Consider the following 72,089-nt stretch of genomic DNA (forward strand, 5'->3'; position numbering starts at 1 on the left):
GCAGCTGGACACTGTCGCTAACTTGGACGACAAAGTGCACGATGCGCTGACAACAGCGTGGAAGCTTACGACACCGCCCACCCCACCTCAGTGGTGGCATGCGCCTCCCACACCCACATTGGATGCTGACCTGCACAAGCTAGTGCAAAACTTGGCCGCACAGGTGGCAACTCTCTCAACGCAAGTCGACTGGTTGGCGCGCTCGCGGCAAGAGGGCAGCACGCATCGCAGCAGCAGCAGACCGGGCTACAGGCGGCGCAGCTGGCAATGCAGCAACAGCCGCTCCAACTGTACCCTGTAGATGTCAGATCACGCACAAATTGGCTTCTGCTGGTACCATGCCCGTTTCGGCAATGAAGCAACCACGTGCCACGCTCCTTGCTCGAACCCAAATGCCAGCTACGATCGGACCTAGGCACACCCGGCTGCAGTGTGAAATCAAAGCGTCTATTTGTCTTGGAACAGGGTGCAGGCGTGAGGTACCTTGTCGACACCAGTTCGGACCTTTCGATATTCCCCTGTTCTATGATACGAGACTGCAGGCGGGTCGAGGCACTCTCCCTCACAGCGGCAAACAATTCAGCAATTAAAAGCTACAGCACACACAGCCGCAATTTAGATCTAGGTCTATGCCACACATTATCATGGACTTTTACTGTGGCCGGTGTCAATGAGCCGATTCTGGGTGAGGACTTTCTCGGCCACTACAGGCTGCTAGCCGATATCACAAATGGCCAGCTCATCGACGTGACAACAAATTTAATGACAGTGGGACAGCTCCGGCAGGCCGCATTCTACAGTGTTAAACCTGTGAAGTGCCCCAGTCCTTACGTTGACATCCTTGAAACATTCCCCGACCTCACCCGCCCAGCCAACGCACCGAGAGACATTAAACATTCGATGGTGCACCACATAATAACCACGCCCGGACCACCCACATTGTGGCGCCCACGTCGACTCGCGCCTGATAGACTTGCAGCAGCAAAGGCAGAGTTCGAGCCATGCTGCAGCAAGGCCTCATTCGACCATCGAGCAGCCCATGGCCAATAGGTGTTACATTTGGTACCCAAAAAAGACAATTCGTGGCGTGCATGTGGGGACTACCGCGCCCTTAATTTGCGAATGGTGTCAGACTGATACCCAGTCCCACACCCTCAAGACTTCAGTTATGCTTTGGCGGGTTGCGTGGTGTTTAGCAAGACAGAGTGCGCAAAGGCATACGCCCACATTCCGATGGCGCACGAAGACTTTGAAAAAACAGCTATTGTAACGCCATTTGGGCTTTCGAGTCATGATAGTACCATACTCATGCATGTTCTCCAGACCTCCGTTGTCTCAAATGTTGAGGTCAGTTCGAGTGCTCTGCTGCTTCCACAACTGAGTCACTCGGCGAACTTGTGCAATGTGTGAACACTTGAACCAGTCACTCTCAATACCAATCTGAACAATGTAAATAGCGAACTTTTTCTGTAGCTCTTGTGAATACCCGACATTGTTATTAAGAAGTCAGTGCCTTAGAGATGTCACACCAAATTACCTGCATAGTGAGACATAGTGCGTTGAATGGTTTGGCAATTATTTCATTTAACACAAAAAAAGTATCTTCTTCTTCTGTAGCTGCAAATTTTGTAGTATAAACAACTGTCTTTATATTTTTACTTCAGTCATCAACATACATTTTAATCACTCTAGCAAATAATTGTGACTAATTGTGACAGTTTTACCTTGTACCTTAACTACAATAAAGTCACCTTTCTGCACTGTTTCAATATTTTCAACACTTGTGTACAAGTTAGCATCAGATGAATCAGTGTATTGGACGTGATCAGAATCTTCAGAGCTACTGCTCCTTTCTGCCAGTATTTGGCATACTTAATTTAATTTATGCTAATTTGGCAATAGCTTTGCTCTTCTGTCTTTTGCTGCTGCCTCTGTCCATTGTTTAACTGTTGTACTGTTAAGGACAGTTTATTTTCATTTCCTTCTGTGTCTCATTTTTTTACTTGTACCAGCTTTAGTACATGGCCAAACTTATAATGTATGTGTAATTTCTGTTTGCTTATCTTCTGGCTGGTGTCCAAGATTCTGAACATTGTCATCTGCAGATATGCTTGCATGTTCTCCCAGTGAATCATTTGTTATTTGTTGTCAGACTGGGAAAGGTCTGCCCAATATGTAAGACGATAAAAAATTGTAGGCATAAAATACGAGAGAACTGATACGTTTGATACTACTAACATGAAAGCCTTTCCAAATGTCAGGAAATGCAACACCAACAAGGGCTGTGTTATATATGGTATTTTTCTTGGGCACTAGAATGTGTTTCTTTGAAATTACTCATGAGATCAGAGCCTTTAGAGGTCAACATAAAGTTGAATTTCCAGGCAATTTCTGACAGCAAGCAAATGAAACTGCATGAAAAATGTTTTTTACTTGAACGTGCAAACCTTACATTTATGTAATTTATTAGATGTTTTGCAACTGTCTGGGGTTAACTGCACCAATCCACTTAATGACAAATTTTACTGGTACACTTAACCCCACCTTCACTTTATCAACAATCTTCAGCATGAAGGGAAAATGACTCCATGCACAGTTTATATTTCATGGAGTATCATAAAGCAATAAACAATTAATCTAACTCAAAAAAGTAAAACTGTAGGAGATATTGTTAAATGCAAAAATAAATTACTCTTACCCGTGGATTTCAGTTTTTTTAATCTATATCTGCAAATGTAGCTAACAGACAACATCCATATTAGCTCACACAGTACAGCCTACCTAAGGGAACATATTTGTGGTTTTAAAAAAACAATTTTCCCTCTTGAATTGTTTATAAATGTGATGGTTGAATTAGCTTTGAGAATCAGTTAACCCAACTTTTCCTAAGTATATGAAATTCAGAAAGTCATTGCCCCAAAGTAAAATTTAATTAAGTTCAGTTGTCTGTATGAAAGTTCATCTTTTCAGTGCATGTGTGCCATATTATAAGTCTTTCAGGCCAAAATAAAGAATATTGCAGTAATAATAACTGTTGCATACACTAAATTTTAGTGAGAACAATGTGTGTCATAGACTGGCTCTTCAAAAATGAGGAAAATAAAGTGATTATTTGGATACATTTTTCTCTGCTATGTGATAGAGAGTAATGTCTTGTCATTAATATGGGTGGTTGCTGTTGAGAATTATGCAGTAGAGTCATTTTTTGTGTATAAAGCCAAACAGAATGAAGTACACTCCTGGAAATGGAAAAAAGAACACATTGACACCGGTGTGTCAGACCCACCATACTTGCTCCGGACACTGCAAGAGGGCTGTACAAGCAATGATCACACGCACGGCACAGCGGACACACCAGGAACCGCAGTGTTGGCCGGCAAATTGCGCTAGCTGCACAGCATTTGTGCACCGCCGCCGTCAGTGTCAGCCAGTTTGCCGTGGCATACGGAGCCCCATCGCAGTCTTTAACACTGGTAGCATGAAGCGACAGCGTGGACGTGAACCGTATGTGCAGTTGACGGACTTTGAGCGAGGGCTTATAGTGGGCATGCGGGAGGCCGGGTGGACGTACCGCCGAATTGCTCAACACGTGGGGCGTGAGGTCTCCACAGTACATCGATGTGGTCGCCAGTGGTCGGCGGAAGGTGCACGTGCCCGTTGACCTGGGACCGGACCGCAGCAACGCACGGATGCACACCAAGACCGTAGGATCCTACGCAGTGCCGTAGGGGACCGCACCGCCACTTCCCAGCAAATTAGGGACACTGTTGCTCCTGGGATATCGGCAAGGACCATTCGCAACCGTCTCCATGAAGCTGGGCTGCGGTCCCGCACACCGTTAGGCCGTCTTCCGCTCACGCCCCAACATCGTGCAGCCCGCCTCCAGTGGTGTCGTGACAGGCGTGAATGGAGGGACGAATGGAGACGTGTCGTCTTCAGCGATGAGAGTCGCTTCTGCCTTGGTGCCAATGATGGTCGTATGCGTGTTTGGCGCCGTGCAGGTGAGCGCCACAATCAGGACTGCATACGACTGAGGCACACAGGGCCAACACCCGGCGTCATGGTGTGGGGAGCGATCTCCTACACTGGCCGTACACCACTGGTGATCATTGAGGGGACACTGAATAGTGCACGGTACATCCAAACCGTCATCGAACCCATCGTTCTACCATTCCTAGACCGGCAAGGGAACTTGCTGTTCCAACAGGACAATGCACGTCCGCATGTATCCCGTGCCACCCAACGTGCTCTAGAAGGTGTAAGTCAACTACGCTGGCCAGCAAGATCTCCGGATCTGTCCCCCATTGAGCATGTTTGGGACTGGATGAAGCGTCGTCTCACACGGTCTGCACATCCAGCACGAACGCTGGTCCAACTGAGGCGCCGGGTGGAAATGGCATGGCAAGCCGTTCCACAGGACTACATCCAGCATCTCTATGATCGTCTCCATGGGAGAATAGCAGCCTGCATTGCTGCGAAAGGTGGATATACACTGTACTAGTGCCGACATTGTGCATGCTCTGTTGCCTGTGTCTATGTGCCTGTGGTTCTGTCAGTGTGATCATGTGATGTATCTGACCCCAGGAATGTGTCAATGAAGTTTCCCCTTCCTGGGACAATGAATTCACGGTGTTCTTATTTCAATTTCCAGGAGTGTATATGAAGTAGCAATGTATTATGTAATTGAGAAGTATATTATAATGAATTGATGAAATAGAAAGTGAATATGAAGTGGCAAACTGAATTAAGTGCTTTGAAGTATATATGAAACAGTAATGATTAGGGACCCTGCCTTTGTAACAGCTTCTTTTGCAAAAGTACCTCTTCAGTCAACATGTCTGAAACAGAATAAATAAGTGGTATAATGAGCATTGATAAACTGGAAAGTGAAATGATACACAAGAGAATAATATTCTTTTGTTGTGATGGCATGCCTAAGTAATATGACATAACTTGTTGAGAACCTGCTGGACATTGCAGCACTGTATTCAGAAACAGAGTGATGCTTTCATGAAAAAAAAAGATAATAATACTGAAAATTATTTAATGAAGCTAAGTGAAGTACTAATTTATTTAATGACTCGTTGAATATAAATTGCTACGAAGTTCATTTCTATGATACTGTAGTGTTCACCACCTATTTGATATCATTTTCTAACAGGAATTAAAAATGCAATGAATGTCACTAACTCAATCTTCATTTCAAGTTAAGTCATAGTCAGAGGAGATCTTTGTTGTAAATTCTCTGTGTGACATTATACTGATAGCTGTGTTATTTTATAACACGTAAATGTCCAATTAATGAGTAATCATTCTTATTGGAGATATACAGATAGGAATTATTAGTGCACCAATTTAGAAAATTTGTTTGTCTTTTCATGTTTGTAAATGCCGAACACCACTTTGCATCAATACAATACAATACTATACAATACAATACATCGGATGTGAGTGAAAATTTGAAGGAGAAATCCCAGAAAGAACCTACAGCAAACCATGAGTGTGGTTTTTGTGAAGGTGGTGCCAACGATGAGTAATGAACTGTGTTAACATGGTGAAAAATTTGGGAAATATCAAGAATAAGTTATGACCCATGAAGTTCTCTGACATAAATGTGTTTTGAAATATTGTAATTACACACTTGTATGTTTCAAAATTTTTTAAAATTTTATGTCATAAGATGGCCAGGTAACATTTAGTTAGGATACCTGATTTGAAAATTAGTTTAAAGTATTATGATAACATTGTTTCTTTTTTATGTATTTTGATACATGTAAGACTCTTATAGACCACTGAATTATCCAGTAAGCTAATTGTCATAAGTGTCTGTTTAATTCAGTTGGAGGGTGAACAGATATAGGAAGTTGTAAAATACTGCAACTGTTGTGTTTTCTGCTCATATGAATAACTAAAATTCTTTCACTTTTTCATCCTGTATCTAATGCTATCACACACATAATATGTAAGATATACAGGAATGTGTAAATTTGTTATTTATGTGAAATTTTATTTAAATTTGTGGTTCAATTGTCTGTATTTATCTTCCTGATTAAAATGATGTAGTGTTACTAGAATACTCAGAAATTAAAAGTTGTTGTTAATTAAATTTCCTGCAACAACACTTAATGGGAAAACATATTGAGCTAATGGGCAGGATAGGAAGTATTATTACCACTCATTCAAAAACAGACATTCCCAATTTTTCATGACTATATTTTAAATTATCTGAAATTAATTAACATATGGGATAAGTGACATTAAAAGTTTGGACACTCATAATTTCAATAATCTATTTTGCTTTAATGTCAGTGGGATTTTGGCCTGTGATGGTATAATTATTTTTTTGCTATATTTTTTTCTGAATCACATAACAGCTCTCACTAATTAATTCAGTCATTAATTAAGATTTTGGATAACTGAGGATCACAGAATATGGATTTCAGGAGAGATGCCCTACTTGTAGATATGGGATTTCAGACTACGAAAACATAATGATGGTCCACATGCTTTTATGGTTTATTAACCTGAAACATTTTTCATAAGCTAGATAATAGTAAAGTCCTTGAGTCCACACAAAATAGTAAAATCTAACCTAGCCAAATTTTAAAAAATTAAGTAATTTCATAAATCACATAAAGTTCTTGTGCCTTTCTTTAAATAGCCACCCCTCCCCCAAAATCACTGGGTTGTGTCCAACTAGTGTCGATTAAAGTGAAAGTCTGTGAATGGTCAGCAACCAGGTAACATCTCTATGTCGAGTAGAGTTAGACTCATGGGTGCACTACCAAACGAACAATGTCAATGCATCAGAAAGTTCTGTGACACGCTAGCACTCAGAAACATGCTATATCATTCCACATAAAAGTCCCAGACTAAGTATCAAAGGCCTAATATCTCATGTGAAAATTTGTGATTTGACATCATCTGCATGACACCTATGCCACATATGTAAACTCAAAGTATTAATGTTCAATCACTATTATTTACTGGACAGTATAATTCATGTTGGTGATTGTGTAGCAAGTTATATAATGTGCACTGTTAACTACATATTTCTGTCACTGCATATTATACCACCACGAAATTCAATAAACATTGTGACTCTGATTAGTGGTTGAATTAATTCTCAACAGGATACATTTACGAAGGAGGAGGTGCATGTCTCCTCACCTGTTTAAACTGTAATATGTAAAACTTGAACTGACAATCAACAATGCTATAGTGCAAATAAAGTAGGAGAATTCACTTTGAAATTTAACTATTGTGTGGTCTACATAATTTTGCACTATGCTTTATAGAATTGGTATTCAGCATATTATTTCAAAACCCTGAAATTTGAGACTTTGAGATACATGGAGCCAAGTGCATCAACAGGTTATGGATATGTCACAAATCATCGTCACAGCAGATATGCTGTCCACAAGTGGCCATGCTAATTGGAAACAATTTTTTGATGTGTAAAGGGTGACAGTGCTTAAAAAGTAGGTATTGTTGGTGATTAGTGAGTTTGACATGGACAGAGACCTACATCTACATTTATACTGCGCAAGCCACCCAACAGTGTGTGGCGGAGGGCACTTTACGTGCCACTGCCATTACCTCCCTTTCCTGTTCCAGTCGCGTATGGTTCGCGGGAAGAACGAATGCCAGAAAGCCTCCGTGCGCGCTCAGATCTCGGCAATTTTACATTTGCGATCTCCTCGGGAGGTATAAGTAGGGGGACGCAATATATTCAATACCTCATTCAAAAACACACCCTCTCAAAACCTGGACAGCAAGCTACATCACAATACAATGTGCATCTCTTGCAGTGTCTGCCACTTGAGTTTGCTAAACATCTCCGTAACACTATCACGCTTACCAAATAACACTGTGACAAAACACGCTGCTCTTCTTTGGATCTTCTCTATCTCCTCTGTCAACCTGACCTGGTATGCATCCCACACTGATGAGCAATACTCAAGTATAGGTCGAACAAGTGTTTTGTAAGCCACCTTCTTTGTTGATGGACTACATTTTCTAAGGACTCTCCCAATGAATCTCAACTTGGCACCCGCCTTATCAACAATTAATTTTATATGATCATTCCACTTCAAATTGTTCCGTACGCCTACTCCCAGTTATTTTACAGAAGTAACTGCTACCAGCGTTTGTTCTGCTATCACATAATCATACAATAAAGGATCCTTCTTTCTATGTATTCACAATACATTACATTTGTCTATGCTAAGGGTCAGTTGCCACTCCCTGCACCAAGTGCCTATCCACTGCAGATCTTCCTGCATTTCACTGCATTTTTCTAATGCTGCAACTTCTCTGTATACTACAGCATCACCCGCAAAAAGCCACAAGGAACTTCCGACACTATCTACTATGTCATTTATGTATATTGTGAAAAGCAATGGTCCCATAACACTCCTCTGTGGCATGCCAGAGGTTACTTTAATGTCTGTAGATGTCTCTCCATTGAGAACAACATCCTGTGTTCTGTTTGCTAACAACTCTTCAATCCAGCCACACGGCTGGATATGGATGAAGCCATCAATGAGATGGAGGACAATGCCAAGAAGATGACACATAGGGCTGAGAAGGACCAGATGAAGAAGATGGGAGAGAAGGTGTTAAGTTTGTGGATGAATGAAGATAGGATATCTTGACCCTAGGTCCAGATCATGAAAATATCGATAACAAATCAGAACCAGACAAGGTGTTTGGAGTTTTGGGGTTCTAGGAAGGATTCCTCTAGAAGGTCTGTAAACAGATTGGCATAGAAGGGTGCCAGGCAGGTGCCCATGGCTGTGCTGTGGATTTGTTAAATACACTGACTAAAAAATATTGCAGTACCAAGAGGGAGTTGTGCAAAACAAATGAAAGTTGGTATGTGTGTTTCTGATGTCTATTAAAATTTCATGCTAGTTGCATAAGAGTGCTGGTAGTAGCGCCACTATGAGGATGCAAATGAGGCTTGCTTTAAATACATGCTGTAACGTCTATAGTGTTGGTTGAATTTGGGACTAAACATAACGACTTGATATTAGTCAAGAACCACTTTAAGGCAACAAAAATGCCATTATCAGCACCTCACTGAGTTTGAGCGAAGTCATGTAATAGAGCTATGAGAAACTGTATGTTCCTTCTGTGATATTGCAGTAAGACTTGGCAGAAATGTAACCACTGTAGATGATCATTGGCAGGGGTGGTCATGAGAAAGTACAGTCACAAGAAGATGGGGGGTCTGGACAGTTACATGACACTACTGAGGGGGAAGACCATCATGTCTGGCGTGAGGCTCTGGCGAATTGTGCTGCATTTGCAGTAGCAATTAGCACAAAGTGACACAATGAATTTTTACCAATTGGTTGCTTCAAGGGCAGCTCTGAAACAGATGCCCTGTAGTGTGCCTTCCACTGCCCCCAAACCACTGTCATTTGTGACTTCAGTGGTGTCAAGTGGCTCATTGGAGGCCAGGGTGGACGACTGTTGTGTTTTGAAAAGAAAACTGGTTCTACCTCAGTGCCAGTGATGGCTGTGTGTTGGTTATAAGGAGGCCAGTTGAGGGCCTGCAACCAACCAGTTCATGTGCTAGACACACAGGACCTACATCTGGTGGCTAAAACGACAATACCCAATATGCAACCTAGCTAAAATGATCTCCTCACAGCAAAGGGGCCGAGGTGACGTTGGCCAAGCTGCTAGGGGAGGTTTAATTCCCTGGAGCTTGTTGCCATGAAGAGTGCACCAGTGGTGATGCCAAAGTGACACCACCTGCCAACAGACGGCAACATAGAGATCATCCAAAGGGATGGAAGAGCTAGCAGACTGAGGAAGGAGGATTCCAACCTGGTGAGCAGCATCAGCAGCCTGATTTCCCATCAGAGAAATGTGAACAGGAGACTGCATGACCATCACAGTGTCTCCCTCAACAGACAGCAAATGGTAGCTTTCTTGGGCCCATTGCACTAAGGGATGGACTGTGTACAGCACACAGAGGTTCTGAAGTGCACTGAGAGAATCAAAATATGACTCAATTAAAAAGACTCTCAACTGGGCTAGTGTAAAAGGCACCAGTGGCCAAACGGATCCCAAGACGGTGGATTGTATTAAGATGGCATAAAATTGATGGATGTGCAGATGAATAAATAAAACACCAAGAGTCTAGTTTCGAACAGACAAGGGATTTGTACAAATGGAGGAGGGCGGTATGATCTGCTCCGCCGGAAGTACCACTTAGAACACGTAAGACATTAGGAGGCTGGGTACAGCGTTCAGCCAGATGAGACACATGGGAGGACCAAGAAAGTTTTCTATCAAGCATGAGTTCAAGGAATTTCATAATTTCAGCAAGTGGAAAAGCAACAAGCCCAAGATGTAAAGATGGTGGAAGAAACAGATTGCACTACCAGAAATTCATACAAACTGTTTTGTCAGTGGAAAAGCGAATGCCATTGTCGATACTCCACGAGTAAAGATGCTCAAGACATGGCTGAAGATGCTGCTCAAGGATACAAGTATGTGGAGAACTGCAGTACATCGCAAAGTCATCGACAAAAAGTGAGCCTGTGATGTCTGGTGGGAGACAGGCCATTATAGGGTTAATGGCTACAGCAAACAGTACGATGCACAGGACGGAGCCTTGAGGCACCCCAGTCTTCTGGATGAAGATGTCTGACTAGGTTGTATCCACACATATCTTGAATACTTGGTCTTTTAAAAATTTCTGAAGGAAACAGGGCTGGCGGCATCGAAAGCCCCATGTGTATAGAGTACAGAGGATACCAGCCCTTCAGCAGGTGTCATAGGCTTTCTCCAAATCAAAAAACAAAGTCACCATTGGGTATTTTGGCTGAAAATGGTTAATGACATGAGTTGATAAAGTGATGAGCTGGTCAACAGCAAAATGATGAGCTCGAAATCCACATTGTGCAAGGGTTAGTAGATTGCGAGGTTAGAGCCACCATACCAACCAGCCATTAATCATACATTCTATCATCTTGCAAACACAGCTGATGAGAGAAATGGAGTGGTAGCTAAAAGGAATGTGTTTGTCCTTATTGGGCTTAGATATGGGTATGATAACGACTTCACGTCAGCATCTGGGAAATGTGCCATCTGCCCAAATGTGATTGTGTGTATGAAGGAGGAAGTGCTTGCCCTCAAGAGAAAGGTGCTGCAACATCTGAATGTGAACATTATCTGGCCCTGGGGTGGAAGATCAGGATGAAGTGAGATCTATTTCCCCCATGGTAAAGACAGAATTGTAGCATTCACTCTTCTGAGAGGAGGAGGGTATCATCTAAGCCTCCTCCACTCGTTTCCGAGGGAGGAAGGTGGGATGATATTGGGTGGAGCTCAAAATCTCCACAGAATAGCAGCCCAACGTGTTGCATATAGCTACCAGGTCCACAATGACATCACCTGCTACAGTCGTACTGGAAATCAGGTAATAGACCTTAGTCCCAAACAGAGGATGGAGGTTGCCCCCCACATGACGGAAGAGGAAGGTTGGTTGGCTCTGAGCACTATGGGACTCAACTGCTGAGGTCATTAGTCCCCTAGAACTTAGAACTAGTTAAACCTAACTAACCTAAGCACACCACAAACATCCATGCCCGAGGCAGGATTCGAACCTGCGACCGTAGCGGTCTTGCGGTTCCAGACTGCAGCGCCTTTAACCGCACGGCCACTTGGAAGAGGAAGTGGAACTGTTAAAAGAACTAGTAAATGAAATCCAGCTAGCTGTTTTGATATAGCGAAGAATGCAATGACACTGCACTTGCAACTGTTTACAGCAAATAGAGCTTGCCATCAAAGGATGATGGTTATAAATCAGAGAACAGGTCTTCGCATTTCACTCACATCACAGTATGCCTCAGTTCTCCTGGGGACCAGTACACAGCATGGTAGAGATGAAGTGCGAGGTATGGAATGTTCTATGATGGTAAGGATAATGTTTGTGAGGAACTATGACTGGTCATCACAACTGGGGAAATTTTTTTTGAAGGTCTCCAGGAAGGACTGAAGGCTCCAGTCAGCCTTGATAGCAAATGGGAGAGTGTCACTCTAGTACATATCAGAGAGAATGGACCATTCAGGATGACAGGAAAAGTGGGCACTGGAGAACAAGAGGTCCAAATGGGAATAGGTGTGTGTGGAGTCTGAGAGGAATGTCAGTGCTCCATTATTAAGATAGAGAGGTTGAGTTGATTGAGGTTGGCCAAGAGAGCACCTCTCTGACGGGTTCTGGAAGAGCCCCAAATGCGATGGTGTGCATTAAAGTCACTGAGCAGAGGTGAGGCAGTTGATCAATAAGCTGGAGGAAGCCTGCCCTGGCAACACCTAATGATGGAGGGACGTATACATTGCAAAGAGCAAAGATTAAGCAAGGAAGGATAATGTCAACTGCAACAGCTGGCAGCCAAGTGTTCAGTAAGATGGTCTGGCTATGAATGTCATCCCAGATGAGCAATATGACTCCCCCATGAGATGGAATGCTGTCTTCTGCAGGAAGGTCAAAGCAGACCAGAAGGAAATATGAGAGGTCATAGCGATCTCAAGGATGCAGTTTTGTTTCTTGGAGGCAGAGAAAGAGTGGATGCTATGATTCAAAGAGCAGCCATAATTCCTCCTATTTGGATCTAATGCTGTGGACCTTCCGCTGGAGTCTGCATGGTCGCTGTTGCAATTGATACAGCATGGAGGAGGAGGTGGCAATTGTCCTTGCGAGCAACCCTACCACAAATAACTCATTTGGTTTTGTTTCAACAGGACATGTGAATTTGGTTGTAATGTTGCCACTGGTGGCAACACATCCAGTTTGGAATGTACAGTTGGATCGTGATCACTTCATAATCTACTTTGATCTTCGGTGGAAGCACTGTTTGATCAAACGTGAGAAAAAGAGTGTGTGTAGGCACTAAAGTTGCATCAACCTTTTTCATTACCTGATGGACTGCAGTGATGTCCTGATCAGAGAGGTAAGTTTGGATTTCTCCCTCGGTCAGACCTCCAAGCAGTCTAGTGTAAATAACACCATACAAAGAATTCAGTATTCAGTGGGCCTCAACATGATTGGGCCTGAAAATCACAACTATACTCCAAATACAAAGTTCCATTACATAAATGGTAGCAATATTTCACAGGACCTGCAATTGCAGCAAAACCTTTTTGAATAATAAACACATTAACAGTAGCAAAGGACTGACCTTCTTCAGTATTTGATACCATGAGGGACTGAGGTGCCACTGGGAGATTCTTTGAATCTTTAGCTTCATTCTGTTTATATTTAGTAGATGTAGACAGAAATGATGATTGGCTCATTGTGAGAAAATCCCCCATGATTGACAGTGCCTTCGATGGTGCTTTCCTTCCAACTGGGGTCCTACCAAGGGGGCCTCACCTGCCTTACGTGATTGTTCACACCTCACGTCACACCTCCCAAACTCCTGATAGAGTGACATATTGGCAATTGGGGAAGGTAACAGCTCAGGCAGTCATCCCTCCCTGTGCCTGGCCTGTAGCAGGGGCTACGTGCAAACACTACCCGTTGACCCGGGGCTAGGAATAACACATTACCAGTCAGCTGTTACACGTCAAACATATAGGCCAGCCTTCAGGAGCAAACAGGAAGGAAGATGAAACAAAGAGGAACCTCAAATGTTGAAGCAGAGGAAGGGCAGGAGATGGCGAATGAAGAAAGAAAGAAAAACAGTTGAGGGACTGTTCTGATGTCAGGATACTAAAGCTTCAGAACGAATTCCCAAAACTACCCGGACATATTTCCCAAGGGAGGGCAAAAAGAACAGCTGGAAGATAGACATTTAGCACAGGTGCTGCAAAGGCTTGGGCTGTACCTGACCTCTCAAGATGTTGCAGATCGTTAGGAAAGTTTGAAGAAAATAATATAGCCTATTCACCTTCACACATGAGCTTCATGAAGCTGACTGGAAGGGTGTACATTGTGATAGTGATGTTGACTGTAAGGTACCAGAATTTGAGTATTCTGTACAACCATGAAGATGTAGCATTTCCAACCAAACTTAGAGCTAAGCGAACTATATGGAAAATGTCTAGTAATAAATTGCTGATGTCAGGAACACAAACCTCTTGTACAAACAAAAGACTACTCTATGCTTACAGTAAAACTACATACAACAAGTTATTCAATAACTATTTCAAAGTGAACAAGTTTGTTGTGAAGCCAAGAGAATGTACAACTGGCAGTTTATACTCAATTCAAGTAATAAATCGAAAGCTATATGGAAAGTCATCAGTGAGACGGGTGGTGAAAAGGAAAGACGTCAATCAATAACATGCATTAAGAATGAAGATGGTGTTCCCTCTGATCACAAAATGTATGTGAAATATCCAACAATCACTTTATAAACATTGATGACAAACTTTCTTCTTTTATCAATCCTTCTGTACTCAGTCACTGTACAAGCTTTGTGCTGCTCCCAAGATAACTTTTTCCTTGCCCGCTCACTCCTACTGAAATTTGCAGTATTATAACACAAAGCCTAATGAATAATCCTGTGGTTAGGATAATATTGCTTATTATCTTCAAAAACTAGTCTGACATCTTGTCCATTTATTACCAGCTCTGTGTTGTTAACCAGCCATAGCTGGACAGACTGCATCAAGATTACAGTAGTATTACAACAATAAAATGAATGAAAGACTGCAGTTTAAACTATGATGCTATAAAATATATAATGAAGAGAACAACTCGATTATAATCTAATGTACAATGACAATACAACTATGAAATCAGTTCTAGAACATAGTGCACAGTTCAGACAAAATTTTGGTCCTAAATTGCTCCATTGGTAATGACAGGATACCCTTAGGTAGTGCATTCAACAGTTTGAGAGCCGCCCTGTGGACACCCTTTGTGTTTTTGTTAATCAACATCCAGGGCTTTCTATACTGTCTATTGTCAGTGCTGTGGTGATGAAATTTATTTCTCTTTCTGTAGCGTGCATGATTTACCTCCATATGAGCAAGGCAGTTGAATAAATATTGGCTAAAACAAAGTATATTCTTGCAGCCTGCAGAGTGCCTCCACAGCAGCAGCCCATGTCTCATGCAGCTTTGGAAAATTACATGGTACACTGTTGGTTGATACTTGTCCGATATTACACCTTGTAATTTCCCCAGGAGATACAGGACCCAGGAAAGTTTGGAATATACCATTTTGTGGGCTGTTGCCATGTTAACATAGAATCAATGAAAAAGCCCATGGCTGCTGTGTCACACAGGGCTCCAGTTTCAATAAGGCTCCATGTCATTCTGTGTTTTGTATTCACTAATTTTCATCTTGTTCATAATAAACTAGGCCTTGGCTTTGCTTAATAGGACTTCTGCTGGTTGAAAAGCCTGAGCGACACTCTCCCTTTTTGAGAACAAATGTTATTATCTGCAAACTGCAAGGTGTGCCCATTGATGCTTATGTCACTAACAAAAATCAGGAACAACAGAGACCCCATTACAGGTTCCTATGGTGCACTCCATTTCAACTTCTTTTCAATTGTGTCTACTCCTTGCACTGATACAATCTGCTGTCTGTTATTTAGGTAGGAATTCGCTCAACAGCTCCCCCAGCACCACATGATTTTACATTGCTGAGGAGGGCCTTACACGATGTACAATTGAATACCTTACTAAGCTCACAAGGTACCAGTGCTCTGGACTCTTTTGTCTTCAAAATCCTGACTTATATTTGTAACTAAGTCAAGTACTGCTACTGTCATTGACCTACCCTTCTAAAAGCGATATTGTGATCACAAAAGAAGTTACTTCCTCCAAATAACTTATCCATATTAGATTACTAAATACTTCAGTGAATAATGCATTTATTGTTTACTAAGCCACTGAAAAGGGAAAGGTGGACGATCATAAAAATTTCACGCTGACTTTTGTAATAGAACAATTGGAAACTCACAGGGAGAGACTGTGGTGTATGTGTTTTGTTTCAATAGTTGTTTTAAAATATAGCACACTGGAAGTTCATTTCAAGTTATCATCTGTGTTTAATGCATAATAAAGGACTATTGTTAACAATCCTCAAAATTTTCATTAATTGTTATCAAATCATTCCTATGCTAGAGTAATTTAGATGAAATTCCATGTTTCAGTACCAGCTGGCCACATAAACTAGTGCCGGTAGGTTAGCTGCAAGTGCAACAACTATTGGCCTGAAGAGCTTCCTTAGAAGTTATTGCTTATTGGTTCTCCAAAAGTTTGTCTTTTTAGAAAGGGTAATGATAAATGGAGCTTTATATTCATTTTGATTAATTCTATAGTGCATTTTTAAAAAAAACACACAACAGGCTATTCCTTGAGCTCACAAACTTTGGCAACCATACATTACATTTGAGAAATTATGGTAGTATCGAATTAGGGGAAAATGCAGTTATCGGTTCAGATCATATCTTTTGAACAGAGTCCAAAAAGTTGTGATCACCAAACAAGTAGTGAAAGTGTTGGTTAAAGCAGTTAAGTAGTAAGACAAGGAATTCCTCAATTTTCACACTTTGAGCAATTCTGTTTATCATACTTTGCAGTGATCTGTCCCTAAACATTCAGAATGGTCTATTGGTAATGTCTTCTGGTGATTCTAATATACTGTTCTCATCAACTCAAAGCTCTGACTGCTGATACAAACATAAAAATGCAACTACAAAATTCCTCAGAGTATGTTGACAGACAGTACTCGACAGTAGGAATACTTAAAGAGAAGTCATTAAACAGACTGAGTGAAGTCATCAACACAGAAACAGTCAAATGTGCCTGCTTTGCAGTTGTACATTTCGTAATGCCACACTGCATTACATTTTGGGACATATCTCTCAAAAATATATTTATTACACAAAAGATGAAATAATGAAATAAGTGCCTTTCTCTTCCATCACTTGACACCTTTGAAAGGACTCAATGTTTTGCCACTGTCATGTATCTATATGAAGCAGTGAGCTTAACTTTTAACAGAATTTATGTTCTTCACTTCAAATATTCTGATAAATTGTTGAAAGAGTGGCTAATGAGGTATTATTTTGTTTTGTTTTTAAATATTTGCAAATGTTCAGTTTTCTGCTTGCAGCCCACTTTTATAGACTTTTGTATGCAAAGATAAAACTCCATTATGAACCCTAGAAAGGGATACATAGCTGACATGGGAATTATTACTTCATCTAGTTATGTGATTGTGAATTGCTGAGTTCATCCTAAATTCACTCTTGCTGTTAACCAAAAATACCACCAGGGAGTATATACATGTAACAATCCCTAGGTCCTTAAAGAGGCTTCTATAAGATGTTCAGTTGCAAAGTCTACCAAATGTACGCATTTATTAATTTTATTATGTACATTTCAGTATAGAGCTACAGTATGAATTACTGTACAATGTGGGAACATGTAGGGCCACCTTCTACTACATATCAAATACATACAGGGAAAAACAGTGTATTAGTGAACAAACAAGGACAGGAAGCAACAAAGAATATAGAATATGAGTAATTAAAGACACACTGCACTTGTCACACATTTATTAGTTGATTATGTCACTCTCACACAGCATTTGCTCCCCCCCCCCCCCCCCCTTCCTCCTAAAAGATGAGTGGGAGTACAAATTTGAACTCACAGCCATCTTGTGTGTGGGTGGCTGGGCATGATGGACATGTAACTGACTGTCAGTGACACAGCCAGAAGCGTAGAATGATGGTTGGTAGGAGTGCCATTGGTAGCAGACAGAGAGGGAGGGGTGTGAGGTGTTCCTTCCCCTGGTAACATTGTGTAGCCACTGGAAATCAGTGGTAGTCATTTCCAAGCAATCCAATGGACTTGTGACGATATTGCAGACCAGGTATGTGTGCCCATGCCCTGTGATTTTACGGGCCACAGTTACTCCGTGGACGCAGTTGTGTGCAAAGCACAGATGCAATGCGGAGGTGTCCTATGTAGTTCTTATGTTTTGTGGGCCACTTGGAGTTTGCCTTCTGTTTCCAATAGGGTATCATTCAACACCACATTGTCCTCATGCAACTTGATTATTTCACACCTGATTGTTACATAATCTTGTTTCATGGTATGGAGATGTAATTTCAAGTTGCAGCAGTACGACTCCCAGTAATGTTGACGGGTCATTTGAGGTGTTAGCACTTAAATTATACACATTGGACATTGTGTACTTTGATGAATGAGCCTTTCCTGCAAGAATAGTATGACTGTTGACAGAGTGTATCAGTCATTCATTTAGTAAATTGGTGGTCAGTGCAGCCTGTGTGAGGAAATCAGCACCTGAAATAGGTTGAGCAACGTTGGTTAATTTTTAAGTCCACTTGCAGTTCTCAAAGAGGCAATTGTCAGCCTCAAACATATTGTGACCATATGCACATATGACGGACTTGTTAACTGCCATTAAATTGGCCTTAGTGTGGCAGTGTGCTGATCTCTGATCCCATTTGATTAATAACACTGGCCCTGAATAGTGGTTGGTAATGAACAGCCTTTGTGATGTAGTGCCTTGTAGTCATTCGGTAGTCAGAAGCTTTGGAGGCATGCCGATAGAAGCGTTAGGCTGAGCAGTCCTATTCTGTCTTTTTGACATAGGGTGCTAACTGTTCTAAAACAGTAGGTGCTGTAAATGGATGTCAAACTGTTGCACCTGAGCCAAATCATCTCTCGGCATTGAGGTGCAAACATAATTTCTTGCACTTCATTGCCAGTTGACCAAAATGTCTGTGGAACAGTAAACATTTGTCTGAGTGGTCTCATGGCTATGAAACCACTGTGGGCATGTGCAAGGGGCTCGTTTGTGCTCAGCTGTCACGATCAATAGTTGCAACATTTACGACTGCTTAGTTAGCCGCTTGACAGTGGCATGGGGAGTTCACAGGTCCTCGAGAACACTCTGTGACTTTCAGGCAGATGTGGCATGGTAGCGAGGCAGCAGCATGTTGGGCTGGTCACTCTTCCTTCAGAGTGAATGGAAATTATCACAGTGGCCACTGTGACATATGTTTTGGGCAAGGTGTGTGCTTTATTGGTAACTAATATAATGGTTGCCCTTCCTGAGCAATTAAAATTAACCTCATTTTCGTAGCAATTGTTGTTGACAAATGTGTAACAGTAAAGCATCCAAACTGATAATCATTCCATGCAGATGTCTCCAGAATTCAGACAGAATCATGTCATAATGCCTCTCATGGTACAGGACTTGTGTGAGCCTTTGACCCATTGATTTTGTGCAATGTGAAATAAGCACCATCATGAGGGCATTGTAGGCTTGGTGCAGGGAGCATCATAATATAATGTCCAACACTACTGAAGTAACACATTGATCTAGATTACTGGTCACCAAAGTGAACTATTTAAAAGAGTCACTAATTTGCTGTTACTTGAAAATGCTCTCCATTTACTGCAACTAAGTTTTCAATTGACTGGTTGCAAACAGTTGGGCCTGAATTTGTAAATACAGTGTGGGAGGACTGCGAAAGCTGATGAGTGGATATTTCTGTTGATCTCACATGTGGTACCAGTGAACGCGAAACGACTGGAAATATATTCACTCTGAAGTTGATGTCTTACGACAGTGCTGTAATTATGTGTGAAGCAATGTTATGTGATTATATCACTGTGTCCAATGTCATGACCAGTGTGTTTGAAACCGTGACATTCCAAAGTGGATCGGTGTGTGGCACGGAGTCTAGTGGTTGAAAAACAGGAGGCGAGCAATGTAGAATGTGTATCTCATTTTTAATGACCTGGACGGTACCACTGATGGAATGTAGAAGGTTACGTGTGGTATGCCTGATGGTAGTTATCTATGCTAACTGCAGCAGATAACCTATCCACGAGAGCAGAATTGCTTCTTTGGATTCACAAATTACGGAAGAACACTATCTCCTACAAATAAAATACATTCACAGACTAACAGTGTAATACACTGAGGTGTCAAAAGTTATGAGTTGCCTCCTGATATCATGTTGGACGTGCTTTTACCTGGAGTAGTGTAGTAACATGACATGGCATGGACGCAATACATTGTTGGAAGACCCCTGCAGAAATATCGTCCCATGCTGTCTCTATAAGTGCGAATGTTCTTGGTACACAAGTTTGTGCATGAACTGATATCTCAATTATGTCCCATAAATGTATGAAAGGATTCACGTTGGGTGATCCTGGTGCCTAAATCATACACTTGAATTGTTCAGAAAGTTATTCAAACCGAGTGCGAACAATTGTGGCCCGGTGACCAGGTACACTGTCATCTATAAAAATTCCACCATTGTTTCAAACATGAATAGCTGCAAATGGTCTCCAAGTAGCTGAACATAAACATTTCCATTCAATGATTGGTCCAGTTGGACCAGAGGAGCAAGTCCATTCTATGTAAACACAGCCCACACAATTATGGAGCCACCAATAGCTTGCACTGTGCTTGAAATTTGCTACTGTCAAAACACTCTTGACACTGCGGATCTCAGAATACTGAATTCCCTAATGATTTTTGAAGTGGAAAGTCCCGCACATCTAGCAGCAACTACCATTCCGTGTTCAAAGTCTGTTAATTCCCCTCATATGGCTATAATCAGGTTGGAAACATTTCACATGAATCACTCAAATACAAATGACTGGTGTGCTAATGCATTGTCCTTTTATACACTGTATACATGATATTACCACCATGTGCACATTGCTATTCTATGACTGTTTTTCACATCAGTGTAAACCACACTTTATTGTGCACAGATACAAAAGACACATGTGTACACATTAGCAAACAAACCAGAACAGGAAGCATCAAAGAACATGAGAAATTAGAGAGACACTGCACTTGTCACATATCAATTAGTTGATTACATCACTCCCACAACCGCATTTTGTCAATTCCCAATGTAAAAGTAGTTATCAAAATTATTCACGGAACCATTGACTGCATGTGAATGATTTGGTGTAGATAAAAATAAATGAATACCTTATCCCCATTCAGTATTTCAATTTTGTGGGCAAATAATGTAGAATAAGTGATCAAGTCTGCTCTGATATATGACACTTGCGGCAAAATTACTACATGGACTAGAGAATGTTTACAAGACATGGCAATGTCAACACAGCACTAGGACTACTACCTACAAAGTTCTGTGACTATAATGAAATGGGATTAGATTACATTAGATTTAGTTTTTGTGCCAGAGACCCAAAAATGAGGTGATTCTCATGGGTGTGAAACAAGTCACAAAGTGTAACATAAAAAAAACATAAAACATCTGAGTATAATAATCACTACCCTGATCAATTATCAGCAGACTGTCAAAATAGGTAAATACATTTCAGTAAACTAGAACACCTAATATTTACAGAATTAATACTCTATCAGGATGAAACACAGCTATGCACATTTAATAAATTTATCATTCATAAAATACCTAATCTTGTCAGTTGTGACCTATTGGTGCAAACTAAAATTTTTCCTTAAGATGGTCTAACAGTCGCTGTTAAGATATTTATTTGTAGAGTTGAAGGAGTTGCCTACCAGAAAGTCTTTCAAACTCTGTTTAAACTGTGCTTTATCTGAAACCAAGTTTTTAATGGTTGCTGGTGATTTGTTGAAAATGTGTGTTCCTGGATATTGGACCCCTTTCTGATCCAAGGTAAGTGATTTTAGGTTTTTATGTAGATGTTCTTATTCCTAGTACTGATACTATGTATTGAGCAATTGGTTGGAAATGGAGATATATTACTTGCAACAAATTACATTAAGAATAAATATATAAATATACTGAGAAGCAATGGTTAGGATACAAAGTTCCTTGAACAGGTTTCTACATGATTTTCTTAAATTTACACAACAAATGAGTCTTGTTATATGCTTTTGCTTGCTAAAAACTTTTGCTCGGCTTCGTCAGTTACTCCACAATATGATCCCATATGACATTACAGAAAGAAAATTTAAAAAAAAAATATATGCAAATTCTTATTATATTTACTACATCTGACATCATTCTGACTGCAAATCCCATCCCAACTGAATTTATTATCGAGTTATAATCCCAGAAATTTAACACTGTCAACCTCTTTGATCTGCATGTCTTCATGTGCTATACACATGCTACAAGGAAATCTCTTACAGGTTCTGGTGTGTCTTTGCAAAGTTTAACGACAGTGAATTAGTTTTCAGTCATGTATTAACGTAAGTGAAAACTTGATTAGCAGCCATTTCTAAATCTGTACTTGACTTCTTAATTATTGCAATGTCTGTACCATCTGCAACAAAACAAACTTAGCATCTGGCAATGTAATTGGCAAGAAGTCATTAATGCACACAAGAAAAAGCAACAGACCCAAGATGGAACCTTCAGGAACACTACACGTAATCAATTCCCAGTCAGATGAAGACTGACTGCTTAATGCTCAGGTATTTCACAATGACACCCTTTGTTTCCTGTTAGTTAAACAAGACTCAAACCATTTCACAGCACTACTGTTGAGAGAGAGAGAGAGAGAGAGAGAGAGAGAGAGAGAGAGAGAGAGAGAGAGAGAGAGAGAGTGAATTTCTATTATAATTTTAATTCTCTACTAGTAAAGTTAATAACAATGTTACTTTCGGGGTAATCAGTGAATGTTTCGGCAAATGGAAGGCAAGGTTGGTCATTACATTAGCACATCAACAGTAAGCTCAATTTTAAATTAAACTTTTCATCAGATGAGGGCAGTCTAAGGGATGACTGTAATTTTTGCCAGATTTACTACTAGTCATACTTTGAATTCTTTCTCTATCATGTCAGAAAATGTAGCTGAGACACAACTAAACATTACAAATTGGTTATAAATCATATTCTAAATACATACTCGTACTGGACTATGTGGTAATCTATTTGACTGTGAACTTTACCCAAAAATATTGTTATTCCACTACTAGAAATTTAAAGCCCCATAATGAAATACAATTCACAGTTTCTATTGACTATTTTGATGAGATGAAATTTTCTTTCTAGATTAGATTAAGTTTTTGTTACATAGATCCAAAAGTGACATGACTCTCATGGGTGTGGAACATGTCAGAAAGTATAACAAAATATAGAACATATGAATGCAACACTCACTTCCCCAATCATTTGTCAGGAGATTGTCACAATATGTGAACATATTACTATAAACTGGAACTGCTAATATTTACAGAATTCATACACTATCAGAATGAAACCTAGTTATAAATATTTGATAAATTTATCATCATACCTAATCTTAACTGTTGTGACTAAGTGCTGTCAAAACGGAAATTTTTACATAAGCTGGTCTAACTATCCCTGTTAGGATATTCGTCTACAGAGTAGATGAGTTTCCTACCAAAACGCCTTTCAAACTCTGTTTAAGCTGTAATTTATCTGAAACAAAGTTTTTAATGGTTGCTGGCAGTTAACTGAATCTATGTATTCCTGAATATTGGGCGCCTTTTTTGACCAAGGTACGTGATTTCAGGTTTTTATGTAGATTGTTCTTATCACTAGTATTGATACTATATATTAAGCTATTGGTTGTAGACACATTATTTTCAACGAATTTCATAAAGGAATAAATATACTGAAGCAGCGGTTAGAATATCCGATTCCTTGGGTCCACTACTACAATAACTTTGTCTCAACTTTGAAACTAAACACGCTATCCTTACGTACTGACAAGTCCTTTGGCGCTGTTACACTGACAGATAATAGCAGGAATTGGCACAAGCGCGGAGGGTGAGCAAGTTATCCATTTTAACTGTTATATTTTGTTGTTATAAGAATAGCTATAACCACGAAAAGTTTTATTCAATAGAAATGGTTATGCCCAGAAGTATTTGCATTTCGGTTGAAGAGATTGGGGAAGCTCCAACATTCCTGCTTGTTACGCTCGTTGAAATTTTAATCAATATTATTATTATTATCGTCGTCGTCATTACGACGTAGGTATTAAGCTCTACAGGATCTCTCCAACTATTTTATGTCGATTCTTTTACGGCTTCTGCGCTTCGCCAACCCTCCTCCTTTCTCCGGGCTTGGGACCGACAGCAGCAACTGCAGAGCTACTTAATTCACTCCAACAGTAACTGCAGGCGGAGTTACAGTGGTTTCCCACACCAACATGTCAATTTCTACGTTCACACTACAAACAAATTTACGACAAGTGCTTTTGCTTTTGACTCTTCTAGACTTCAATTTTCTCAATCAATTGCAGCGCCGAAGATTCGCTATTTATAGGCTACAAGATTGACGCGCAAAACTATCGATAGTTAACGAGTGTCGAACCATTGCAAAGAAATTTATTACACTTGTATTTCCATGGACCTAGCTTTCGGTGAATTAGTCAATTTACTTTGTTTTGCAATATTTGTAAATATGTAATAAAGCGATACAAGTACAGTGTTTGGCGGTGAATCGCACAAGACTTTAATGACAGAGAAACAAGGGGAAGTGATACAGTTCTCAGAAGTTACCACATCCATTTGAAGGCGTTGTGAGTATAAACTTTGAAGACGAAATTTTTAGCCAGCGGGAAGATCTGTGTTTGTTACTGTTTTGGTCAAGATAGTATATGCTTCGTGGAACTGTAGTGGTAACTCCGCCATAGGCTTTGTGCTGTTCCGATTTATAAGGTACGAAAAGCAGAACGCAAAATGGGTTGCAAAATTGTTGGAGAGAGAATAGGAAATGTAATATACAATGACATTCTGGGAGGTAAGTGAGTTGATCAGTTAAAATGATTGTGGTTAGCATATCGTATTTTCCCGTAGAATATAAATGTAGAGGATTTATCTAATACTGTGTCGTATGTGCCCAAGCTGCAAGTGCAGCGTTGACTGAGAACGTTACAAACTGCAGATTTAGTTTCATAGTTGTAAGCATATATTAAAGATTACAGAGCTATGTTGTATGCAACTTAGTACTGTTTATATGGTTTTTGGAAGGCTTCTTGAAAGTTAACTCTCATTTAAACATTTTGAGTTGTTAAGTAGTGAAGTTCTTGAACTTTATTTTCAGTCACTGAAGTGTTTAACGATGAAACTTGCTAAAAGCAGAAGGTGACAAGCAGCTAAACAGTAGATAGTGTGAGAAATTTTTTCATTTGCAAAACAAGATACTGAAGTAGCAGGTAAGGGTTTATGCGGCTTACATTCAGAAAATCAGCGTCTTCAAAATTCGCTGTTTATTATTAATCTTAAGTACCAGTGGGGAGTAAATGGTTTAGGGTGTAAGTATATGAATTTGTGTTAGAATAGACAATTTTTAAATCTTACGATGCGCTGATTAAAAAGAATATGCTGTAGGACAGATTGAATTAAAATTGTGCTGTCAGTCTTGTTTGTGGGCCAGTACAGTGAGAAAGATTTCTAAGTGCAAAGCAGGCAGAGCTGACCCTTTTGGGTTGTACCAAGAAGATGCACACACTGAACAAATGTTCCAACGGTAATTAAGCTTCTTTCTAGATAATTTAGGCCTGTTTTCTTGCCAATTGGTAGTCATTGCCTCATCAATATTTGTGAGGCGGAAAGCGAAAAGGGACCTCACGTCGAAAATTTAGGAATTTAAGTTTTTGTAGTTTTTACATTCAGCATTAAATTCTGAACAACCTGTAAAAAACTTTTATTTCTATCTCTAAATTTGAGGAAGTTATGGCAGGTTGAATATTTATGACATAAAAGAGGTGTTTTGAGATAGGGGCTTTTAAAGTTTCACTTTATTATCATTGCTTAACTATACACATTTAAGAAACAAATTCTGCATATATATTACACTTAAAATGTCCTTTGTCAAGTGGTTTGGAGTTTTTTTAATTAACACTTCACAATAAGTGGATTACTCCCTGACACCTATATCACATCAGAGTGTAAATACATTTGAAACCAAATAAATTTGCCCCTTGTTGAGAAAAATATAGCAAGCCCCGTGCTTATTTCTTTGTCATAATATTTATATTTTTACACTATGTTATGGCATCTTTTGGATCAAATTTTGATCCTGGAGCAATTAATGGCACTAGAACCACAAGAAATTGGAAGTCACAAATCCTAGAAAATATATTACAGAGATCTCATATTTTGTAGTTGCCAAACAGCTTGATTTTCTGTTCATAAAAAAAGGTCTGAATGGGGTTAAAGGCACTTTAACAAGAGCATTTTCCCCTCTTCTTTTTTCACTGGAATATTTGTTTGGGCAGGTTCTTCTTCAGGATCTTTACTTTCGCTGACTCGATTTTCTAGTTCATGTTCTGAGCCTACTTCGAGACACGTAATGTCTTTGTAGTTCTGTTTGCAATAGGTCCTGATGTTTTTAAAAAGGGACTGTTTTTGTTGTCTTGTCATCCCTGGAGCAATTACTGCAGCAGGAAACCCAGTGGGTCCATTGTCATTGGGGAAGATGTGGTGCACAAATTCATTTCCATCAATGTCCAATTTTCAATGTACTCTACCTTTGTAGCTAACGTTGAACTCAAAGTGGTTGTATTTAGTTATGTGAGGTACTTTGTTAGCATTACTATCCTTCAATAAATTTAGCCAGTCATATGTATTCACAGCAACTTCAGCTATTACATTTCCAACAGCAACAGCTGAGTTAACATGTGTTGTAGATGTAGATTTCTCAATGCAGTTGGCGAATTATTATATGTAAGAGATATGTTGTTGTTGTGGTCTTCAGTCCTGAGACTGGTTTGATGCAGCTCTCCATGCTAATCTATCCTGTGCAAGCTCCTTCATCTCCCAGTACCTACTACAACCTACATCCTTCTGAATCTGTTTAGTGTATTCATCTCTTGGTCTCCCTCTACGATTTTTGCCCTCCATGCTGCCCTCCAATGCTAAATTTGTGATCCCTTGATGCTCAGGACATGTCCTACCAACCGATCCCTTCTTCTAGTAAAGTTGTGCCACAAACTTCTCTTCTCCCCAATTCTATTCAATACCTCCTCATTAGTTATGTGATCTACCCATCTAGTCTTCAGCATTCTTCTGTAGCACCACATTTCGAAAGCTTCTATTCTCTTCTTGTCCAAACTATTTATCACCCATGTTTCACTTCCATACATGGCTACACTCCATACAAATTCTTTCAGAAACGACCTCCTGACACTTAAATCTATACTCGATGTTAACAAAATTTCTCCTTTTGAGAAACGCTTTCCTTGCCATTGCCAGTCTACATTTTATATCCTCTCTACTTCGACCATCATCAGTTATTTTGCTCCCCAAATAGCTAAACTCCTTTACTGCTTTAAGTGTCTCATTTCCTAATCTAATTCCCTCAGCATCAATTGACTTAACTCGACTACGTTCCATTATCCTCGTTTTGCTTTTGTTGATGTTCATCTTATATCCTCCTTTCAAGACACTGTCCATTCCATTCAACTGCTCTTCCAAGTCCTTAGCTGTCTCTGACAGAATTAAAATGTCATTGGCGAACCTCAAAGTTTTTATTTCTTTTCCCTGGATTTTAATACCTACTCCAAATTTTTCTTATGTTTCCTTTACTGCTTGCTCAATATACAGATTGAATAACATCGGAGAGAGGCTACAACCCTGTCTCACTCCCTTCCCAACCACTGCTTCCCTTTAATGCCCCTTGACTCTAATAACTGCCATCTGGTTTCTGTACAAATTGTAAATAGCCTTTTGCTCCCTGTATTTTACCCCTGCCACCTTCAGAATTTGAAAGAGAGTATTCCAGTCAACATTGTCAAAAGCTTTCTCTAAGTCTACAAATGCTAGAAACATAGCTTTCCCTTTCCTTAATCTTTCTTCTAAGATAAGTCGTAAGGTCAGTATTGCCTCACGTGTTCCAACGTTTCTACGGAATCCAAGCTGATCTTCCCCGAGGTCGGCTTCTACCAGTTTTTCCATTCATCTGTAAATAATTCGCGTTAGTATTTTGCAGTTGTGGCTTATTAAACTGATAGTTCGGTAATTTTCACATCTGTCAACACATGATTTCTTTGGGATTGGAATTATTATATTCGTCTTGAAGTCTGAGAGTATTTTGCCTGTCTCATACATCTTGCTCACCAGATGGTAGAGTTTTGTGAGAACTGGCTCTCCCACGGCCGTCAGTAGTTCCAATGGAGTGTTGTCTACTCCCGGGGCCTTGTTTCGACTCACGTCTTTCAGTGCTCTGTCAAACTCTTCACGCAGTATCATATCTCCCATTTCGTCTTCATCTACATTCTCTTCCATTTCAATAATATTGTCCTTAAGAACATTACCCTTGTATGGACCCTCTATATACTCCTTCCACCTTTCCGCTTTCCCCTCTTTGCTTAGAACTGGGTTTCCATCTGAGCTCTTGATATTCATACAAGTGGCTCTCTTTCCTCCAAAGGTCTCTTTAATTTTCCTCTAGGCTGTGTCTATCTTACCCCTAGTGAGATAAGCCTCTACATCCTTACATTTGTCCTCTAGCCATGCCTGCTTAGCCATTTTGCACTTCCTGTCGATCTCATTTTTGAGACATTTGTATTCCTTTTTGCCTGCTTCATTTACTGCATTTTTATATTTTCTCCTTTCATGAATTAAATTCAATATTTCTTCTGTTACCCAAGGATTTCTACTAGCCCTCGTGTTTTTACCTACTTGATCCTCTGCTGCCTTCACTACTTCATCCCTCAAAGCTACCCATTCTTCTTCTACTGTATTTCTTTCCCCCATTCCTGTCAATTGTTCCCTTATGCTATCCCTGAAACTCTGTACAACCTCTGGTTTAGTCAGTTTATTCAGGTCCCATCTCCTTAAATTCCCACCTTTTTGCAATTTCTTCAGTTTTAATCTACAGTTCATGATCAATAGATTGTGGTCAGAGTCCACAACTGCCCCTGGAAAAGTCCTACAATTTAAAACCTGGTTCCTAAATCTCTGTCTTACCATTATATAATCTATCTGATACCTTTTAGTATCTCCAGGGTTCTTCCATGTATATAACCTTCTTTTATGATTCTTGAACCAAGAGTTTGCTATGATTAAATTATGATCTGTGCAAATTTCTGCCAGACGGCTTCCTCTTTCATTTCTTAGCGCCAAGCCATATTCAGCTACAATGTTTCCTTCTCTCCCATTTCCTACTGTCGAATTCCAGTCACCCATGACTATTAAATTTTCGTCTCCCTTCACTACCTTGATAATTTCTTTTATCTCATCATACATTTCTTTTATCTCATCATACATTTCTTCAATTTCTTCGTCATCTGCAAAGCTAGTTGGCATATAAACTTGTACTACTGTAGTAGGCATGGGCTTCGTGTCTATCTTGGCCACTATAACACGTTCACTATGCTGTTTGTAGTAGCTTACCCGCACTCCATTTTTTTTATTCATTATTGAACCTACTCTTGCATTACCCCTAATTGATTTTGTATTTATAACCCTGTATTCACCTGACCAGAAGTCTTGCTCCTCCTGCCACCGAACTTCACTAATTCCCACTATATCTAACTTTAACCTATCCATTTCCCTTTTCAAATTTTCTAACCTACCTGCCCGATTAAGTGATCTGATATTCCACGCTCCGATCCGTAGAATGCCAGTTTTCTTTCTCCTGATAACGACATCCTCTTGAGTAGTCCCCGCCCGGAGATCCGAATGGGGGACTATTTTACCTCTGGAATATTTTACCCAAGAGGACGCCATCATCATTTAACCATACAGTAAAGCTGCATGCCCTCGGGAAAAATTACGGCTGTAGTTTCCCCTTGCTTTCAGCCGTTCGCAGTACCAGCACAGCAAGGCCGTTTTGGTTAGTGTTACAAGGCCACATCAGTCAACCATCCAGACTGTTGCCCCTGCAACTACTGCAAAGGCTGCTGCCCCTCTTCAGGAACCACATGTTTGTCTGGCCTCTCAACAGATACCCCTCCGTTGTGGTTGCACCTACGGTACGGCTATCTGTATCATTGAGGCACGCAAGCCTCCCCACCAATGGCAAGGTCCATGGTTGATGGGGGGAGGATGGAAGAGATATAGGTGACCCTAAATCTTTTCTTTAAAAGTCCAAGTGCCCAAGTCACATGCAAATTTCATATGACCTACTTTCATGAATGACAAAGCAATACTCTTATTTTTGTTATTACTGATTCTCCAAGCAAGATATCCTAATAAGATATCATTCTTGTTCTGACCTACACAATTGTCAGCATGAAGGAACATTGTCTTCTCCATGACTATAGTTTTTCAAGTAGTTGTGGAAAAGACTGACAACAACGTTGGATCCCATTGTTGCTCCTACACTTTCTGGAAGTAGATAGTTTACTTGTTTGTTCACAGTCTCACACATAACCCCAAATATTCCTATCCTGAATGGAACCAAGAACTAAAAAGGTCCAGGCTGCAATGGGTTACTGGGTATGTGAACCTGCTGGGCTATGTCAAAACTGTAGTGTACACAACTTCTATCACCATCTTCAAAATTTTCCGTAGTCTTTTTGATAGTTCCCTTATAAAACTCTCTTTATTTTGCAACGAGTTGTAGATGGGACCTCATTTTTTTCAATCGTTTCCATTTTAGTTTCTTCAGGCACTGATGCCATTGCAGTTCCTGATGTGAAATGCTGTTGGCAAAATGCACAAAGATCTGATTTGGGCTTCATGACAACTATTTTTGGGCATATCTCTTTCCAAATATTACAAAACACTCTACTTGATACTGGTTTTAAGGGCATATCATTTGTAAAGGAAGCCATATAAGTTTCAAAAATTTTGGCTTTATTATCACTTGAAGGTAGAAGCTTGAAATTTGCATTATACTGAGTGCTACTTCTGCCTGGTAAAATTATGGCATGTTGTTCTGCATAATTGTGTAAAAACCTTACAACAAACTCTGAATCAGAAAAAGAAGTCACATTCTGAGGAAGTTTTCTTGCATTACCATGAGCTTTGACAATCAATCCTGTATCATTATACATGTCTGTTAGTGCTTTAGTCTTTTAATTTTAATATTGTTGGAAAACATGTAAGTGTTTTTACAAACATGCCGACCTTTTACTAAGTATTTACTTCGTGATTGTTTCCTCTCAGTTTGTACTTTATGTTTACGAGCTGTCAAAGAAGAATCTGAAGTTACACACTGCAATTGGCCTAAAATTACTTGATCTAATGTGTTGACATTGTTCTCATAATGATCAATCTCAGCACATTCATGATGCATTTCCAAATATTCATCAACTGAACAGTAATTGCAACATTCTTCTTTGCACCCACAACGTGCTTTTGAAAACTCTGAAACGATAGCATAGTCTCTGTCAGCATCAAAAGAGTCAATTAAATTTATGCAGTCATCAGTTACTACCAGGTCAAAGTCTTCAGCACAACTTGATCACTATTAACATTTCGTTCTATTTGAGTAATAACATTATCAGTAACATTATCGTTGTTACCTAAGGCTTCATTAAACTTCGGAATGTCTTCTAATGAAGAAATATCAGATAGGTTAACTGACTCATCACCTTGAGGTTCCAGTTCATCACTTGATTCGTCTCTACTTGGCATTATTTCAGAAAAATAATCTTGAAATACTTCATAAAGTTTATCATATAAATCACCACCAACACCAATATTGTTTAGTGCTTTCACAATTATATCTTCACATATTGCATACTTTAAACTGAGCAAGCTGTAAACACGAATTTGTAATGTAAGCTGTTCTTTGAGGTCTACCAACTATACATTGGCAACATCTGTAGGCATTCGCAAAAATAGGACCATGTGTGTTGTTTGGTATTATTGAAATCACAAAACAGTTTTCTTTTATACGAAATTACTGTGAGCTCCTTAAAATGCTTCTAAAATTTAATAGATGCTATTTTGTGAAGTACTGCATGTATAGCTGCGATATTTAGAAAAGGGACCTCTTGTCGAACCAATGTTATTTCCCGATAACGACAAGAGGTCCCTTTTCTGAAGACTGACATCGATTGTTTTTAATGATATAATTGACTTTTGTTGCATTCAAACAAGTTTCAAATCAATATGAGTGTGTACAGAATGAAGTAAACTATTATAATGTATTAAAAAAATGAAAATTGATATTTTACACATTATTGAATGTTTTTGCTTGTACTGGAAATTTTACTCTTCCGACAAGAGGTCCCACTTTGCTTTCCGCCTCACATTTACTATTTGAGGCTACTGTCACATTATTTGCTCAAGGTCAGGTGCTGATGCAACACCTATCTGCTTACACCTGTGACGTACCTGTGATGTGGTGGTAATGTCATGGTGAGGTTTGATGTTTCTGAGTATGTCTGTGTTTGTAGATGGGGTATTGTAGTATTTGGGGGCGCTCTCTTGTGCTAGATGTATGTTAGTGAGTTGTTTGACATGAATTGAATGTTTCAGGTTGCTATTGAAAGAATTTCTGCAGAGATAGTTTGAATTTTCACATTGTGGCTGATGGATTCATTTTTAGGTTTGGAAATATTAGTGGCATGTGTTTCTTATGGTCAGAGATTTAATATTTTTTTTCTTTTTTCTTCAATTGTGAATAAGATACAGATATTTATGGGTAGGTCATTACTTGTTGCAGTGGGAGATATTTTTGCTTTTATTATATGTTTTATGATGGCGATGAACGAGTCGTTGCCAGTGTTGGCTGGTGGCCAGTGCTAAATAGAAACATATAAATCACAGCAGGTTTGTCAGTAATGTCAATAAGGTGCTGGCTGCATGGTCTGGATCTGCAATGATTTGAAGTCATTGGAAAATATTACATATATTTAACTGGTTGTTCAGGATTCTTCTTGGCTTCATACATATAATTATAAACAGATAGCTATTGAGGCCTCACTTAGGCCATACGTTACCAATTGCCTTGTTAGAGGTTGCTTCCTATCAGCTGAAGGATATGCTACTTTACTACTTGACATTCCGAGCAAGAGTGGACGAGAGCTTGCTAGAAACTTGATACAAGTCGCAGAGCAGCGCTAGCGGTGCTAGTCATGACTCATGGGTACAATGATACTAATACGGACTGCAATCGATAACTTCAACCCCTGACAATTGTGGTATCATACGTTGATACCACATTCCTCCCTCGCAAATCTGCGAACGGCTGTTGAATATGGCTTATGACCGCCACGTGGAGGACGCCATGCTGATGTAGTTGAGGAGGTGGGGAGCCTGACTGCAGGCAAGGCATGCCCACCTACACCCTGCCATTCCGACCAATGGGAGACAGGAAACGCCTGGAAACCTAGTCCAGGGTGCACGGAAACATGAGGCATCTGCGCTTCTACAACTATGGGAGCAACCGAAGGGTCGACCTCAATCGGGTCGGGGCACCCGACCGGCAACAAAGAAGGAAATCAGGAAGTGCAGACTGTTCTGCGGCATTGGATGGCGTTGTAACTGGAATTTCACTGTGCCCTATCACAGTTGAAGGCACCTGGTCTGTATGGTCATATGGTCACCGCAGCGTTGCTGGCACTGCGGGTGACTCCACGGTGAGACATGGTATCAGCGCTGGCGCATAATCGCATGGCAAAGGCGAAGCTACGGGCGCTGGCACCCAGGGGTGAGGAGAGCAAGGAAGAGGGCCCTGCAGGGGCAGCCCCGATGGCGCCGACACTGGAAACATAGGGCAAGTGGCAGAGACCCCACGGCTAAAGAGACGCATCTGCTTCTAATACCTGGACACCTCACCAGATGGACCTGATATGACAAACATAGCACGACCAAGATGGCGAAGGGTGCACCCTTTCAACCATCGGCGATTGCCGTGGGAATGACGAAAATAGACAATATCATCTGGCAAGAATTTGTGGGTCTGCCATGGCTAAGAAACAAGGTGCAGGGGATGCAACAAATGCAGAGTTCTGTGAGGATGACCTTGCAGTGATTCACCTGCGAAGCACCATCGCATGGTTGCGATTGGTACGAAGACAAAAACAACAAAAGAGCATCCTCACGAGAATGAGAGTCAATCAGTTTAGACATTTGCTTCTAAAATGTCCGAACGAATCTTTCAGCGGCTCTGTTTGATTGAGGGGAGAATGGTGCTGAAGTTAAATGCTGAATACCATTAGCTTCACAAAAGGTTTTGAACCCTGCAGACACAAATTGAGGTCCATTTTCGGTGACGACAACTTAGCAATCCTTCTATGCTAAATATAGAAGACAAGTATTTGATGGTAGCAGACGATGTTGATGACATGTGAACAACAGATGGAAAACTGCTAAAAGAATCAACAAGAATTAACCATCGTGCGTCCCAAACAGGACCAGCGAAATCTAAATGTAAGCTATTCTGTGGCAAAGTTGTCTTAAGCCAAGAGAAAATTTTCTGCGGTGGTGCGGATTGTTTTCTGCACACACGGAACAAGAAGAACAAATCTTGGGTATGTCAGCAACAATACCAAACCAGGTACAGTGACGGCAAGCTAACTGTTTTGTCTTTACAATACCCTAACGACCGTGGTGAAGAAGTCGTAGCATAGTGACTGCAAAGAATGAGGAACAATAACATGAGACTGATCGTTTTCCGTGCAGAGCAAGATGATGCCACATTGGACAAAAAGTAGTCTGCACAAAAAAAAGACGAACCAATGGTTCTTCGATCCAAATTTTAGACAAAGGCCATTGCTTAGTGATATAACACAAAACAACACTTAATACTAGGTTGTTAGCTGTTGCTGTGGTTATACGACAAAAGTCAGCGGGAAAACTTTCTACTACATCCCCATTTTGCACACCAGTGAACATACAAGCCTGTTCAGAAGAGTCAAACAGCAAGTCTTCAGCTATTGGCAATCTGGATAACGTGTCGGCGTGGGTTTTTGTGACTCCAAAAATCAAAGCAAGAGCTTCCTTCTCGATCTGTGAGTAGTTACGCTGTGCAGAGGAGAGTAGCTTTGAAGCTAATGCAATCAGGCAATTGCGCAAACCAATTTTGTGAGCAAGAACAGCTCCAATCCTAAAATCGGAAGCATCAACCATGAGGCCAAGAGGTTATGTACTAGATAACAACGCAGATTTAAGCTGCTGAAGGGCACATTCACATTCAAGCGACCAGTTGAATGAAACGTTCTTTCAACATAGTCGATGTAACGCTGCTGCAAGAGATGATATGTGAGGCAAAAACTTGTGATAATAATTGAGCTTTCCAAGGATGGATTGTCATTATTTAACTGTCTTGCATGCTGGTAGCTCTGATATTGCTCTTATATGATCCGGACTTGGGTGGATGCCTTGAGAGTTTATTACGTGTCCTAAGTAGGATAACTGTTCAGAAAAAAATGTACACCTGTCCTTATTGAGTTTAAGTCCATTCTCATGTAACACTTCAAATAACTGTCTCAAATTATGCAAATGTTCATGCTGTGTAGAAGCAGAAGCTACGATGTCATCTAGGTAATTAGACACTGAAGAAATCGATGCACAAAGAGTCTGTAAGTACTGCTGAAATAGTGCAGGTGCAGAGGCTCATCCAAACAGAAGCCTCTTAAATTTGTAGAGACCTGAATGCGTTTTCATGATGAGAATCTTGTGGGATTCGTCATCCCCAGGAATTTGAAGATGTGCATCTTGCAAATCTAACTTGGAAAAATATTTACCTTGACACAATTTGTCAAACAAGTCTTCTGGACGTGGCAAAGGAAATGTTGAAACAACAAGTTGAGGATTGATGGCAGCAATTTGCCTGATGGTTATGTTAAGATAACCAACAGTGAAGCCCATAGTGATGCTGTCACTGGTTAAATCACTCCTTGTTACTCAAGTGCATGCAGTGTTTTAGCAACTTCATCTAGAAAGCACGTGAGGCACTGTGTGAGAGCGGAAACATTTAGGCTGTGCATTGTCCTTCAATTCAATATGCGTCTGAAAATTTGTCTCACGCCCTAAACCTGGTGAAAAAAATGTCAGCAAACTCTTGACATGGTTCGGAAACACTGTTGGTGGGAACACGTTTAGTGATGGCTAGTATGTCATCATGCATAATTAAGGAGAATACATCAAATAAATCAAGATCAGAAATGTTTACAGATGAGGGTGAACACAGTGCATGAAAAGAAATCACTTGAGTTTGCAGTCTGTAATAGAACATATTAAAGGCTTTACTTTACCGAAGTATGTGATACCCTCCAAATTCAACCAGTTTAACGAGTATTTATGATTATAGAAAAGTTATTGTGTATGTTAACAATGATTGCACAACATGTCTCCATAAACAGTCAACCCATTAAATTATACTGAATAACTGACCCACACAAAAGTTAATATCACTTGATCACTGATACAGCAAATGTCATCATGTAAAAACACTAAGTTTATCTTAAATAATTAATATGAAGTACGAAAAATAGTAGCCAACTTAGGTATTTTGGATCTCCTTAAATAAAAATCACCCAGTGAAACCTATTTGTTCACTAGGAGCGTTTTCACTCAGTATTCACATAATCAATCCTATTTTAGACGGAAACCAATGTAATTCTTAATAATTCATGTTAATTACTTATTTATGCAAATTAGAGAAGTCAATTGACAAACTTCTAAAAAACGGCCTTTTTGTAACAAAGAATTATTCTGTCAAGTCTACAAATCTGTCTGTCATTTTAATAACATGTTAAATTATGTCACTCGATGCAAATTAATAACTTTTCTGCACAAATTATGATAACAGATGTACATGTGACTTGTAAACTATATCTCTTTTTAGTAGTTCTTTGACAATGTTATAAATACAAGCAGCAAGAACGGTCGGGAGGCAGTCGGAATGTCACTCTGGTAAAGTGTGTTTGTGTGTTATTGTTTGAGGTGGATAAACAATGCAAAGATCATGTAATGGAAGTACTACTTTGTGTTGTGTCATGGTCTTTGGTAGACAGTGGAATTAAGATGGCCACCGTAATAAATATTTGAAGTTTACATATTTGTTGGTTTCGCTCGTTCTTTATCATCAAAAGCACATAAAAAACACGGGACCTCATGTTTTTAACCCTAGACAACCAGATTTAGAGCCAGCATCAGCATCGAGACACAGCAGCGATCCAGCAAGCAGCAGCGATTTCTACAACGCATTTTAATGGCGCCAACCTAACATCAAGTGCTAACAAGCTCCGTAAATGGGAGTGAAATAGCGCGATTACAGCAATTAGCTATATCAACGACTAGGCGACCATTACAAAAGTGGGGGCTCGTCCGGGATCTTTAAGTGCATCGATGATAATAGTGCAGCGATAAATTTCGTAAGTGCTTAGCACTTCAAAAAAAAAAAAAAAAGAAAAAAAAAAGTTTATTTGTGCAGTGTGGCAACAGTGAAGATATGTCAAAGTGAAAAACAAAAAAACGTGTGTATGTGAGATTACGAAAAACTATCATCACACCGCTCGGAAGATTAACGTCTGGATTGTCAATGGAATTCATCAATCAAGATAAAACCGAATAGATGTGAAAAAAGCCAACAAGAACACCGATCACATCAGAGTATAGCTACATAAAGCAAGGTATTTTGTTGTTGTCATTAAAAAAAAAAAAAAAAAAAAATTTATAGTTAACATGTCTCTACCTGAGACCGTAGGAAATGTAAAAATTGAACCAGGGGATGGTGAACAATTAAACTTAACAGAGTGGCTAACAGGGTTTGCAACTCAAATAAGCTCGCAACTTAAACAGTCAATTGAGCAAGTAAGTTTGGATTTTAAACAATCAAGTGAACAAGTACGTTTGGATGTTAAACAATCAAGTGAACAAGTAAGTTTGAAACTTAAAGAAAACACAGATAGACTGGATAAGTTAAGTTTGGATTTTGATCTATTAACTACTCATCTCAATGAGAAGTGTGAGGAAATTAAAACTACCCTCAGTAAGGACACTAGCGAACAGCTGATACACTTCAGAAAAGAATTTCAAATTAAAGTTGAAAGTTTAAATGAAAATATACAAGCTAACACAGACAGTATTGCTGTCATCTACAACAGAGTAGATACTGAAGTTGAAAGATTAGATCAGAGAATAGACAAAACATCAGAAAACCTTAAACAAGAGTACAACCTGTATACCACTAATGTAGATACAAAAGTAGAAAAGATACACACTAAATATACACAATTGGAAGATGCATTGATGTCAAAACAAATGTTTTACAATCAAAATACAATGTATGGGCACATCCAAGTGAAATGCTTTCCTGGTGAAAATCTGCACCCTATTGACTTTATTCATCAATGTAAGGATATGTTTGTTGTAGGAATGACAGATAACATAAAAATTAAGTTAGTAAAACGGTTTCTAGAAGGGGAGGCCCTATCCTGGGCAAATGAGAATAATGATTCTTGGAATACTTTTGAAGAGTTTGAAGCTAAATTTATTTGCAAATTTTGGTCACAATCCATACAAGCCAGATTAAAGTCAGAATTTCTAAATGGACCAGTGTATAGAGGGAAAGTAGGGGGAATGCAAAAATTTTGCAGAGATCAATTGAAAAAACTTGCTCACTTGAATAACTCTTTTGATATTATGACACAAATTGATGTTTTAAAAAGAAGGTTACCAGAGAGACTGCAGTGGGAATTGGTCCATGGACCAGACGATTCAATGGAAGAGTTCCTGAAATTTGTAGATAGATTAGATAGGGCCTTGGAAAGAGAGAATAACCAAAGTTTTGGCTCTGGCAACAATCAGTATGGGGGGTGGAACAGGAATGTAAATAGAGATTATTATGGGAGGAGAGACTTTGAAAATTCTGGAAATAATGCTCCAAATAGGGGAGATAGGAGATATGAAAATGATTTCAGAAACAATACACAGGAGGGAGGATGGAGGAGAGATAACATGAATGATAGAAATAGGTATTGGGGAAGAGAACAAGATAGAAGGGGGTTTGTTGAAACTAGTGAACAAAACGACAACTACAAACGGACAGACCGAGGGAACCAGCCGGGAAACAGTGGACAGTCCCACTAGATGTCCGTAGTTTTGGGGCTAGACAATATTATGATAGGACAACACATAACCGAAACTGGAAAAGGAGAGGATACAATGTAAAGAGTAAATACCATGAAAATACTGATGTTGTTAGAATGAATAAATTAGAATTTAATAAAAGGTTTTGGGATACTATGAGTAAAAGTGATACAGTTAATAAAAACAGTGTTCAAGCACAGGTAGTTAGTGAAAGTGCAGAAGTTGAAGGTATTGCAGAGTTCCTTAGTTGGGCTGAAAAGGATACTGGTGTTAATAACAAGTCAGACACACCACAAATAGAATCTATTTTGGGGGGTTTATTTGATAAGAAGGGGGATGCCGAAGTGTTTAATGGAGCCAAAGGCCCAATTGCTGAGATTCAGATACATAGGGGGGAAACTGAAGATGGGGTTGTTGTGGAGGAGGAGGAAGAAGTAATAGAGGGACATTTAAATAATGATCCTAAATCAAGTGATGTTATTGATGAGAGTGTGGAGGAAGAAATAAAAGTATTTGTAGAATTGAAAAGTGATTATTTAGTAAAGGTAAGTTATGTGACAAACATGGGTAATAATGAGGTTAATTTAAGTGAAATGCAGACTAGGGAATGTGTATCTGAGGACAAGCTATTGCCTATTGGGAACTATGAAACACTAATCAATGAGAATGGTAATAATAATAATATTAATAATAATAAAGAAAATATAAAGGGATGGAATGTAAATGTGTGTTTTCAAGAAAAAGGGGAAAAGTTTTTAGAAGTTTTGTGGAACAACTATGGAAACTGTATAAACAAAGATGCCTTTTGGAAAGAATTAGCAAAGGTAAGTGCAACCTTGTATCCTACATGGTGGACAAGAATCCGTAGTGGATTTCATAAAAAATGGGGTGAAAACAGTAGTTTGTTAAGTGGCAACACAGTGTTAAGAGGGACAGAAAAAAACAAAGGTTTATGTTTAAATGTCAATGCTTTGCAATCAGAGAGGGATGTGTCTAAGTGTAGGAAAGAGACATTAGACTTAGGAACTAAAGAAATTGAAAATGATCTATTGTTTGAAAATACTGAAATAGACAATGATGTTGAGCTAGGTTGTCCATATGTTAAAGTAAACATTTACATTGGTCCATTTGAAATAAAAGAAAGCCCACATCCTAATGCGTATAGACTTATCTTTCCCAGATCAAGAAGGTTATTTGGATTAAGAAACATCACTGAATTGAAACCATATAAACATGATTAAGCACATTTCCCTGTTTGAATACAGTTACTTACCCATTTTCCGTAAAGCATTTTATCAGCAAAGATTTTTACTGGGTGTGTCAAATAGCAACTACCACTCATCCTACAGACCCTGGAAAAGTGTCTCAGAGATCTGGAAATGTTTTTATATTTTTATTGTCACTATTGAATATTAAATTTGGAGACATCTTCTTTACTTGCAAGGGGCAAGTTTAAACATGCACCCAAAGAGGTGACAAACATTTATTACTTTCTGTTTGTATTGTTGAATATGGGACATACTTGCACCAAATATAAAAGACAATGTAAAAATTGTTGTGCAAGACCCATCATTTTGTTACTATTTTCTTAAGCATAAGATTTGTGTACAATTTTCTACAGCTAATCAGATGTTCACCAAGTTTGATGTTTGTGTTATGTTGTGACCAATTTAAGTGTCCAATTTTAGTATTAATATGTTCTTGTACTATCTTGACTGTCTCAATGGGAGACAAGTTTTTTAAATATTTCCTTTTTTTAAAATGCATATTATATTCATACATGTGACTTCTCTAGTGTTTGTGTTTATATATCATGTCCATACTTCTAATTATGTTTTTTGTTTTCATTTCCTTTATGTGGCTCAAAAAGAGCAGACAGTTGCAATATTTTCCTATGGACATCTGACCTGTCCATCTATGTAATATATTTATGTTCCTTCTATTATCTTGATTATTCTGTGACTCAATGAGAGCTGGCTTTGAAATAATTTACATATATTTTTTTTTATATATCTTAAGATCGCATGTGATATATTTGTGTCTGTTTTTGATCATTTTCCATGTGGCTCACTGGGAGCAAAGATTAAGTTTTTTTTTTATACTTTCATATATTACTAAATATTTTTACTATGCTGTCGTACTGAGAGCCATAACACAAAGTGCATTTGAAAGAACATAACTAAAATATTTGCAGGAAAAAGTCATTTTGAAACGGTGTAACGGTCATGGTATACATACACATTATGCATAGTAAAACAAAAAAAAATTATTAAAGTAGTACTTTTCCAAATTTTAAGCATTTGACACATTTGTCCTAGTCGGCTAATATCATTAACATTCTGTAAATGATATTACCCGAGGGGGGTATTGTAATAGAACATATTAAAGGCTTTACTTTACCGAAGTATGTGATACCCTCCAAATTCAACCAGTTTAACGAGTATTTATGATTATAGAAAAGTTATTGTGTATGTTAACAATGATTGCACAACATGTCTCCATAAACAGTCAACCCATTAAATTATACTGAATAACTGACCCACACAAAAGTTAATATCACTTGATCACTGATACAGCAAATGTCATCATGTAAAAACACTAAGTTTATCTTAAATAATTAATATGAAGTACGAAAAATAGTAGCCAACTTAGGTATTTTGGATCTCCTTAAATAAAAATCACCCAGTGAAACCTATTTGTTCACTAGGAGCGTTTTCACTCAGTATTCACATAATCAATCCTATTTTAGACGGAAACCAATGTAATTCTTAATAATTCATGTTAATTACTTATTTATGCAAATTAGAGAAGTCAATTGACAAACTTCTAAAAAACGGCCTTTTTGTAACAAAGAATTATTCTGTCAAGTCTACAAATCTGTCTGTCATTTTAATAACATGTTAAATTATGTCACTCGATGCAAATTAATAACTTTTCTGCACAAATTATGATAACAGATGTACATGTGACTTGTAAACTATATCTCTTTTTAGTAGTTCTTTGACAATGTTATAAATACAAGCAGCAAGAACGGTCGGGAGGCAGTCGGAATGTCACTCTGGTAAAGTGTGTTTGTGTGTTATTGTTTGAGGTGGATAAACAATGCAAAGATCATGTAATGGAAATACTACTTTGTGTTGTGTCATGGTCTTTGGTAGACAGTGGAATTAAGATGGCCACCGTAATAAATATTTGAAGTTTACATATTTGTTGGTTTCGCTCGTTCTTTATCATCAAAAGCACATAAAAAACACGGGACCTCATGTTTTTAACCCTAGACAACCAGATTTAGAGCCAGCATCAGCATCGAGACACAGCAGCGATCCAGCAAGCAGCAGCGATTTCTACAACGCATTTTAATGGCGCCAACCTAACATCAAGTGCTAACAAGCTCCGTAAATGGGAGTGAAATAGCGCGATTACAGCAATTAGCTATATCAACGACTAGGCGACCTAATACCTGGATGCTTTGACCACTGTAGGTAGCTAACTTAACATTTGCGTTACTCAATGGAGGTGAACCAAGCAATTCATAAGTTTTATGATTTATGAGTGTAACAGAAGCTCCAGTGTCCAACTGAAAAGGGATCATATGATTCTGAATGTTCAAGTTTACAAAAAGTTTGTTCTGCCATCAGCGAAAGATGGCATTCTGAGAAGCAGTGTTCCCCAGTTTGAGGAATGTGCTGATCCTTGCGTGTTACGAGAACTACTTATTTCAACTTTCTGCACTCTTCCAGTTAGGTACGAATTAAACCATTTGTGCACTGCCCCACTCATGCCACAATACTTGAGCTTGTCTAGCAGAATTTCATGATTTACACAATCAAAAGCCTTTGAGAGATCACAAAAAATCCCAATGGGTGGTGTTCGGTTATTCAGATCATTCAAAATTTTTACTGGTGAAAGCATATATGGCATTTTCTGTTGAAAAACCTTTCTGGAAACCAAACTGACATTTTGTTAGTACTTCATTTTTACAGATATGTGAAGCTACTCTTGAATAAATTACTTTCTCAAAAATTTTAAATAAAGCTGTTAGAAGGGAGATTGGACGGTAATTGTTGACATCAGATCTATCCCCCTTTCTATGCAAAGGTATAACAATAGCATATTTCAGTCTATCAGGGAAAATGCCCTGTTCCAGAGAGCTATTACACAGGTGGCTGAGAATCATACTTATCTGTTGAGAACAAGCTTTTAGTATTTTGCTGGAAATGCCATCAATTCCATGTGAGTTTTTACTTTTAAGTAAGTTTATTATTTTCCTAATTTCAGAGGGAGAAGTGGGTGAGATTTCAACTGTATCAAATTGCATAGGTATGGCCTCTTCCATTAACAGCCTAGCATCTTCTAATGAACACCTGGATCCTACTATATCCACAACATTTAGAAAATGATTATTAAAAATATTTTCAACTTCTGACTTTTTGTTCGTAAAGTTTTCATTCAATTTGATGGTAATACTGTCTTCCTCTGCTCTTGGTTGACCTGTTTCTTTTTAATAATATTCCAAATTGTTTTAATTTTATTACCAGAGTTGCTGATTTCAGACATGATACACATACTCTTGGATTTTTTAATAACTTTTCTTAATATATAACAGTAGTTTTTATAATTTTTGATAGTTTCTGGGTCACTACTCTTTCTTGCCGTCAGATACATTTCCCTTTTCCGGTTACAAGATATTTTTATACCCTTAGTAAGCCATGGTTTGTTACAAGGTTTCTTACGAGTTCCACTAGGGTCAGTCTTGGGTCCTTTGTTGTACTTATTATATATTAATGACTTGCCATTCTATATTCATGAAGAGGCAAAGTTAGTTCTCTTTGCTGATGATACAAGTATAGTAATCACACCTGAGAAACAAGAATTAACTGATGAAATTGCCAATACTGTCTTTCAGAAAATTACTAATTGGTTCCTTGTAAACGGACTCTCACTGAATTTTGATAAGACACAGTACATACAGTTCCGTACAGTGAATGGTATGATGCCATTAATAAATATAGATCTTAATCAGAAGCATATAGCTAAGGTAGAATATTCCAAATTTTTAGGTATGTCCATTGATGAGAGATTAAATTGGAAGAAACACATTGATGATCTGCTGAAACGTTTGAGTTCAGCTACTTATGCAATAAGGGTCATTGCAAATTTTGGTGATAAACATCTTAGTAAATTAGCTTACTATGCCTATTATCACTCATTGCTTTCATATGGCCTCATATTTTGGGGTAATTCATCACTGAGGAATAAAGTATTTATTGCACAGAAGCGTGTAGTCAGAATAATAGCTGGAGTCCACCCAAGATCATCCTGCAGACATTTATTTAAGGATCTAGGGATATTCACAGTAGCTTCTCAGTATATATACTCTCTTATGAAATTTTTTATTAACAACCAAACCCAATTCAAAAGTAATAGCAGTGTGCATAACTACAATACCAGGAGAAAGGACGATCTTCACTATTCAAGATTAAATCTAACTTTGGCACAGAAAGGGGTGAATTATACCGGCACTAAAATCTTTGGTCACTTACCAAATAGTATCAAAAGTCTGACAGATAACCAACAAGTATTTAAGAAGAAATTAAAAGAATTTCTGAATGACAACTCCTTTTACTCCATAGAGGAATTTTTAGATATAAATTAAGAAAAAAAAATTTAAAAAAAAATAAAAAAATAAAGAAAAACAAAAAACACAAAAAAATAAAGTTGTTATATTCACTTAAGTATGTTGTTAAATTAACCTGATTATGTCATGTATTGGAAAATTCGACTCGTTCCACATCATTACGAAATATCGTATTCATGATCCATGGAACTAGTATTAATCTAATCTAATCTAATCTAACTGGCTTGTGTTGACAGGCAGATCATGTGTGACGTGTCTCCTTACGTCAGCTTGCACTGGCATCACAAAGAAAATTCACACACTCGGGCAATGTCACAGGTACTGGAGGGGAATGTACAACATTTATTTCGATTGCTTACAGCTCATTGTGATAGAAAGTCTTATTTTGGAAACCATTCCGGTGGAAGCTACTTTGTCTGGAAACGTAATATGGAGCATTTGATTTTTGTCTTTTGAGGCACACTGCCTGGACATGTCCCTTCTTGTTGCAAAAATGGCACACGGCCTTGATCGATGGGCATGAGCGCAAAGCAGGCGGCTTCTGCCGGCGCATAACAGGTGTCTGTCTCCTGGAAGTGAATTGGGCAGGCGCGCGCCGAGCTGGTACAGCATCATGTATGTGTGATGCGCGTGCAGCCAGCTTGCTAACCTGACAGACAGTGGGAGGCGATTCAAAAGAATTTGCAGCAAAATCCAAAGTGTCCTGCCTGTCCAAAATGTCCAACACTTGTTCTAAAGTTGGGTTGGATAATTTAAGAATTTGCTCTCTAATGCATGTGTTGGACATGTTTTGCACAATAGCGTCCTCTACCATTATGCCAGGATATGATATGCCACTAGAACATGAAAAGCCACAGTCGTGAGTGAGGCCTTGCAAAGTGACTACCCACTCACGGTAATTCTGATGAGGTACACGTTTTGTGCGGAAAAATTTGTACTGCTGAGTGACAACATTCACACTTTCCTTGTAATAATCAGTTAATTCCTGAACAAGTTCATCGAAACTGTGCTGATCTGGAGAACTTCTCGGGAAGAGTTTGAGGAGAATGTGGTACGATGCTATGCCAACACAAGATAAATGCACATGCAGCCATGTTTTACGTTGGATGTCATATGCCGCAAGGTGGTTTGAAAACTGCACATGTCACTCCTGCCATCTTTCCACACAGAAGTCAAATGCACGAAATGGTGGGGCTGTGACCCGCTGTACGGCTGGCTCCTGTGCAGCCGGTACTTGTAGCACAGCTAGTTGTTGTCCCTGGACGAGTGGTCCCAATGTGTGCAGTAATGCGTTGGGCTGCTAATTCTGTAATCGTAACAGTTCTGCCTCTAGATTTGCCATCACAACGAAAGCAAATAATCACGAACGGGAGTAGGAAAAAATGTCATGCACTCATCAATCACACCATGTGGAGAGGATGGGTGGCACAGCCAGGTATACAGTCTGTAAACATTTATAAATAGCACTGCTTTCACTGTTCCGCTTTCCAAAAAATCTATACCTTTAACCTTGTCGCCAATTCTTATGACGATGACTACAAACGAGTCGTCGCCAGTGTTGACTGGTGGCCAATGCTAAATAGAAACATATAAATCACAGCAGGTTTGTCAGTAACGTCGATAACTTGCTGGCTGAATGGTCTGGATCTGCAACGACTAAAATAATTAAAAGTCGTTGGTAAAAAAATAATATATATTGTACTTAACTGGTTGTACAGGATTCTTCTTGGCTGCATAAATATAATTATAAACAGATAGCTATTGAGGCCTCGTTTGGGCCATACGTTACTAAGTGCCTTGTTGGAGGTTGATTCCTATCAGCTGAAGGCTTTACTACTTGACGTCCCGAGCAAGAGTGGATGAGAGCTTGCTAGAAACTTGATGCAAGCCACGGAGCGGCACTGGTCGCAACTCGCGGGTCCAATGATACTAATATGGACCGTGGTCGATAACTTCAACCCCTAACAAGTGTGGTATCGAACATTGATACCACACTATGTATGGTATGAGTTTGTTGACTATAGTTTCTTTGTGTATATTGAAATTAGTGATGATGCAATTTTTCATAAATTTTGGGATTTTTCTTGTCAGTGTGTGGTAATTGTGTTGGATTGTAATTGGTTGGTATCATGGTTATTGATGTACCATTAGAAAATGTTTCTGATATTAGTCATGTGGGCATGATTTGGTTTGTTGTACTGTGGTTTTTGTTCTAGAGTAAGTGAAAGTGTTTGAGTGTGTTTCTTTTTGTACAGTGGGCTTTGTATTTTGGTTCTATATAGGTAAATTTGTGTCATCGGGTTTTGGAGTTAGGTGCAAGTTCACGATATCAAGACCTTTGCTTGAGGATTAAGGGTGAAGTGAAACTTGCAACACCATGTTTTAGAGTAGTATGTTAGTTCCTGGTATCGAGGGCTTTGTTGGAGCTATGTGGGTGAAAATTGTTGTGTTGAGTTTTTTAGTTGTGTATGGGTTACTGGTATTGTAGTCCTCATTTGAGATATCGAAATTTACAACACCAATAGATTTTGTTTATGTAATTTTTTTGTGTTAAATTTTGAGGATTTCATGTGCTTGATTTTTTGGGCAAATATTTGTTTTGCTGTAATGTCGTTATTCTTACTGTCGTATATTTGTCCGCGCCCGAAACCACCTTCGTCATTCAGTTCTCCTTTCAGTTTCATTCTGTTGTTCGAGTTAAATACTTGTTATTTATGTTTGTCTGCAGTTGTAATAAGTGATGCCATGGTCACCGTATTGTATGTGCTTGAAATAGTTAAAACGATGTTGATGACATTACTGTTCAAAACAGGTGGGTGGAGTCATGATTTTGTTTTGCCAATCTACCTTTTATCATAGTCAGAGCAGTAGATCCCTTTATATAGACTGAATTTGTTCTTCAGATATAGTTTGTGTGTCTAACTAGAAATAATGCTATGTTCCAAGGATCATTGGTCTGTTTGTACCAAAATGGTGTAGGTTACATTGGTTTTACACTCTGTGTCTTCTGTGTCTACATACTAGCTACTTACAGATTACCAGCTAGCTCACTGGCTGAAAAGTAATAATAATGAACATATTGGTATCTGTCACTGCTCATGTTACTGTGAAGGAATATTGATATCTAGTTCTAAATAGCCCAAGCAATCATAGTCTTATGCCACAAGGTTTTTGTTAAATATCTCTCTTCAGGCAGATGTTGCCAGAAGAAGCAATTTCAGTTCAGGTTTAAAATTGTGTAAAGGTTTGCAGCAGCCAGGCGCCTTTGATTTTATTCTTCAGTTTCTATTTACCATGGCCGGTTTTGAATTCACAAGCGATTTATCATCAGATGGGACATATTTATTGCATATTTCCAGCATTGTTGTGGCTCATGTAGCTATGGCCAGAGAACAAAACATGTACACACTGAATGTAGTGAGAAGTATGTACAGTTCACACCTGGCCACAGCTGGACCACTCCAACAATGCTGCAAACATGCACCATCTGATGATAGGGCAACAGTTGGCTCTCCCCATCCTGTGCATCACACTGCACCTGAGAATGCTGTCTGGTGGGTAAAAAAAATCAGTCATTATAGTGGGCATATAGGTGTCAAGAAAGAACTGTAGTGTGGCTGTGAAAAATCAGATCAAGCTGAACTGTGATTTGGACCATCAATACAAGACAGAAATCTAACTTAGGAATTATATCCTATGGTGAGAAGATATTTGAGAAGCTCCCATCTAACATACAGCAAGTAATTGGTTATCTCAGCCAATTAAAAACATTCCTGGTGATGACTCCTTCCACTGTTTATCTTAGTGTAAGGGTCTGATTCCTCCTTTAGATGGATGGCAAGTTGAATGTTGTAAACAATCCTGTGTAATAACAGATTTAGGTTACTATTTTCTTTGAAAAATACTTTATTAATTAAGTAAATATTAAGTTCCTGTTAAGACAGTCTGCAGCTACCTAGTGGAACTGAAGTAACAGCAGCTTTCTTTCTAATTCATTAGAACACTTTTATCTGGCAGAGACAGAACTATTATTAAGCAGTATTGTGATAGTTTCTTGTTAATATAGTGTAGGGCTTAAGCTGTAAATGATGTAGCTGACAGTTGCACAAGAAAGAAGGATCCTTTATTGTATGATTATATGATAGCGGAACAAACACTGGTAGCAGTTACTTCTGTAAAATATCTGGGAGTGTGCGTGCGGAACGATTTGAAGTGGAATGATCATATAAAATTAATTGTTTGTAAGGCGGGTACCAGGTTGAGATTCATTGGGAGAGTGCTTAGAAAATGTAGTCCATCAACAAAGGAGGTGGCTTACAAAACACTCGTTCGACCTATACTTGAGTATTGCACATCAGTGTGGGATCCGTACCAGATCGGTTTGACGGAGGAGATAGAGAAGATCCAAAGAAGAGTGGCGCGTTTCGTCACAGGGTTATTTGGTAACCGTGATAGCGTTACGGATATGTTTAATAAACTCAAGTGGCAGACTCTGCAAGAGAGGTGCTCTGCATCGCGGTGTAGCTTGCTGTCCAGGTTTCGAGAGGGTGCGTTTCTGGGTGAGGTATCGAATATATTGCTTCCCCCTACTTATACCTCCCGAGGAGATCACAAATGTAAAATTAGAGAGATTAGAGTGTGCACGGAGGCTTTCAGACAGTCGTTCTTCCCGCGAACCATACGCGACTGGAACAGGAAAGGGAGGTAATGACAGTGGCACGTAAAGTGCCCTCCGCCACACACCGTTGGGTGGCTTGCGGAGTATAAATGTAGATGTAGATGTACATGAATTGCGATTCACAGTTCTTTACTTTCACTGTTCACAACCTGCCCAATATTACACAATTATATGGCTGATTAACTGCTGGTTAATGTTGAAAAGCCACAATAATAGGTTGCAGGCAACATCAGCATATTGCTGCAATAGTTTGCCATTGAATTTCTATGAGCAGTAAAAGCCTAACTAGGCAGTTCTTGCAGAATAATACGATATGTGTGACACTATTTCTCAAATAAATTGAACAGACATTGTCATTAATTGTTCTAACACGCACCTTCTTTGTGTTACATTTATTCCACTGTTAAGTTGATGGATTGTTGTTATTTTAACGAATACATACTTCCTGTCTGAAAATCATCCGTGGACTGACTGTCTCAGCACCAAAAATCAGTTTTTTGTATATCCTCATAATAATAGGCGCTGAAGCTTTACATTTTCACTGTTTAAGTTACAGAAATTACAATTAAATTTAACTCATTCAATGAAACTCATAACTCATTCTTTTTAGTAGTTCCTTCTACCACAAAGATTAGGCCGAATCATTTGTTTAAATAATGAAATTCATATAGTTACACAAACAATACTTTTGACAAACCTGGTAATTATTTTGGAATTAATTAAGGGCTGACTTTGCTAATATGTTTTTGAATAGAGCCAAATAGATACTTTAAGAATCTGAGTAGTTTTTCTTCCAAATGTTTATATTTACTACAGAATTTATATTTGTTTATAAGTCAACAATAGAATCTGTCACAAAACAATTACTGATTTCACTCTATAACAAAAATTTAACTAGGAATGGTCAAAATAAATTAGGAAATTAATTACATATACAAAAGTAGGCACAAAATTAGACCTCGTGCTATATTCCTTAAGACGGAGGGCCAGCATTTCTCTTTTATGGAAATGCAGATTATATTCATACATGTAAAGGTAACTAGGCAAAAATTAAAATAAAAGTAATTTAAGGAGGCAGGTGGAAAAATAAGAGACGAAGTAAAGAGATCCCAGCTTGCTTCGTCACAAATGTTTAAGGCCTTGAAGATGCACCTATAAAATGACTCTTGGTAAACACTAGCATCACTGTCTGCAGCTGCCCATTTACATTGTGAATGCAACATGTAATCATATTAGCTGAGTATATGCTTCACCATTTGACAGCTTAATATTTGCTCAAATACAGCAGTTTTCATTCCTAGGTGCTTCATTGGCAATGGAGTGGTGTACTCTACACACAAAATTTATGTTACTAATCAGTACATACTTAATTCTTTTCTAATTTGACATACAGTGATGTTATTCTACTTATGTTTGTTCTTTCCACTCATTCAGTATATCTTTGATTTATTTTCAGGAACACATCGCAAATTCAGTAGTGCCACAACAGAACGACTACAGGAGCGATATGTACACCTCGCCACTCTAAATTGGGGCCCAGCTCATCGCCAGACTGCAGAAGAATGTCTCTGTGAAATAGGATACCCTGAACCATATTTAAGCTCTTGTGGGGCGTGATGGTTACAGAAACATCCGCCAGCTTGTCACAAGCTAGTAACGTTGGTGACTGGGCTGAGGATGCTGTTTTGATCAAGACTGACCCACATCTTGTTTCGGACAATCCCTACACCTCCCCAAACTTGTACTCCAAATGCTCCACAAAAAACTGAGGCTTCATCGTCATGAAAGATTCCCCATCAGCTCTCAAACATACAAGGTACTGTGGCGAATAAGTTCCATTGCCACCCTTAGCCTGATGTTCCTTGCATGGTGTGGCCAAGGAGGGGAACGATTTGGGGTCACACATCTGTGCGTTGAATTGAACTTGTGATTGCTTAGAGACTGCTAGTGTTTCACCACCACCAGCAAGAGATGATGGACTACGCTTCATCGAGTGTCATTCTCCCTGATGCCACCCACTCAGACCAGGGGCACTACCCACAGGTGCCACCTAGCCACAGCAAAGGCCACCTGGCAGGACGGCCATTGTCGGGCATCCCGATGCCCCAGGGGGATGGGTATCTATCTACCCCTTGGCATACGTGGGGAGTTAATGGCGCAGGCATCAGCAGACCGATCCCTGTGTGGTCAGGGGGGCTACAACCAACACGGTACATGGCGGCCCCACCACAACGGACTGGCTACCGTGCTGGATATCAGGTGCAAAGAAATCCATGGTCATCGTCGACAGAAAGCGACACTGCACAATGTATAATGGAAAACACATCCAGGAAGGTGTCCTCGCCCAAGAGATGGGAATGAGCGGGACTGAGATGTGACAATGAGGAAGTGGGCTAAAGATTTCAATGCACGATTGACATATGCACCATGTAAGGCTCCCTTCCCAATTGGCTTGATCTTCGGGAAAATTTTGAAGAATGGAGTTCAAAACCCTACAGGGGACCGTCACATAAAGGCCGAAACGTGGGAAACTCCTTTTAATCGCCTCTTATGACAGACAGGAATACCTCTGTCCTATTCTTACCCCCAGACGTGTAGGGGGAGAACCATCAGTGATTTCACCATACAGGCAAAGCAAAGATGACTGATGTGAATCTACTACTTACTATCTAAACGTTTTGGGGATGACTGGAAGAGCATAGGAGATTTAGATTTCTGTATGAACTTCATTGGTGCAGCTCCTATTGTAACGAGCAGTGAGGAAGAGGTTTGTACATCAGCTTGTGGTTGCTTGAAAGGAGCATGATGACCTTACCAAATATTAACAGAAACCAAAAGAATGGCCTTTCTCAAGATTCTATAAATCAAAATATTTACCAGGAAGACATGCTGAGTTTGATATGAAATGATTAATGTGAACATATTTATTGTGTAATAAAAATGTTTTCAAAGACAAATGGCACCAAAAAGGACATCATTAACACTACTATTCTACAATAGTAACAAAAATAAATACTTAGTTATGTATTTGCCTCATTAATTTTTTTTATTTTTATATTTATATTTAGTCATGGCATATTAAGACCGACACATTTTCCTTAAATATGAAGAACAGAATTGCAAAATTGATTTCACTTTTTCGCGTTTCTAGAAGTACATCTCAAACATAATAACTTCACATTTTAAAAGTAATCAGTTTTTTTGTCATTATGCAATTTGAAATGATGCTCCCCAGTTACACATAGTGGACAATTTCATAAGACAATGAATTCACGGGCAATGAACATAAGTACATTCTCTCAAAGAATGCATTTTAAAACTTCGGCATTAGTATCTAACTGCATAGATAGTAAACTGAGCCAGATATAGCTTACTGTTGATGCTATTTTTAATGTTGCTGGAAAATATTACAGTGTTACTGACATAACTACAGGTAAGTTCTTAAATATGCATGGCAGTGTTGTTCCAATTTGATGGGCATTTGGATGCCAATTTGAATTTCATCCGTCTACTGCAACATCAACCTCAATGACATGCAGAGAATGTCTCTACATCATAATTATCTAATAAGATGTTTCATGAGACTTTTAGGGGTGCCACTGAATGGGATGAGGGCTTGTGGAAAGGAATCATCACAAATAGTTAAGTAAAATTTCCACAGGCATGATGAATTAACCCCATGCTAATATACAAATGGAATAACCAATTTCAAATGAGATGTTTTTCCTGTTCTTGTTTTTCAAGGTAACTGCCACAAGACGTACATTCTTCCCAGACTACTCACCGTGCCGTTTCTTCCTGTATGGACTTAAAGGGCAAAGACCATATTCCTTGATTTCTAACAACCGAATTGAGAAAGTGCACCACCACAGTTAATGAAAATGGTAGACTATATCTGCTAGAAAGAACTCAGGGAAAAAATGGGACTTAGACTTCAACACCTGTGATGTTTCTAATGGGTCTCATACCTGGTACCTCACACATTTCAAATTCTCGTTACAGAGATAATGTTAGGATAATGTATATCTTTGTTTATTTTAGATGAAAATATGGTCTTCCAGAACTTCCAGTTTCTGTTCACCTTATACACTGAAGTGACAGAAGTCATGGGCTACCCCCTAATATATTGTAAGACCACCTTCTGCCTGACGTAGTGCAGCAACTTTATGTGGCATGGATTCAGAAAGTCATTAGAAGTTCCCTGCAGAAATATTGAGCCATGCTGCCTCTACAGCCACCCATGATTCTGAAAGTGTTGCTATTGCAAGATTTTGTGCACAAACTGATGTCTTAATTTTGTACCGTAAATGCTTGATGGGATTCATGTCAAGTGATCCAGGTGGCCAAATCATTTGCTCAAATTGTGTAGAATATTCTTCAAACTAATCATGAACAGTTGTGGTGTGGTGATATGGTCAATTGTCATCCACAGAAACGAAGTCCATAAATGGTTGCAAATGGCCTGCAAGTAGCTGGACATAACCATTTCGTCAACCATTGGTTCAGCTGGACCAGAAGATCCAGTCCAGTCTGTGTAAACTCAGACCACACCATTATGGAGTCACAAACTGCTTGCACAGTGCCTTGTTGATAACTTGGGTCCATGGCTTCATGGGGTCTGCACCACACTAGAATCCTACCTTCAGATCTTACCAACTGAAACAGGGACTCATCTGACCTGGCTACAGTTTTCCAGTCATCTAGGGTCCAATCAATATGGTCATGAGCCTAGGAGAGGCACTGCAGTCTATACCGTTCTGTTAGCAAAGGCACTCCTGTCGGTTGTCTCCTGCCATAGCCCATTAACACCAAATTTCACCATGCTGTCCTAACGGATACATTCATCATGTCCCACAACAGTTTCTGCAGTTATTTCATGCAGTGCTGTTTGTCTGTAAGCACTGGCAACTCTATGCTGCATTTGTCAAGAATGTACACAAGTTCCTTTAATACTTTGTTCTTATCTTCCTCCCTCATTCTTTCTTCCTCTTGTCTACTAACAGCTTACCTTATTAAGAAAGAAAATGTATGCACTGAAACACTGGAATCTCCATTAATATGATGACTGCCATGAGGTCATAGCAGAGCCTCACCCCTAACACTGTGTGCCTGGTTTGGCCTGTGGCAGTCAACATGTTAGTCACACACACTATTAAGACTTTTTTTTATTTCTTCCCCTCCTCTCCCCTCTCCACCTCTAACAAACTATACATCTCTTAGCAGAAGTTCCTTAACATTTTTCCTCATACTTGCCACTTATCCTAATTTTCTTACTAACATGTATGGCAGTGAAATTGACGATCTTGAAACCTCCACCACCAATAAAAATTTATTGACAGTGCTAGAAAAGAAATAAAATAACAGTTTACAATGCTTGCACTTCAAGATGACAATCACTTGAAATGATGTCATGTAGCTGACGACACATTTCATGTCTTAATGAAGTTAGACTTCACATCTTGCAAGACTGGCACTGAACTTCAATTAATTTCCTCCTGAATTTGGTCCTTCATTTCCTGGATGGTGTTTGGTGGGTCCACTGGAAGATCTGAGATTTCAAATGACCCCAAAGGAACAAATCACATACTGGAAGGTCAGGGGATCTTGGAGGCCAGGAAATGTCCCCACTGTTGGCGATCAGATGACCAGGAAAGATGTTCTGTTGCATGTTAATGGAATGCTGCAAGGTATGGTCTTGTTGGAAGAATGTCTCTAAAGTTACAGGAAGTTGTCACATTAGGGTGTGTTTCACTATGTGAACACAATGTTTTGTATTCATGGTACCGGCATTAGCACAGTTGTCTTAGAAAAAATAGCACCCAACAATTCCAAACATTAATATACTGCACCACACCACCACTTTATTACTAAAGTTGTGTTTCATGAAGCATTTCAGGATTTTCACATGATCAGTCGCTAAAGTTTTGCTTGTCAGCAAAGCCTGACACCTCATCATTCATGGTCAGATTGTTGCACAGACGTGTGTGGTTGTTCATGAACCCCAAAATTTTCTGGTGAAAGAATAGTATTTTCAGGAGCTCATTTGCATCAGTTTTTGGCACTATCTGAATTTTGCAGTTCTTAGTACTATATTCACCACACACTGCAATCTGTTGCGTCAAGTTTCAGCACATGCTTTTGTGCAGAATGCCTGGAATTTCCGCTGAAGGCTTCTTCCATTCTTGCAACATTCTGTAGTGTACACTTCCATTTTGCACTTCCATCCCTCTTTTGCACCTCGTCACCCATTCCATCAAAGTTCTGTACCTGTACTTGGATAGATTATGCTGATGGGACAGAGGCATGACTTGCGAGTTTGTAAGGAGTATGAAAAACACACTGCATAGCTGCTTAGTTGTCATTTTTGGAAATCACCTTCGTGGCAACAACACATTGTTCACTGGCCCAGGGACGGCATCTCCACTGAACATAAATATCAGGGTCAGTGGCATCACTCCCGTTTTGTGATTCCTACTTCCAGTGTTGCCAAATCTCTCATTTCACTGCCGCACCTGTTTGTTATTTTACCTTTCATATCCAAAGCTAAAGAACCCATGCATGTGCATATGACATTAATAAGTGCAGTAAGTGATCTTCAGTGGTTTCAGTTGTAGCTTTCATGTTCATGTTTCATTAATATTCCTGATACACTTAATTGTGAGATCATAATGCAATTGACAATATGGAGATACTACTATACCTGAAAAATAAACTTACTTACTTCCTTACTACTTTATTTTCCAAGAGGCTAAATTACTGCCTCAAATTAATTTTCCAAGCAGTTAGCAAAGTTTGTGTTAAATGTTATCAAACAGTGCTTTTTCCAAAGATTGTAGCCAATGGATTATACTCTCAGCCAATATTGCAACTTATTTTTACTCTCTGCATAGGACATTACATTACTATGAAATAAACACAAGTGACCATGCTCAACTTAAAACAGTACTCTTCCTTCTTCTCTGACTTTTGAACTATGAAAATGAAATGTGCATATGGCATATTTTGCCAGGGGTACCCTTTCAGGGAGTTTGTCAGCTGCAAGTCATTTTAGTTGATTTCATTTTGATGACTTGCATGCCGGTAATGATGAGGACAAAACAATACCCAGTCCCCAAGCAGAGGAAATTGCTGACTCTGGTGGTAATCAAATCCAGGCCTCCTTAAATGGAATTCAGCCACACTGACCACTAAACTATGAAGGTGGGAGTGAACTATGAAATGCAGTTAAAAAAGTTCATAATTTAAGTATCAAAAATTTCAATTATGTGCTTAAAATAATTAAATAGACAACACTTTTGATTATAAATCTTCACAGCTATTAATTTATGAGATATGTCCACAAAGCAAGTTCCATTTGGTTATATAAAACAAATGTGCACAGACACAGAAAAAATATTTATTGTAAAAAATCTACAACTGTTAAACTACTTTTTTACATAGCTTCTAAAATTTTGTAGACACTTGTCATACTGTGGCACAAGTTTTTGTATGCCTTCTTCATAGAAGATTGCCACCAGTGTATTCAACCATGTGGTAACATGTTCTTGTAGCTTGTCATCATCATTGAAGTGTTGACCACCAAGGACAGATTTTAGGTGTAAGAAGAGAGCTAGGAGCAAGGTCCATGCTGTACAGAGGATGATCAAATGCATCCCAGTGAAATTCTCATAAGAGCTGTGAGGTTGAGCATTATTGTGGGAAAAAAACACCTTTTGACAGTAATCCTTGGCGCTTGTTCTGTATTGCACGGCACAATTTCTTGATGGTCTCTCAGTAACCATGTGCATTGATTTCTTACCACGAGGCCAATCAATCAACAAAATGCCTTTTCTGTCCCAAAAAATGGTGCACATGACTTTTAGAGGTGTCAAGATTTGCTTAGGCTTAACATTTGTTGGGGTGAAGTGTGCCTCCATTCCATTGATTGCTGTCTTACATTACCCAAGTTTCATCCCCCATGACTACCCGAGAAAGAAAACCATCGATTTCTTCATTGTAGTGTGTCAGAAACTGAAGTGCACTGCCCATCGGTTGTTTTTTGTGTTGGTCAGTAAGAAATTTGGGTACCAAACATGAGCAAAGTTTCCGAAAATTCCGTTTTTCAGTAACAATTTCATGAATTAGTGATAGTGAGATTTGCAGAATTTTCATAGCAAGAGCACTAAGTGTAAACGTATGGTTGTGCTTAATCTTCTCTTCAATTGTGTGAACCAGTTCATCAGTAACCACAGACGGGCGTTCACTCCATTCTTCATCGTGAACTTGATCATGTCCTTCATTGAACAGTCTGACCCATCTTCTAACCATTGAATCACTCATAGCATTTTGTCCATAAACCTCACAGATTTATCAATGAATTTCCTTCGGTTTAACTTTCTTTGCATTTAGAAAATGAATCGCAGATCTGATTTCACATGCGATGGCATTTTCAATTACGGCTGACATTATAAAGAAGCACTACAAAGCACATGTCGGCAGTAGCGATCGTAGCGCTACCGCAGATAGAAATAGAAACGGAACTTACTTTGTGGACTACCCTCGTATTATTCAGTGTGGTCATTTACAGATACAGAATGGATGAAGTTATCGTGACTAGACGTTTGAAAGTATATTTCTGATTTATCTGAAACAACTCTGTATCTTTATAGTAATTTTAATTTTTTAATAAAAATAAGAAAATGTGATTCTTGGATTATCTTAGAAGAGAATCATTTACAATAAGCACTGTAACTACACACACCTCAAATGGAGGGTCATTACTACAGTAACACCAGCAATGCCTGAATGATAAATTCTGATTTAAAGACACTGTAGTTAGGTCACTATTTCCATTTAATTCCATTCTTTGATCTGGCCAGCATTCATGAAGAACATATTTCTGTCAGTATAATGTGATATTTTATAGTTTTACCGTATTTACTCGAATCTAAGCCGCACTTTTTTTTCTGGTTTTCGTAATCCAAAAAACCGCCTGCGGCTTAGAATCAAGTGCAAAGGAAGCGGAAGTTATGAAAAATGTTGGTACGTGCCGCCACAACTAACTTCTGCCGTTGAATATATGTAGCGCTACGCAGGCATGCTTTGTAGGCACAAAAATAAATACTGGTGCCAAAACCTCTGCGTCGGTAAATGAATTTAACAAAAGTGGAAGACGAGCTTTTTTCTCCCCCGCGAGTTTCGACCACTGCATTTTCATACATTATCCTACGAAGTAAATACAAATTCCGTACTGTTCATCTTCGAATGTAGCACAATTTCAGTGTACTATGAAAATCTGACTGGCAAGACTGTTTGGGATGTTTGTCAATATGGCCAACTCTACGTTCTGGATTTTTTCCTATCTGTGAGAAGAGATAGTTGCTAATAGGAACCTGATAAAATTTGAATCACATACAGTATTCTCTTCACCATAAGAATAATACGAATATAAACATTTTGCCATGTATTCTTTCGTGTTTGCTGCTATCTCATTTAAATCCTGTCTGCCTAATAAACTACGAAACTAGAGTGAGACAACAGCAAACGCGGAAGAATATACGTATCGTGTCATGTTTATATTCCTATTATTCTTATGCCTAATAGTGATACAGTCAGAAATGAAGCACGGCAAGTGACTAGATTTTTAAATCTAAGATGAATAATTTCTGTGCAGAATTTGATGTAATAAAGAAGCGGCCGCAAAGATTTTCAAACGGAGAAAAATTTTCGCCTAACTCTCGTTCAGAACATGTTCTATCATACGCAGTCTATCCATTTGATTCTTGTTGATCATTATCAAAGAAAGCAGCAGTGTAAGTAACAACAAATAGCAGTCTCTTGCCATTGTTCCGCTAATGAGACGATTCCTTTTTTTTTTTTTTTAATTGTACGCGGCGGTAGCGCACACAAAAGCAAGCCATGCCGCGAGCCGTGACAGGTCGTAAACACGCACTATCAGAATGCGACAAACAATGCATGACACAATGCAGTAATGCATTTTCAGCTTAGTGACGCAAACACCTATAACAAAGAAAACGGCACTTATCAGATCAAAGCAAAATACGCAATCGACTCAAACCAGACGAAGCACGTGAAAAAGGAAGGGTACCCATATCAATACGGACGGAGCGCCTGACGCATAGCAATGGCTACGTGGTAAAGCTTAACTGCTAAGCTTACGATTCGTACCAAACTACTGTAACTGTATCATCATTCATTCGACCTGAATTGTGTCTCATATTACAATGGACCAACTTTGTTTCGATTTGGAGGTGCGGCCTAAAACTTTTCTCTTCCCTTGAATTTCGAGTCTCAAATTTCAGGTGCGGCTTAGATTCGGGAAATTTTTTTTTCCTTTGTTTCGAGTCTCATTTTTCAGGTGCGGCTTAGATTCGAGTAAATACGGTAAATGAATGAATTGGTAGTTACATCCCAAAAACAACATTAAATTTTTCATAAAACACACTTTTTAAACCAAATAGAGCATCACCAGGTCCTTTAGTGGCTGTGAGGAAGTACATGAACAATGAGTATTATACAACTTTTTTTAACAGTGGTACAGTTTTAAGAGAATCTGCACATGAAAGAAATATTTTATGTACATCATGTTCCTAGCCAAGCATGTTACTCATATTCACTATCCATCAGAACTGCTAAAAACAGTTAAAGTTCAGCGCACAGATTATTTCTCGCTGATAAGCTCGGCAATATTTACAGTTAACAGTGACTCAAATAGCTTTTTATGGATTTAAAATTTTTATTCAGTCAGTCAGAGGAACAATAGAATTTGTTTCTACATCTTATGTTCTCAAAGTCTCACTCTATTTACTGACAACAGAAGTAAAATTATACATCTTTCCATAGTATAGTTAACACCATAATCTTGAATTATGATAGAAATAAATTTTTTTCATGTGTCTATTCCTTTTTACCAACATTTTAGCCCAGGAAATCTTTTATACTTCAGCTAAAGCCAATGACTGATATAGAAATATCTAGTAGGTATTACACAAAATATATAACAGAAAAAACAAAAAGAGTCATTAAGATGAAAAGCTCTCCTCGTGCAGATCTTGTCAAAGAGTAGGTCTGCCTATCACATTTATGGTGGATTTACTAATAACCTGATTTGTTTTACTTGTAGCTATCTGAGGGCCTGTTAATATTAAATTTAAAAAAAATGACAGTGATTTTTGATGAACAATCAATATTAGACTGCAGAGAAAGTAATATTTCAATTATTTACTTAAATTTGCAAGAAGACCACCAAACTTCTGCCTGATACATAATACCCACAGTTGACAAATGTCACAGTACAGATTATAAACAAATACATAATAATCTTTCACACAAATAAGAAGATATAAGTAATGTCATTACATGATGTAAGAGCAAAAAATAAAAGAATTAGAAACTATCAAAGCAAGTTCATATCCCCCCTCCTTCACCTTTCAATAGGCAATTACATTTTAAAATCAAAGGTTTACTGTCAGTCATGAATCACAGCAGTTTGACAGCCTCCAGATTATCATGGCTTTCCAAAGCTGCTAAGGCTGCATATGATATGATGTGTTATTTCTTCATTAATTTTCATTTTATTGACAATGAATCATTCTTTGATGTCAAATGTGAATGTCTATATGAGACACACACACTTAATAGGGAGTATGTCCACCGTTTTCACATGGATGACAGTGGTGAGGTGACACATAATGGCATGTAAGCAGTGAGGTCTTGGTAGGTCACTGTAGGGAGCTGGCAACACACCTGCACACACAAGGCACCCCATTTCCGTAAATTCCTGGGAGGGGGGCGATGAGCTGTGTTAAATCAGGTTCAGATCTGGCTAGTTGGGGTGGCCAGCACATCAATTGGAACTCACCACTGTGTTCCTTGAACCATTCTGTCACACTCATGGCCCTGTGATATATCACATTATCTTGTTGAAAAATGCCACTGCATATGGTCTGCAACCAGTGTACGATACTCCTTATTCATCATGGTGCCTAGCGTAAGCTCCACTGTACCTGTGAGTGTCTACTTGAATGTTCCCTAAAGCATAATGGAGCAACTGCCAGCTTGTCTCCATTCCAAGTGTAGGTGTGAAGGAGATGTTCCACTGGAAGATGACAGATTTGCACCACCCATTGGCACGATGATGATGGCATCGGGATTCGTTAGACTATTCAATTCTCTGCCACTGCACCAATATACAGTGCCAATGGTCACTTGCTCATCTCAATTGTCGTCGTCGATGTTGTGGTGTTAACATTGGCATATGCTTGGGTCATTGGCTGCAGAGGTCCCTCATTACGAGTGTTCAGTGCACTGTGTGTTCAGACATACTTGTACTCTGCCTAGTATTGAAGACTGAGGGTTGTTTTGCTACAGTTTACTGCCTGTCCTGTTTTACCAGTCTGCTCAGCCTACAACGTCCGACATCTGTTATGAGGGGCGGTCCCTCAACCCCATGACGTTTGGATGTGGTATCACCATGTGTTGAAGGCAAATCACCACAGCACTTCTAAATACCCGACAAGTTGTGGAGTTTCCGATATGCTCATTCTGAGCCTCGGGCCATTACCATCTGCCCTCACTGCCCTCAGTCAAACTCAGATAGACTGTGCACCTTCCCCATTCTACACACACACACACACACACACACACACACAGTGTGTGTGTGTCTAGCAGTCATTCCTCACAAGGTGACACTGCTATTGATGGACAGGTTTATATTGATAGTAGGTTGGTGACCATAATGTTCTGGGTGATCAGTGTCTATATTAAACTGTGCATGTCAACCAGTAACTTGCAATATCTCTGTAACACATGGTCAAATTACATTACCATGGCGAATCCCAACAACTTAAAAAATTATATTATTTCTGACAAAAATCACTTACACATACACAGAACAGACAGAAAGAAGTTAACTTGATTTCTTTATCATCACAGTAATTTTTTTTTTATGGTTGATATGGATATTGTGAAAATTTTAGCTAATGTTTAAAAAAATGAGACCATACTGATACCCATATGAAATGAAACAGAAAATCCATTTTTAAATATCCTTATCAGGTTACAACTCCTTATTTACCTTTTAACATGAAATTTACATCTGTCATTTATATATGCGAACTGACTTAGTCTGAAGAGAAATCTCTAGCTAAATAATAAGAACAAAGGCCTGCTGGAGGCCCATTATGCATGCAGTAACTAGTACAAAATTGATACTAAATACCAGTCATATCTGTAAATCAGTTGCACATAGCAGATCTGATATTCATTTACATGTCAGTACTGGCCAGAAACCAATTTCATATAATATCCTCCAGACACCTACTTATATTTGTACTGTTCCCTTACAAATAAACCACATTATGATTACAACAAAGTAATTTGGCACTCATCAGTGGCTGCAAGTAACTTGCCACTAAAAAAAATAAAAATATATACCCAGTTGGCAGGCACTGAGGAATGACTGCAAATGAAAAACAAAATCATCCTGAAATTAATCATACAAGATTTACCTAAGTGTTAATGAGGAGCAGATGACGACGAAGAAGCAGTATACGAGGAAGAAGGTGGTGAGGTAAACAGAATACCAAAGATACGGTTTAAGTTATTCTTTCTTTCATATTGGGCAAAAGAGGGAATATGAAGGAACAATAAATGTCCTTGAAAGAAAAATGACTATGTTATCTATTTCAGTTTCTTCATGGTTACTGATCTGTCAGATGACAACTTTTTATTTCTCTGTCTCCTGAACCCTATTTTTCTTGAAAAAATTTTAACAAAAAGGAATAATAGTCTAGTAGTGCCATGACATTTAAATAAACCATCATTGTCGATAATTAAGAAAGATTAATACACTGCTCCACATGGTATATACACATCCTTTGACTGGTAGAACGAAGTTTTTATTTCACAGATAGAGGAGGAAAGTGACAGTTGTGTTACAAGTAAACAGAAGTTGTCATGATAATATCTGTTTTTACATCTACAAATATTTGTTGTTGCCAGTGAATTAGGACATCATACAGAGCCAAACACACACACACACACACACACACACACACACACACACACACACACCTCCACCCCCCCCCCCCCCCCCCACACTCACTCACACATGAAAGCCAAACATTAACCACATATTTCAACAAAAGCCATATGTACACTAACTGCAAACATTTTAAATAATTATAAAAGATATTTATGAACAAAAAAACTGTAGATTAACATTATAACAAAATATTAAGAATGAAATGAATATTAAAGTGAAGGAATAAAGAAGTTTAAATTTATAGGATGCTGATGACTGTTTAACATTAAATACATAAGTCATTACAATTTTTACATTTATTACTTCAGAACCCAGATCTCCAGAAGGAAATTTATGTCAACCTTGTAGTAGGGCACGTTTCTGTTTTCCTGATGAACGCTACTCTCACAAGTTTAAACTTTCTTTAGCATTGGTAGGTTCAACACCTCTGGTACTTCTATATCTTCAAGCTTGATTTTTGATGGATTAAAAGGAAATCTTACTGGGAACATGAATTTTGTGTCCATCAGCATTGTGGCCTGTAAGAGCAACAAGGTTATGCAAATAGTGATGAATAAAATACACAACATGAACCAGTGTACTTCCATAGCAAAACACCCATGTACCCACTATATGTATATGTTGTGACAAACTTCTGGGGGGATATGGTGTATTCATTTACCATAATGAGCAGTTATGGGCACCAGGAAACGCCCACGGCATGTGGCACCACATTGCACATCATCATTTCACAGTTAACATTTGGGTGGGTTTGGTTAGTGAGTGCTTCGTTGAGCAGTACCTTTTACCATCACACTTATCAGACTTTTCTGGAACAGGTTCTTCCCAGTTTGCTTGAAAATGCTACAGTAAATGTGAGGCACAGCATGTGGTTCCAGCATAATGGGGTGCATGCTCATTTTGGATTGGCTATTCGTAGGTGTTTGAACAGGTCTTTCCTGCATCAATTGATTGGGCATGGTGGACCAGTTCCCTGGTTTCCATAGTCACTGGATTTATTGAGTCTTGGTTTGTTTCTGCGAGAGCCATGAAATCTCTCATGTATCGTAAGCCTGTGTAGTCTGAAATGGATCTTGTCACAAGAAATTTCTTTGCAGGTGTTGCAATCAAAGAAACTCCTGGTGTGTTTGACTATGTCTGGCAATCAATGCATACTTTGATTTCATCATTTTTGAATGCTGAAATTATACTTTTATACTTGATGCTTGCCAATCAAATGAAATAATGTGGAAACGAGCTCATCAGTCAGCATGTTAATGATTTCATGAATGCATTCAAAAAGAGTATTGCCCTGGGGTCCTGAATAAACAAAAAACATCTACAGCTTTTTGTAATACAAATATGTCATAATCACCAAATAGCACTTAACAGGAAACACTGTAAATTAATTCCTCACATTGGTGAAGAGCCTTCACACTTTTTTTTAATGTATTTGTTAAATCTCCTCAAAACATACCTGAACAAGGGATTGTGTTTTCCGCCGCAGAAACGATCATTATAGTGACCTGCTGAACTACCACATCGATGGCACCTTGTGGGGGAGATTCAGTGGTGACAGCAGAGGTGAAAGCTTCCCAATCTGCCTTGTTTAAAGCCCATCTTGTTGGACGTCCAGTAAGATGGGAAAGTGGTCACTACTACACAAGTCGTCGTGGGCACTCCAGTGGACAGGTAGGACAAGTCCTGGACTGCAGAGGGATAAATCAATGGCCAAGTAAGTGCCATGAGCCACACTGAAATGTGTGGGGGCCCCAGTATTTAAGAGGCAGAGGTCGAATTAAGACAGGAAAGTTTTGACATCTCTACCTCGGCCAGTAAGCACAGTGCCATCCCCCCTAGGAGATATGGCCGTTAAAATCTCCCAAAAGTAGTAAAGGTTTAGGAAGTTGATGAATCAGTGCAGCCAATGTGTTCAGGGGTACTGCACCATCTGGAGGAAGATATATGTTGCAGACAGTTATTTCCTGCGTCGTACTTTTCCTGACAGCCACAGCTTCAAGAGGGGTTTGAAGGGTCTCAGGTTCACTGCAAACTGAGTTCAGGACATAGACACAAACTCTACCTGACACACTATTATAGGCACTACTGTTCTTGTAATATCCCTACAGCCATGGAGGGCAAGGGCTCACAATGCGGGGAACCAAGGTTCCTGGAGGGCAATGCAGAATGCAGGTGTAAAGCTTAACAGTTGCTGTAGCTCAGCCAGGTGGTGGAAAAAGCAGAGCAATTCCATTGGAGCATGACAATATTGTGAGGTGGGGAAGGCATGAAGCATGCAACGACGCAGGTTATGCCTCAGGGTCACCCGCTCCCACCGATTGAGTATTTGTATCCATTCCTATTGTGGATGATGTGTCAGTGAGATCCAGGTCCTTAGGGGATGGTGAAATATCCACCTCAACCGCAGGTGCATAACTAGTCATCGGAGGGTCCTTCTTCTTAGCAAACTTCTTTGTTTGCTTGCCTTCTTGCTTCTCTTTAGGCGCTGGCTGGGAGTACTTCTCTGAAGTAGCTTCAGGCACAGAGGAAGACCGAGAAGCTCTTCATCCAGCAGCTTTTGGCTCCTTTAGCCACTGGTGTGTGTCCCCTGTGTCATTGGTAGAGACCTTGGAAGAGAAGGTAACAAAGGACCCCTTCTGCATGAGAGGAGCTGAAGGAGCCTGTTGCTTCTCTGGCTGGAGGGAGGGGACTGATGTCCCCTGCATTTAGGGGTGCCTTGCTCCTGAAGTAGGTACTATGGGAGAAACAGAGATTTTCCCCCTACCACCTAGGGGGGCAGATGTATTCTGGAGGCCTGGAGGGCCCCCAGTTCGTGGCACACAGAGTGTGGTATGGCTGGTACTTGTGATGGCGATTGTAATGTAGCAGCAACACATGTGGACATCAACCAAATGGGGTGTAATCGATCAAATTTACGTTTAGCCTCTTAGTAAGTCAACCGGTCCAAGGTCTTGTATTCCATGATTTTTCGCTCCTTTTGGAGTACTGTGCAGTCTGGTGAGCAGGGGGAGGGCTGCTCTCCACATTTGATACATGTGGTAGGAGCAGCACAGGGAGTAGCTGCTTGCAGTGGATGTTCACAGTCTTGACGTGTGGCACTGGAAATGCAGTGGGAAGACATGCCTGAATTTCCAGCACTTAAAGCACCGCATAGGGGGAGGGATGTATGGTTTATCATCACAGTGGTAAACCATCACCTTGACCTTTCAGGCAATGAATCACCCTCAAAGGCCAAGATGAAGGCACAACCCTGTTGTCTTTGGGTCCCCTGTAAACGCACTAGATGAAATGAACACCCCGCCAATCTAGATTGCCACGTAGCTCATCATCAGATTGCAAGAGGAGATTGTGATGGAAAATAATCCCCTGGACCATGTTGAGGCTTTTATGGGGAGTGATGGAAACACGAATATCATGCAGCTGGTTAGAAGTGAGTAACGCCTAGGATTGGGCTGGGGATGCTGTCTGAATCAAGACTGCACCACTGCTCTTCTTGCACAGTGCTGTCACTTTCCCAGGCTTATCCTAAAGATGTTCAAAAAAAATTTGAGGCTTCGTAGGTAGAAAGGAGTCCCTGTCTATTCTGCTACAGACTAAATACCGAGGCGAATATGGCTCTCTTCTTTCTTTTTTTTGTTTGTTATGTTTTTAGGGCGCAAAACTGCTACGGTCATTAGCACCTGGTCTGTGACTTAGGAAAAGCTAAAAAATGAAACTGGAAACCAGCAGCAATTGGAGCAAAACTCAAAAAAGTGGGGAAACCAAAAACAGAAGGGAAGCTTAAAAAACCACTATAGAAGGGGGGTTGTTTGTCCCCGAAATGAGCTTAAAATTACTGACGTCATCTCACTGGCACTAATGAACTCGAGGACGCTATCGGCTGAACGCGTGTCATCTGCTAAAATGGAAGATATATCATGCGACAGCTGTAGACGGGTGCATAACGAAGTAAAATAGGGGCACTCAAGTAAAAGGTGTCTCACCGTCCACAGTTGAAAGCAGTGGGGACAGAGGGGGGGAGGATCACCGCTTAAAAGATGTCGATGGCTAAAAAGACAGTGCCCTATACACAGTCTAGTTAAAATTACCTCCTCCCGATGATGAGTTCGGGAGGAAGAGGTTCAAGCACAGGGAAGAGCTTTCACCTCCCACAATTTATTATTGGGAAGTGTCGACCAATGTGCGTGCCATAAAAGAGCAACACGATGACATAAAACACTCCATAGATCGGCGAAGGGAATCATGCGAATAGCTGGCTGAAGAAGAGAGACTCCAGCCTTGGCCGCTATATTGGCCACCTCATTTCCACAGATACCAACATGTCCAGAGGAACGCCACAGAGACACCCCTCAAGTGGAGCAAGTGGAGGCAGTCCTGAATCTGGTGGACCAGAGGGTGGACAGGGTAGAGAGCTTTGAGACTGAGGAGAGAGCTGAGAGAATTTGAGCAGATAACATACTGTCTCTGCTGATGGCGACGGATGTGTTGGACAGCCTGGAGAACAGCGTAAAGCTCCGCAATATAAATCGAACACTGGTCAGGAAGCCGAAATCCATTTGGGGTGTCGCCAACAATATAGGCACTCCCAACACCAAACGATGTTTTTGAGCCATCAGTGTAAATAAATGTGGTATCCTTCATTTGTGCGCATAGAGCAGCAAAAGCCCGACGATAAACAAGGGAAGGGGTACCATCCTTGGGATACTGACAAAGGTCACAGAGCAGGCAGGTCCAGAGCCGGAGCCAAGGTGGTGCTGTACCCCAAGTTGTCAAGAAAGTTTTAGGAAAGTGGAAGGAAAGAGAATGGAGCAGTTGACGGAAGTGGACTCCCGATGGTAGTAGGGAGGAAGGGCGGACAGCATACCCTAAATCCAAGGAGGTGTCGAAAAAAATTGTCATGGGCCAGATTTGCAGGCATGGAAGACAGATGGCTAGCATAATGACTCAGAAGGACAGCTCACCGATTGGACAGAGGAGGTTCAGCAAACTCAGCATATAGGCTTTCCACAGGGCTGGTGTAAAAAGCTCCAGACACTAAACGTAATCCATGGTGGCCGATAGAGTCAAGACGCCGAAGAATAGACGGCCGAGCAGAGGAGTAAACTATACTTCCATAGTCCAATTTCAAGTGCACTAAGGTGCGATAGAGGTGGAGAAGGACCACTCGGTCCACTCCCCAGGAGGTGCCATTCATGACACGGAGGGTGTTGAGGGATCGCAGATAGCGAGCCGAAATATAGGAAACATGGGAGAACCAGCAAGCTTTCTGTCAAACATAAGACCCAAGAATTTAGCGACATCCGTGAATGGAAGGTTGACAGGGCCTAGATGTAAGGAAGGTGGAAGAAACTCCATATGATGCCAAAAACTAACACAAACGGTCTTACTGGGAGAAAAGCGGAAGCCGGTTTCGATGCTCCAAGAGTGGAGGCGATCGAGACATCCCTGAAGAAAGCTGGTCCATTGAGAGCTGTAATAGATCTCAAAATCGTCCACAAAGAGGGAGCCGGAGACATCAGGAAGGAGACAATGCATAATTGGTTTTATGGCAATGGCAAACAGTACAACACTTAGCATGGAGCCCTGGGGTACCCCGTTTTCTTGGGAGAAGTTACGGGAGAGAGTAGTGTTCACCCGCACTTTATATGTGCACTCTGCCATAAATTAATAAAGAAAAAGGGGCATCAGACCTCGATAGCCCCAAGAGAACAGTGTGCGGAAGATGCCTGTCTTCCAACAGGTATCGTATGCTCTCTCCAGATCAAAAAATGTCGCTACTGTTTTGCGTTCCCTGAGATAATTGTCCATGATATAAGTGGAGAGAGCAACAAGATGGTCAATTGCAGAATGTTGCTTTCGGAAACTGCATTGGGCAGGTGTTAAAAGACTGTGGGACTCCAACCACCAGGCTAAATGGCAATTCACCATACACTCCAAAACCTTACATACACTACTTGTGAGAGAAATGGGGCGATAGCTAGAGGGGAGATGTTTGTCCTTTCCAGGTTTCGGAACAGGAACGACGATAGCTTCCCGCCATCGTCTGGGAAAAGTACTGTTGGTCCAAATTCGATTGTTAAGGCGTAGGAGGTAACACAGACTATGGTATGATAAATGCAGCAACATTTGTATGTGGACCATCCGGTCCTGGGGTGTAAGAGTGAGAAGAAGAGAGTGCATGTTGGAGTTCCCGCATAGAGAAAACAGTATTGTAGCTTTAGCGATTTTGAGAGGAAAAGGCAAGAGGTTGCACTTCCGCTGCACGTTTCTTCGGGAGAAACGCTGGCGGGTAATTTGAAGAGCTCGAAATCTCAGCAAAGTGTTGACCCAATGAGTTAGAAATTGCGACGGGGTCCACTAATTTATCATGCGCGACAGTGAGCCCAGAGACCGGGGAGAAATTAGGTGCTCCAGATAACCGCCGAATCCGACTCCTAACTTCCGAGGAGGGAGTGAAGGTGTTAAATGAGCTAGTAAAGAAGTCCCAGTTTGCCTTCTTGCTATCGCGAATGACGTGACGGCATCGTGCATGGAACTGCTTATAGTGGATACAGTTGGCCAAAGTAGGATGGTGTCTGAAAACGCGAAGAGCACGTCGCCGCTCACGTATTGTGTCACGGCATGCCTCGTTTCACCAAGGAACTGGGGGGCGCCGGGGCAATTCGGAGGTGCAAGGTATTGAATGTTCTGCAGCTGTAATATGGGTGACCTCATTGTTGACTCTAGGGAAGTGACAGTCATCGAATGTCGCTAGAGACGAAAAAAGTGTCCAATCAGCTTGGGCAAACTTCCAGTGTCTCGGGCGCATATATGGCAGTTGTGGCTGCAATCGAAGGACACATGGAAAGTGGTCACTCGTGTGTGTATCAGCAAGAGTGAACCATTCGAAGCCCCGAGCTAGCGGAACAGTACCGACCGAAAGGTCCAAATGAGAGAAATTTGTCATGGAGGCAGACAAAAACGTAGGGTCCCCAGTGTTGAGGCAAACAAGATCCGCTTGGTGGAAGACATCTATCAATAGTGAGCTGCACGGACAAGGATGCGGAGATCCCCAAAGCAGGTGGTGGGCATTGAAGTCCCCAACCAGCAAATAGGGGGGCGGAAGTTGACCAAGAAGATGAAGGAGATCAGCTCGTGCCATTGGTGTGGATGATGGAATGTAGACACTATAAAGAGAGAAGGTGTATCCAGAAAGGGAAAGACAGACAGCGACACCTTGGAAGGAACTGTTTAAGGGGATTGGGTGATAATGGAGAGTATCATGGAGAAGAATCATGATTTCTCCATGTGCTGGAGTGCCTTCGACAGAGGGGAGATCAAATCGGACCAACTGAAAATGGGGGAAAACAAAGCAGTCGTGGGGACGCAGCTTTGTTTCCTGAAGACAGAAAATGACCGGCGAGTAGGATCGTAAGAGGATCGACAATTCATCCCGATTGGCTCAAATGCCGTGGATATTCCAATGGATAATGGACATAGGGTGGACAGAAAATGGAAGAATGTGACCAAGGTTGCCCTCAACTCAACGACTGCTCAGAGCTTGCGACTGACAGCGTGGAACGGCATTCAACTGAAGGCAGAAGATCCCGATCCATAGGTTGTTCAGGAGCACCTCCTGCCACCAGCGATCGGCCAGTTGATCGGCCGCCAGCAGTGCACCTCGGCGACACGGAAGACGGCTGAGGGTGGTTACCACCTGGCGGTGCTGTAGGTGAGACACACCGTGGCAAAGAAGGAGAGGAACTGGGTTGCTTATTAGCCTTTTTGGAAACAGAACATTGAGATGAAGGAGGAACCAATGGTTGAGAAGTTGGGGTACGTAAAAAATCTTCACGAGTAGGCTCTTTTTTGGAAGTCTGGGTGTCTGATGTTGGGGTTCGAGATTTAGCAGGACCCAATGAACGGTGAGCCATAGAGTGAGCAGGTGAGAGTGGGGAGGTTGAATGGCCGATCTTTGCACTGGCCAATCTGATGACCATGGCACTAAAGGTGAGATCACAAGTCTGAGTGGCTGCCTCCTTTGTTGGCCAAGGAGAGGCAAGGACAGTGCTGTATTTACCTGTGTGAGGCACAGTGGGCTTTCGAGTGGCGAATAACTTTCGAGCAGCAAAGGTCGACACCTTTTCCTTCACTCTGATTTCCTGAATGAGCCGTTCGTCTTTAAAAATGGGGCAATCTCTAGAGGAAGCAGCGTGGTCACCCATACAGTTGATGCAACGAGGGGATGGAGGTGGACAAGCACCCTCATGGGTATCCTTGCCACACGTAATGCATTTGGCCAGATTGGAACAGGACTGGCTGGTATGATTGAACCGCTGACACCGATAGCAATGCATAGGGTTTGGGATGTAAGGGCGAACAGAAATTATCTCATAGCCCGCTTTTGTGTTCGATGGGAGGTGAACTCTGTCAAATGTCAAGAAGACAGTACGGGTTGGAACGACGTTCATGTCAACCCTTTTCATGACTCGATGAACAGCCGTGATGCCCTGGTCACACAGGTAGTTTTGAATTTCCTCATCGGACAATCCGTCGAGGGAGCGTGTATAAACGACCCCACGTGATGAATTTAAAGTGTGGTGCACTTCCACTCGGACAGGGAAGGTGTGTAGCAGTGAAGTATGCAGCAATTTTTGTGCCTGTAGGGCACTGACTGTTTCTAACAACAAGGTGCCATTTCATAATCTGGAACAAGACTTTACAGGACCTGCAATTGCATCGACACCTTTCTGAATAATGAAAGGGTTGACTGTGGAGAAGTCGTGACCTTCGTCAGACCGAGAAACAACAAGGAACAGTGGCAACGATGGAAGAACTT

The sequence above is a fragment of the Schistocerca serialis genome, chromosome 3, assembly GCF_023864345.2.
Source record: "Schistocerca serialis cubense isolate TAMUIC-IGC-003099 chromosome 3, iqSchSeri2.2, whole genome shotgun sequence".
Lineage (NCBI taxonomy): Eukaryota > Metazoa > Arthropoda > Insecta > Orthoptera > Acrididae > Schistocerca > Schistocerca serialis.